Source organism: Phyllobates terribilis, unplaced genomic scaffold (genome assembly GCF_046119375.1).
Source record: "Phyllobates terribilis strain yellow unplaced genomic scaffold, ASM4611937v1 Scaffold_178__1_contigs__length_3940740, whole genome shotgun sequence".
In the NCBI taxonomy this organism is placed as follows: Eukaryota; Metazoa; Chordata; class Amphibia; order Anura; family Dendrobatidae; genus Phyllobates; species Phyllobates terribilis.
The window spans coordinates 1,121,671-1,193,759 of NW_027362938.1; positions in this window are offsets into that span (position 1 = coordinate 1,121,671).

Sequence of the window (72,089 nt, forward strand, 5' to 3'; positions counted from 1 at the left end):
GGGAGATATGGCAATGATGACAGGGCAGGTGGGGGAGATATGGCAATGATGACGGAGCAGGTGGGGGGAGATATGGCAATGATGGAGGTGGTGGGGGGAGATATGGCAATGATGATGGAGGTGGTGGGGGGAGATATGGCAATGATGGAGAAGGTGGGGGAGATATGACAATGTTGGAGAAGGTGGGGGAGAGCAATGATTGGGATGGGGAAGAGCAATTATGGAGGTAGGAGAGAGAAATGATGGGGAATTATTTGGACGCTATTTGCTGTTAATATCTGGTCTGGTCATGGCATGGTGGTATTTCTCCCTTGTATGTAGTAATATTCGGTCACTATGGGGTGGTAATATCTGGTCTGGTCAAGGTGTGGTGATATTTCTACCTTGTATGTAGTATTATTCGGTCACTATGTGGTGGTAATATGTGGTCTGGTCATGGTTTAGTGGTATTTCTCCCTTGTATGTGGTATTATTCGGTCACTATGTGGTGGTAATATGTGGTCTGGTCATGGTGTGGTGGTATTTCTCCCTTTTATGTAGTATTATTTGGTCATTATGTGGTGGTAATATGTAGTCCAGTCATGGTGTGGCAGTATTTCTCCCTTGTATGTGGTACTGTTTGTGTTGGTACAGTGGATTGTGTTGTGTATGGCAGTCATCTGTTCTCTCTGATATTAATTAGGAGAAGATTCTTTGTTTCCATTAGTGATTAATTAAATACTTGGAACAAGATGCACTTACAGGGGTTCTCCGATGAAAACAAGTAATCACCTCTCCACAGGATAAGTGATAAGTTATTGATTAGTGGGGGTCTGAATGCTGGGACCTGCACCGATTGGTAGAGTGTGGAGCTTTTATCCCCATTAGACTGGAGCTCATGTGCGACTTGACCACTGATCCATTCATTCCCTCAGTGGCTGTTCTTGTTTTTTTTCTGGAAACCCCAAAGAGAATGAAGGGAGCTGCAGTCAGACGTCCCACCTGCCGCGGCATTTTAAAATGGGGATAAGTATCCTGACAGGGATAAAACTTCCCCATTCTTCTGATCGGTGCGGTTTCCAATGTTCGGACCCAAACGATCAGTCAGTTATCACCTATCCCGTGGAGCCCTTGGATCGGTGATAACTTGTTTAACCAAAGAACCCCTTTACTGCAAACTACCGTAATTGTACATCCTAGTTATAGCATGTGCACAGTAGATGTGCAGGAGCCGCCTGTGATTTACAGCAGACGCTCCACTATAACGGGAATATCGGCTATCAGGTATTTAGATATAGCTGTAGGGTGGGTCCTGAGGATCAATTCCTCCTGTGAGCCCCAGACACCCCAGTCCGACACTGTATATATATATATATATATATATATATATATATATATATACGAGAGTTGCCATTAAAATGGTATTGGTTGTATATCTCATACTTATGTTCAAAGATATATTGACCTCTAGAACCATGCCACTACTACAAGCCCAACAGGCACATGCTCACTGGGCTGCAGCCCTCACCTACATTGTGGCCATCGGCCGTGGTTTTGCAGCTGCTGGCCTTTTAATATTTTTTCATGTCCATGTCGTGTGTTCCCGCCCATGCGCGCCCATGCACGACGCACACGCACAGCGTTCAGTACACCGCAGTGGCGTACTCTTTGCCAGGCCTAGTGCCAGATAGTGTTATCAGGATGTTCTTGGCAGGAGGGGCTACCGCTCTCTGCGCGCCGGCTCCTTACTTTCCTGCAGGCTCATCTTCAAGCTCTGGGAGGGCTGCATGCTACACTGATTCATCTCCAGGCTATGGATGAGTTAACAAGCTGAGGCCATGTAATGTATATACATCAGCCCTAGTGTATCCTACTGCATATGATGTGTATACATCAGCCCCAGTGTATCCTATGTGATGTACATACTGTACATCAGCACCTGTATATCCTATATGATGTATATACATCAGCCCCAGTGTATCCTATACGATGTATATACATCAGCCCCAGTGTATCCTATACGATGTATATACATCAGCCCTAGTGTATCCTATATGATGTATATACATCAGCCCCAGTGTATCCTATACGATGTATATACTGTACATTAGCACCATTATCTCTTATATGATATATATACATCAGCCCTAGTGTATCCTACTGTATATGATGTGTATACATCAGCCCCAGTGTATCCTATGTGCTGTACATACTGTACATCAGCACCTGTATATCCTATATGATGTATATACATCAGCCCCAGTGTATCCTATACGATGTATATACTGTACATTAGCACCAGTATCTCTTATATGATATATATACATCAGCCCTAGTGTATCCTATACGATGTATATACATCAGCCCCAGTGTATCCTATATGATGTATATACTCTACATTAGCACCCGTATATCCTTTAAGATGTAGTATATATACATCAGCCCTAGTGTATCCTATAAGATGTTTGTACATCAGCCCCAGTGTATCCTATATGATGTATATACTCTACATTAGCACCCGTATATCCTTTAAGATGTACTATATATACATCAGCCCTAGTGTATCCTATATGATGTATATACATCAGCCCCAGTGTATCCTATATGATGTATATACTCTACATTAGCACCCGTATATCCTTTAAGATGTACTATATATACATCAGCCCTAGTGTATCCTATGTTTGTACATCAGCCCCAGTGTATCCTATATGGTGTATATACTCTACATTAGCACCCGTATATCCTTTAAGATGTAGTATATATACATCAGCCCTAGTGTATCCTATAAGATGTTTGTACATCAGCCCCAGTGTATCCTATATGATGTATATACTCTACATTAGCACCCGTATATCCTTTAAGATGTACTATATATACATCAGCCCTAGTGTATCCTATAAGATGTTTGTACATCAGCCCCAGTGTATCCTATGTGCTGTACATACTGTACATCAGCACCTGTATATCCTATATGATGTATATACATCAGCCCCAGTGTATCCTATACGATGTATATACTGTACATTAGCACCAGTATCTCTTATATGATATATATACATCAGCCCTAGTGTATCCTATACGATGTATATACATCAGCCCCAGTGTATCCTATATGATGTATATACTCTACATTAGCACCCGTATATCCTTTAAGATGTAGTATATATACATCAGCCCTAGTGTATCCTATAAGATGTTTGTACATCAGCCCCAGTGTATCCTATATGATGTATATACTCTACATTAGCACCCGTATATCCTTTAAGATGTACTATATATACATCAGCCCTAGTGTATCCTATATGATGTATATACATCAGCCCCAGTGTATCCTATATGATGTATATACTCTACATTAGCACCCGTATATCCTTTAAGATGTACTATATATACATCAGCCCTAGTGTATCCTATGTTTGTACATCAGCCCCAGTGTATCCTATATGGTGTATATACTCTACATTAGCACCCGTATATCCTTTAAGATGTAGTATATATACATCAGCCCTAGTGTATCCTATAAGATGTTTGTACATCAGCCCCAGTGTATCCTATATGATGTATATACTCTACATTAGCACCCGTATATCCTTTAAGATGTACTATATATACATCAGCCCTAGTGTATCCTATATGATGTATATACATCAGCCCCAGTGTATCCTATATGATGTATATACTCTACATTAGCACCCGTATATCCTTTAAGATGTACTATATATACATCAGCCCTAGTGTATCCTATGTTTGTACATCAGCCCCAGTGTATCCTATATGGTGTATATACTCTACATTAGCACCCGTATATCCTTTAAGATGTACTATATATACATCAGCCCTAGTGTATCCTATACGATGTATATACATCAGCCCCAGTGTATCCTATATGATGTATATACTCTACATTAGCACCCGTATATCCTTTAAGATGTAGTATATATACATCAGCCCTAGTGTATCCTATAAGATGTTTGTACATCAGCCCCAGTGTATCCTATATGATGTATATACTCTACATTAGCACCCGTATATCCTTTAAGATGTACTATATATACATCAGCCCTAGTGTATCCTATATGATGTATATACATCAGCCCCAGTGTATCCTATATGATGTATATACTCTACATTAGCACCCGTATATCCTTTAAGATGTACTATATATACATCAGCCCTAGTGTATCCTATATGATGTATATACATCAGCCCCAGTGTATCCTATATGATGTATATACTCTACATTAGCACCCGTATATCCTTTAAGATGTACTATATATACATCAGCCTAGTGTATCCTATATGATGTTTGTACATCAGCACGTCACAAGGAGGTTTTCTCTAACATCACAAACTGTGATGGCGGCGTCCAAGTCTGTGGATTCCACAGATTCATATACTGCTCCTTGTAACTCCATTGATAGCTATGGTCAGTGCAGGGTGACTAGGGCATCGACTCTTAGAGCTGCAGCTCCTTGGCAGGTGAGCAAAAGTTAGTCTTTGCTGGGCTGAGGTTGCTGACTGCCTTTGATCACATGCTAGAGGAGAACCAGTCGTGTCTGCTGTTTCTCCATTTAAGCCGGCTGTGCTTTGCTGGCAATGCCAGAATCGTTTTTCTCTATCCTGTTCTGGAAAGGTGAACACATACTGGTTTAGTGGTTATTGCTAAAGTTGTTGCAAGCGTTGTTTGGTAACCCTTTCCTTTTTCCCTAGGTGTCTTTATATTACTTTGTTGCCTCTCGGGTTTTAGACTTTATATTCCTTTGTGTATTTCCCTGAGAGCGTGTTGTGTGACTGTGCTTCAGTTCTGTCCTATCTTGTTTTGTATTCCCCCCATACACTGTACAAACTAGTGCTGCTTAGGAGCATAGTAAGGAACGAGGCTCGGGCATCTCCACATTCAGGAGTAATCCTGGGAACAGAAATAGCTAGGGACCCCTAGCCTGAGGGTCAGAATAGGAGCACACTTGCTATCCCACAGTCACACCATGACACAGCCCCAGTGTATTCTATATGATGTATATATATCGGCCCCAGCGTATCCTATATGATCTACGTACATCGCTCCCAAGGTATCCTATATGATGTATATACACTGGCACAAGCGTATTCTATATGATGTATATACATAGTCTCCAGCATATCCTATGTAATGTATGTACATCATCACCAGTGTATCCTACATGACGTATATACATCAGCCCCAGTGTATCTTATATTATGTATACTGATCAGCCCCAGCATCCTATATGATGTACAGGTGCATCTCACTAAATTAGAATATCATCAAAAGTTAATTTATTTCAGTTCTTCAATGCAAAAAGTGAAACTCATATATTATATAGCCATTACACACAGAGTGATCTATTTCAAGTGTTTATTTCTGTTAATGTTGATGATTATAGCTTACAGCCAATGAACAAAAGTCATTATCTCAGTAAATTAGAATACTTTATAACAACAGCTTGAAAAATGTTTTTAAAATCCGAAATGTTGGCCTACTGAAATGTATGTTCATTAAATGCACTCAATACTTGGTCGGGGCTCCTTTTGCATCAATTACTGCATCAATGCGGCAATGTGGCATGGAGGCGATCAGCCTGTGGCACTGCTGAGGTGTTATGGAAGCCCAGGTTGCTTTGATAGCAGCCATCAGCTCGTCTGCATTGTTGGGTCTGGTGTCTCTCATCTTCCTCTTGACAATACCCGATAGATTCTCTGGCCAATCAAGCTCAGTGATACTGTTGTTTTTAAACCAGGTATTGGTATTTTTGGCAGTGTGGACAGGTGCCAAGTAGGGTTGAGCGAGTATGTTCTGACCGAGTATGCTCGGGCCGAGCTCCGAGTATTTACAGCTGCTCGGTGATGAGGTTAAATCGCTCCCGTGTGCATGATTTGCAACTGTTTGACTGCTTTATTACATGTGAGGAATGTGTAAGAAATAGACATTCCTCACATGTAATAAAGCTGTCAAACAGTTGCAAATCATGCACACAGGAGCGATTTAACCTTATCACCGAGAAGCTGTAAATACTCGGAGCTCGGCCGAGCATAGTCGGCGAAAGGGTTAATAGAACATACTCGCTCAACACTAGTGTCAAGTCCTGCTGGAGAATGAAATTTCCATCTCCAAAAAGCTTGTCGGCAGAGGGAAGCATGAAGTGCTCTAAAACTTCCTGGTAGACGGCTGCGCTGACTTTGGTCTTGATAAAACACAGTGGACCTACACCAGCAGATGACATGGCTCCCCAAACCATCACCGATTGTGGAGACTTCACACTAGACCTCAAGCAGCTTGGATTGTGGCCTCTCCACTCTTCCTCGAGACTCTGGGACCTTGATTTCCAAATGAAAATTGGAACTCTGGGACCTTGTGGAGTGTTTGAATGACTGCCTTCTGGACATCTGTCATGTCAGCAGTCTTCCCTATGATTGTGGAGCCTTCTGAAACAGACTAAGGGACCTTTTAAATGCTTAGGAAGCCTTTGCATGTGTTTTTTTGTTAATTATTTTAATTCACTGAGATAATCGCTTTTGTGTTTTCATTGGCTGTAAGCCATAATCATCAACATTAACAGAAATAAACACGTGAAATAGATCACTCTGTTTGTAATGACTCTATATAATATACTAGATGGTGGCCCGATTCTAACGCATCGGGTATTCTAGAATATGTCTCCCGTCGGTGGCGTACTTATTTTAAATCTGCCGCCAATTGGCCGGAGACCGTGTTTAAATTTGGCGCCACAATCGCAGATTGGTCGCCGCGGGCGGCCGCGAGCAATCAGCAGAGCGGTGTTTAAATTTGGCGCTGAAATAGCTGATTGGTCGCGGCCGGTGGCTGCGACCAATCAGCGAACCGTGTTAGTGAGGACCGGGGAGCATCCACCTGCCTTATAATGCCCTATGCAGGTTGTCACTTCCCCCTCCCCCATATAATGCCCCATGCAGGATGTCACATCGCCCCCTCCCTTATAATGCCCCATGCAGGATGTCACCCCCACTCCCTTATAATGCCCCATGCAGGATGTCACTCCCCCCCATATAATGCCCCATGCAGGATGTCACATCCCCCCCTCCTTTATAATGCCCCATGCAGGATGTCACATCCCCCCTCCCTTATAATGCCCCAAGAAGGATGTCACATCCCCCCCATATAATGGCCCATGCAGGATAATGCCCCATGCAGGATGTCACATCCCCCCTCCCTTATAATGCCCCTTGCAGGATGTCACATCCCCCCTGTATAATGCCCCATGCAGGATGTCACATCCCCCCCTTCTTTATAATGCCCCATGCCGGAAGTCACATCCCTCCTATAGAATGCCCCATGCAGGAAGTCACATCCACCCTATATAATACCCCATGCAGGAAGTCACATCCCCCCTATATAATGCCCCATGGAGGAAGTCACATCCCCTCCATAGTGCCCCATGCAGGATGTCACATTCCCCCCACCCTTATAATGCCCCATGCAGGATGTCACTCCCCCCCACCATATAAATGCCCCATGCAGGATGTCACCACCCCCCTTATAATGCCCCATGGAGGAAGTCTCATCCACCCTCCCTTCTAATGCACCATGCAGGAAGTGACATCCCCCCTATATAATGCCCCATGGAGGAAGTCACATCCCCCCCATAGTGCCCCATGCAGGATGTCACATCCTCCCCTCCCTTATAATGCCCCATGCAGGAAGTCACATCCCCCCTATATAATACCCCATGCAGGATGTCACATCCCCCCCATAGTGGCCCATGCAGGATGTCACACCCCCCCTCGCTTATAATGGCCCCTCCACGATGTCACACACCCCCACCCCACCATTTAATGCCCTATGCCCCCATACAATAAAAAAAAATCCAATACTCACCTCAATTCTCAGCTGCTGCTCCGGACTCCAGCGTAGCCGGCATCTTCCCGCTGCGCTCTGTGACCGCTCAGGAGAGAGTGCAGTGTAAAGACGTCACCGAGCCCTCTGACCTGAGACGTCACAGAGCGGCAGTGGAAGACACAGGAGCTGCTGCGGAGGCACAGGGAGGGGTAAGTATGGCGCCGGGTGCTGGGGCCCTGAGCAAGCGGGGGGAGGGGAGGGGGGGAGAGGGGAGAGGAGGGGAGAGGGGAGAGGAGAGGAGAGGGGAGGGGGGGGTGTCACACTTGCCGTCGGGAGATAAGCGGCCGTAGTCGCTGATCTCCTGACGGTAGCTGCATGGAGGTCAGCGGCGCCTCCGGTCAGGGGACTTATGCTGCGAGCAGCCGGCTGCATCTCCCGGCTGCATCGCCGCTGACCTCCGTGCGGCAGATGAGCCGCTAACGGCCGCCATCTTTTTCTGAAATGCCGCGTCGCTGATTGGCCACGCCAGACCAATCAGCGACGCGGGATTTCCTGGACAGAAGGACAGACAGATTGACAGATGGGATAAGACAATTATATTAATGACTCTATATAATATATGAGTTTCACTTTTTGTATTGAAGAACTGAAATAAATTAACTTCTTGATGATATTATAATTTAGTGAGATGCACCTATATATACATCGGCCCCAGTGTATCCCATGTGATGTATATACATCGTCCCCAACGTATCCTATGTGATGTATATACATTGTCCCCAACGTATCCTATATGATGTATATACACAGGGGTGGATTAAGAGTAGCCAGGGCCCCGGGCAGTTTAAAAGGTGTGGCCCCCCACCCAGGTACCGGATGTATCACGTGACATGTCACATGATCCCCTTTGATAGATCATGTGATTGGTCATGTGATCAACACACAGATGTTCTGATCACATCTATAGACAGAGAATGAGGAAAAAAAATTTCCATAACATAGCACTATATATAGTAGATCAGGGTGGCAGATTAATTTTCCGGGGGGGCCACATGAGAGATCGTGACTGTTATGGAGGCCAATCCAATAGGCTGAAATTAATTCTGCTCCATATTAATATTAACAAAATAATTAAAAAAAATTATATTAATTGTATGACTTAATATTGAGCAGAATTAAGTATGCTGACATCCCTCTATATACAGTATGAGCCCCCGCATAGCTCCCTAGATACAGTATGAGCGCCCGCATAGCTCCCTAGATACAGTATGAGCCCCCGCATAGCCCTTCTATATACAGTATGAGCCCCCACATAGCCTCCTATATACAGTATGAGCCCCGCATAGCTCCCTAGATACAGTATGAGCCCCTGCAGAGCCCTGTACATATAGTATGAGCCCCCACACAGCCCCCTACATACAGTATGAGCCCCCACATAGCCCTGTACATACAGTATGAGCCCACACACTGCCACCTACATACAGTATGAGCCCCTACATAGTTATTTAGATACAAAATGAGTCTGCACATAGCCCCTATATACAGTATGAGCCCGCACATAGCTCCTTATATACAATATGAGCCTGCACATAGCTCCCTATATACAGTGTGAGCCCGCACATAGCTCCTTATATACAATATGAGCCCGCACATAGCTCCCTATATACAGTATGAGCCCGCACATAGCTCCCTATATACAGTATGATCCCGCACATAGCGGTCTAGATACAGTATGAGCCCCCGCAGAGCCCTGTACATATAGTATGAGCCCCCACACCCCCCCTACATACAGTATGAGCCCCCGCATAGCCCTGTACATATAGTATGAGCCCACACACTGCCACCTACATACAGTATGAGCCCCTACATAGTTACTTAGATACAATATGAGTCTGCACATAGCCCCTATATACAGTATGAGCCCGCACATAGCTCCCTATATACAGTATGAGCCCGCACATAGCTCCCTATATAAAGTATGAGCCCGCACATAGCTCCCTATATAAAGTATGAGCCCGCACATAGCTCCCTATATACAGTATGAGCCCGCACATAGCTCCCTATATACAGTATGAGCCCGCACATAGCTTCCTATATACAGTATGAGCCAGCACATAGCTCCCTATATACAGTATGAGCCCGCACATAGCTCCCTACATACAGTATGAGCCCCTACATAGTTACTTCGATACAATATGAGTCTGCACATAGCCCCTATATACAGTATGAGCCCGCACATAGCTCCCTATATACAATATGAGCCCGCACATAGCTCCCTATATAAAGTATGAGCCCGCACATAGCTCCCTATATACAGTATGAGCCCGCACATAGCTCCCTATATAAAGTATGAGCCCGCACATAGCTCCCTATATACAGTATGAGCCCGCACATAGCTCCCTATATACAGTATGAGCCCGCACATAGCTCCCTTCTCTGATCGACTGTCGGTTCCACAGCAAGCTCAGAGAATGGTCGACTCCCACTCTGGGGGCGGCAAATTGCAGCTGCCTGGGAGACACCTCTGACCACCGCATGAGGTGGCCCGAAGGCACCCCCCTGACGGCTGTACCCAGGTCACATGCCCCTCCTCTTCCCCTAGGTACGGCCCTGTAGAGTCTATATGAGAATACATGACTATCTATAATATAATCAGGGATGTGTCCGTCTGTCCGAAGCCTCTATAGACTGTGCACGCAATGCGCCTGCACAGTCTGGCCGGAGACAGAAGAACACATCAGATGTTACAGGTGACAGGGAGGAGGACGAGGATAAAGGATTGTAATGACGGAGATCACGTCATACTGCCATCTTCGGCACCATTAGGACACATACCTTGATGTCCGGCGAGGTTGGAGGAGTGTGGCGTTGTGGTTCATGCATGCGCAGGTGCGAACTCTGGCGCCACACTCCTCCAGCCTTGCCGGTGTTCGAGGATGCGCTGCAAGCGAGAGGGGAAAAGGCGAGTAGGAGTGTTGTTTTTTTTTTGTATGGATGGAAGAACATCAGAGCAGGCAAGATGGGGGAACATAGACCAGGATGGGGGATAAGGATGGGGAGGGAGCATATACCAGGATGGGCAGGGAGCATATACCAGGATGGGGGAGCATTTGGTTTTAGTAATGGGGTCTGGCCCGGCGCCGGTTCAGTCATTACTTTGAGTATACAGAGCAACCCCTGTAATCCTGGCCCTGACTGACAGCCGCTCTCAATGTAGAGTCAGTGTCAGTCAGGGCCGGGGGCTCGGTTGCAGAGGACGCTCTGTATACTCAGAGTGGTGACCGAACCGGCACTGCCCTCATGACTGAAACCGAATGCTGGCGAGTAGAGTAAAGATCATTTTCTCCCCACTGCATTCAGCTACTGGGCAGTATAAAAACGCTGTTTACCTGAACGCAGGTTAATAGCGTTATTTCCGATGAAAGGAACCCTTTAATTTTGTAGCACATTACTTCAATGAAATGGTGCCGGAGTCAGTGCATGCGCTTACCACGCTATCCATCGCCATTTTATTGAAGTGTTTATGAGAATTCGCAGACACAGTGTCTTAAAAAAAATGGCGCCAGAAATGTACCACTAAAAATGCTTGTGACCCGGGTATAAAACGGGTTCAATAGCTAGTATAATATACTGTGATACAGACATTAGATGTTATACTATACACATTGTTATATCCCATCTGATGTCTGTACCACAGTATTATATACACTAATCGGTTTACTGGATGTGACATTTTGTACAGGGATATACACTGTACTGATCACACCTGCCTACAGGACCTCACATATCATATATGGATCAGTACAGTATGTGATGTCCTGCAGGTTCAGGGTTGATCAGTCAGTGCAGGATCCTCTATGCAATGTCTGTGGTCGCTCTGCTGGGGCTCAGTGGGATTTATTACAGGACTCTGAATTTTCCTGCAGATCTGGTGATGCTGGAGCCGATGACCCAGAGTGACCTGATCTGCAGCAACGATGAAAGTCCTGCAATAACTTATACAGAGCCCTATCAGAGCGGCCGCTGAACTGACACTATGGAATCTTATGCAAACTCATCAGGAGGGGAGCAGCATCCTGCAGCCCCCTCCTCACTCCAGACATCCTCTCCAGACCTCATATCTACCGCCATTCACTGACCTGATCCACCAGCTCCTCTCCCGCAGGATAAAGAAGCTCCAGGCGCTGCTGTGTGATGTCAGTCCTGGAGACGCAGCACACAGCGCGCAGGGTGCGTGTCTGCCTCCCTGTGATGTGGCCGGCGTCTAAAAGGTACAGTGCGGTCCCCCTGCCAAACCTGCCCCTGCCTCCGCACAAAACATTATAATGAGGGCAATCTGGCCATGGGTCCCCCTGAAGCCTCGGGCCCCGGGCGGTAGCCCAAATTGCCCTCATTATAATCCGTATATACATCAGCCCCAGTGTATCCCATGTGATGTATATACATCGTTCCCAGCGTATCCCATCTGATGTATATACATCGGCCCCAGTGTATCCTATGTGATGTATATAGATCGCCCCCAGCACATCCCCTCAGAAGTATATATATCGGCCCCATTGTATCCTATGTAATGTATACATATCATCCCCAGTGTATCCTATGTAATGTATATGCATCGGCCCCAGATTATACTATCTGATGTAAACAGCATAATTAAGTACTGTATATAGTGTGGACCTGTGTATATAGCATGTAGTGAGGTGCTGTGTGTAATATATAGTGTAGATGTGATGTGAATATAATATGTGTGTATAGCATATAGTGTGGGCTGCACATTTTATATAAAAGGCACATCTCTACACTATATAGTATACACACAGCTCCATACCATGTTTTATAACCCAGTATATAGTGTGGAGCTCTGTATATGGTGTGGACTTCCCACTAAAAGTTATGTACTCAGGCACAGCACCACACTAAATAACTATATACACAGCTCCATAGTTCATACTATAATATATATACTATAATATTTACTTCATGTATATACAATGGTCCCAGTGTTTGTGTGGGTATATATATATATATATATATTTAGATGTTTGCAGCATATATTTTGGAGCTATGTATGCTGTGCATAATTCTCCCTATGGCCACGGCCCCACTATCAGTATTTGGTCAGTATTCGGTCAGTATTTTTTCTCAGGAGTTGGAGACAAAACCAGGAGTGGGTGATAAATCCAGAATTGGTGACTTGCTTCTATTATACCTTTTCTCTGATTGTTCCTCACCTGGTTTTGGCTCCCACTCCTAAGAAAAAATACTGACTGAATACTGATAATGGGGCCGTGGCCTTACACACAGTATATATAGGACATGAGAAGTGGTACTTTGCAGTGTACTGTATATATACAGAATAATACAGATACTGACAATTGCAACCAGCATACAGACAGAAGTGGTACTGTGCAGTGTATACTGTATATACAGAATAATACAGATACTGCGGAAATAATACTGACCGAATACTGACCAAATACTGATAGTGAGGCTGTGGCCTAAGTCTCAGTATCTGTATTATTCTGCATATTTACACTGCACAGTACCACTTCTCCTGCCCTCTATACTGGGTGTAATTCTCAGTATCTTTATTATTCTGTATATATACACTGCACAGTACCACTTCTCCTGCCCTGTATACTGATGTAAATCTCAGTATCTGTATTATTCTGTGTATATAAATTGACTGCAATATTCTCAGTATCTGTATTAATCTGCATATATATACACTGCACAGTACTGCTTCTCCCGTCTTGTATACTGGTTTTAATTCTCAGTATCTGTATTATTCTGTGTATATACTGTATATAGACTGTATATAGACTGCACAGTACCACTTCTCCTGTCCTGTATACGGAGTGTAATTTTCAGTATCTGTATTAATCTGTATATATACACTGCACAGTACTACTTCTCCCGTCTTGTATTCTGGTTTTAATTCTCAGTATCTGTATTATTCTGTGTATATACTGTATATAGACTGTATATAGACTGCACAGTACCACTTCTCCTGTCCTGTATACGGAGTGTAATTTTCAGTATTTGGATTATTCTGTATATATACACTGCACAGTACCACTTCTCCCGTCTTGTATTCTGGTTTTAATTCTCAGTATCTGTATTATTCTGTGTATATACTGTATATAGACTGTATATAGACTGCACAGTACCACTTCTCCTGTCCTGTATACGGAGTGTAATTTTCAGTATTTGGGTTATTCTGTATATATACACTGCACAGTACTACTTCTCCCGTCTTGTATACTGGTTTTAATTCTCAGTATCTGTATTATTCTGTGTATATACTGTATATAGACTGTATATAGACTGCACAGTACCACTTCTCCTGTCCTGTATACGGAGTGTAATTTTCAGTATTTGGATTATTCTGTATACATATAGACTGCACAGTACCACTTCTCCTGTCCTGTATGCGGAGTGTAATTTTCAGTATTTGGATTATTCTGTATACATAGACTGCACAGTGCCATTTCCTCTGTCCTATTCTTGGAGAGGCTGTATTACAGTTAGGTAGAGTCATTATTGGTTTATAATTTTCTACATTCCTATGGGCAAATAAAAATACATTTTGAAATCCTGTTTAAATGGGTTATCCCAAGTTTGGAAGTTATCCCCCTTCTTATAGATAGGGGATGACTTTCTGATCACTGCGGCCCTAACCACTGGGACCACCATGATCCAGAGAAACGGAACTGTGAAAAGATAAATGGAGCTGTGGTTGATGATGCGCACTGCTGCGCCATTCACGTGGGGCTCTTCAAATAACTCCTTTAAGAGAGTGCTGAGGGCATGACCAAGAAAAGTAACACATAGGTGCGCTTGTACACATCTGTAGATGGACAAAGACAGCGGTGCACACAGCGCGCAGCGCAAAGTTTACCCTTATGTACAGCACCATACAGAAAATGGCACTATATAAAATAGAGCAGGGGTGGGAGATTAATTTTCCCAAGGGGCCACATGAGAGACCATGATTGTTGTGGAGACCAAACCAATAGGCTGAAATTAATTCTGCTCAATGTTAATATTAACATATTAATTATAATTATTTTTTATAATATAATATTTAATAATAATAAATAATAATAACTTAATATTGAGCACAATTAAGTATGCTGACATCCCCCTATATACAGTATGAGCCCTCCCACATCACCCCCTACATACAGTATGAGCCACCACATAGCCCCCTACATACAGTAAGAGCCCCACATAGCTCCTTATATACAGTGTGAGCCCCCAGATAGCGCCTTAGATACAGTATGAGCCTCCATATAGCCTCCTATATACAGTATGAGCCTCCACATAGCCTCCCATATACAGTATGAGCCTGCGCATAGCTCCCTAGATACAGTATGAGCCCCCATATAGCTCTCTAGATACAGTATGAACCCTCGCATAGCTCCCTAGATACAGTAGATACAGTATGAACCCTCGCATAGCTCCCAGGATACAGTAGATACAGTATGAACCCTCGCATAGCTCCCTAGACACAGTAGATACAGTATGAACCCTCGCATAGCTCCCTAGATACAGTAGATACAGTATGAACCCTCGCATAGCTCCCTAGATACAGTAGATACAGTATGAACCCTCGCATAGCTCCCAGGATACAGTAGATACAGTATGAACCCTCGCATAGCTCCCAGGATACAGTAGATACAGTATGAACCCTCGCATAGCTCCCTAGACACAGTAGATACAGTATGAACCCTCGCATAGCTCCCAGGATACAGTAGATACAGTATGAACCCTCGCATAGCTCCCAGGATACAGTAGATACAGTATGAACCCTCGCATAGCTCCCTAGACACAGTAGATACAGTATGAACCCTCGCATAGCTCCCTAGATACAGTAGATACAGTATGAGCCCCCGCATAGCTCCATAGATACAGTATGAGCCCCGTGCATAGCTCCCAAGATACAGTATGAGACCCCGCATAGACTCCTAGATACAGTATGAGACCCCGCATAGCCTCCTAGATACAGTATGAGCCCCGTGCATAGCTCCCAAGATACAGTATGAGCCCCCGCATAGACTCCTAGATACAGTATGAGCCCCGTGCATAGACTCCTAGATACAGTATGACACCCCGCATAGCCTCCTAGATACAGTATGAGACCCCACATAGCCTCCTAGATACAGTATGAGCCCCGTGCATAGCTCCCAAGATACAGTATGAGCCCCCGCATAGACTCCTAGATACAGTATGACACCCCGCATAGCCTCCTAGATACAGTATGAGACCCCACATAGCCTCCTAGATACAGTATGAGCCCCTGCATAGCCTCCTAGATACAGTATGAGACCCCGCATAGCCTCCTAGATACAGTATGAGCCCCGTGCATAGCTCCCAAGATACAGTATGAGACCCCACATAGCCTCCTAGATACAGTATGAGCCCCTGCATAGCCTCCTAGATACAATATGAGACCCCACATAGCCTCCTAGATACAGTATGAGCCCCTGCATAGCCTCCTAGATACAGTATGAGCCCCTGCATAGACTCCTAGATACAGTATGACACCCCGCATAGCCTCCTAGATACAGTATGAGACCCCACATAGCCTCCTAGATACAGTATGAGCCCCTGCATAGCCTCCTAGATACAGTATGAGACCCCACATAGCCTCCTAGATACAGTATGAGCCCCTGCATAGCCTCCTAGATACAGTATGAGCCCCCACATAGCCTCCTAGATACAGTATGAGCCCCTGCATAGCCTCCTAGTTACGGTATGAGCCCCTGCATAGCCTCCTAGATACAGTATGAGCCCCTGCATAGCCTCCTAGATACAGTATGAGCCCCTGCATAGCCTCCTAGATACAGTATGAGCCCCTGCATAGCTTTTTGATATTAATCTAAATTGAATACATTTTTAATTTTTAAATGGATAAATTTGTTAGCTAGATATTACTAATCCTCAGATATACATCTGTTTTTTGTACACTGGTCCACACGCACATGTAGACACACACACTCACTCACAAACACATGCAGTCACACACATACACACACACGCAGTCACGCACATACACACACATGCAGTCACGCACATACACACACATGCAGTCACACACATACACACACACGCAGTCACACACATACACACACACGCAGTCACGCACATACACACACATGCAGTCACGCACATACACACACATGCAGTCACACACATACACATGCATGCAGTCACGCACATACACACACATGCAGCCACGCACATACACACACACGCAGTCACACACATACACACACACGCAGTCACGCACATACACACACACACGCAGTCACACACATACACACACATGCAGTCACACACATACACACACATGCAGTCACACACATACACATGCATGCAGTCACGCACATACACACACATGCAGCCACGCACATACACACACACGCAGTCACACACATACACACACACGCAGTCACGCACATACACACACATACGCAGTCACACACATACACATGCAGCCATGCACATACACACACACATGCAGTCACGCACATACACACACATGCAGTCACGCACATACACACACATGCAGTCACGCACATACACACACATGCAGTCACGCACATACACACATGCAGTCACACACATACACATGCATGCAGTCACGCACATACACACACATGCAGTCACGCACATACACACACATGCAGTCACGCACATACACACATGCAGTCACACACATACACATGCATGCAGTCACGCACATACACACATGCAGTCACGCACATACACACACATGCAGTCACGCACATACACACACATGCAGTCACACACATACACACACGCAGTCACACACATACACACACACGCAGTCACACACATACACACACACGCAGTCACACACATACACACACACGCAGTCACACACATACACACACAGGCAGTCACACACATACACACACACGCAGTCACACACATACACACACAGGCAGTCACACACATACACACACATGCAGTCACGCACATACACACACACGCAGTCACGCACATACACACATACGCAGTCACGCACATACACACACACACGCAGTCACACACATACACACACATGCAGTCACGCACATACACACATGCAGTCACGCACATACACACACATGCAGTCACACACATACACACACACGCAGTCACACACATACACACACATGCAGTCACACACATACACACATACGCAGTCACACACATACACACACACGCAGTCACACACATACACACACATGCAGTCACGCACATACACACATGCAGTCACGCACATACACACACATGCAGTCACACACATACACACACACGCAGTCACACACACACACACACATGCAGTCACGCACATACACACATGCAGTCACGCACATACACACACATGCAGTCACGCACATACACACACATGCAGTCACGCACATACACACACATACGCAGTCACACACATACACACACATGCAGTCACGCACATACACACACATGCAGTCACGCACATACACACACATGCAGTCACACACATACACACACATACGCAGTCACGCACATTCACACACACGCATTCACGCACATACACACATGCAGTCACACACATACACACACGCGCAGTCATGCACATACACACACATGCAGTTACGCACATACACACACATACGCAGTCACACACATACACACACACGCAGTCACGCACATACACACACATACACACACATGCAGTCACGCACATACACACACACGCAGTCACGCACATACACACATACGCAGTCACGCACATACACACACACACGCAGTCACACACATACACACACATGCAGTCACGCACATACACACATGCAGTCACGCACATACACACACATGCAGTCACACACATACACACACACGCAGTCACACACATACACACACATGCAGTCACACACATACACACATACGCAGTCACACACATACACACACACGCAGTCACACACATACACACACATGCAGTCACGCACATACACACATGCAGTCACGCACATACACACACATGCAGTCACACACATACACACACACGCAGTCACACACACACACACACATGCAGTCACGCACATACACACATGCAGTCACGCACATACACACACATGCAGTCACGCACATACACACACATGCAGTCACGCACATACACACACATACGCAGTCACACACATACACACACATGCAGTCACGCACATACACACACATGCAGTCACGCACATACACACACATGCAGTCACACACATACACACACATACGCAGTCACGCACATTCACACACACGCATTCACGCACATACACACATGCAGTCACACACATACACACACGCGCAGTCATGCACATACACACACATGCAGTTACGCACATACACACACATACGCAGTCACACACATACACACATACGCAGTCACGCACATATGCATGCAGTCACACACATACACACACATGCAGTCAACACTCAGTCACGCACACACGTAGTCTTGTACACACATGCAGTCTTTTACACAAGCAGTCATACACACGCAGTCACATGCACTCACGCGGTCATGCACACAGTCAGACACCAGCAGGCATGCGCACACATGGTCATACACACACGGTCATGCACATGCAGTCACGCATATACGCACACGGAGTCACGTATACACATGCAGACTTGCACATATACGGGTCGCAGAAATGTGTGCACACAAACATATACAGACATATACAAAGACACATACAGACATAAACATATTTGAAGACATACAGAAAAATACATGTAAACAGACATATCACATATTACAACTGTGCTGGTCTCAGAGATGGTCTTCAATGTCCAAGGGCTACTAAATGGATTTGATTCTTACATTCATGTGATAATTTACCCCATACTGTAAATAATACTAATATTAGTGGTTTCCCTGGGAAGAAGCTAAACCACCCTAGCCACCGGTCTGAGGGTCCTTGGGATACTACAATTTAGGGTAAGCGGTCATAGGCCCTTTGGTCCATTATTCTGATACTTATACATTTGCTGATGGTGGCCCTGGGAGTTGGTATTTTAGTGGCACACTTAGTGCTTATACTCTCACCACTTGCCCTATATAGATTACCTGGGTCAACCTGTTACCACTAGCCTAAAACACCCCGCTTTTCCCAGCCTATACCTTGCATAGAGCTATATATAATCTCTGATTGGTTTTCCCCTGGGGGGTTTCCTTACACTTACCCCTATGCACACTGTTTTTGTCTTTATTGTCTATTTGCTATTATGTATACATGTGTATTTAATAAAGATTTTGTCATATTTTTGCATAAGAAACTCCTAGTTTCTCATTTTTTTTCCAAATGATACTAATATTAGTGGTTTCCCTAGGAGCATCAGGACCTAAGATGTTATTATACAGATGAGGGAACACTGCGAAAAATGTAATAATCTATAGTAAGGGGTATATTGGGCCTCATTTACCCCAAAAATGTCCTTGTTACCCATCCCAAGAAGTCAGAGCTCAGTGTAATGAGTACAATGCCGCACGTTACTAAATCATTGTGCCGTCTATAAACATGGACCAGTGCATCCTACTGTAAACTCTAGACATATTAGCTGTCATCCAAAGAGCACCATGACCTAAAGAATCAGGGGAATCTTGGGGTGATGGCCGATAAATCTGCTTTTTAAAAATAAAATAAAAAAAATAAAAAAATTGAGGTTTTATTACTATTGATAACAAAGCCAATTTTAATAACAGACAGTATTTCTGAATAAGGCCTAATGTTACCCCTACTATTGTTAAAATATTAGCTGTCACCCCAAAGCCAAAACCAGGTGAGGAACAATCAGAAAAAGGTATAATAGAAACAAGTCACCAACTCTGCATTTATCACCCACTCCTGGTCTTGGCTCCCACTCCTGAGAAAAAATACTGACTGAATACTGACCAAATACTGATAGTGGGGCCGTGGCCTAAGAGCTAAAGTTGGTCTCGGGGGGTAGGTAAGCCTTTTTATCATGCTCTCCCACTGCTAACTTATAAAGGAGGCAGAAAAGCGTTTGCCGACATATGATGTAATAGCTCCTCCAATGTCAGGTCTCTATGTATGGAGCAGGTTCAGGAGCTGAGCCCGCATCATACTGGGCAGATGCCTGTACACATAACACCGACAATGAATGGGGTATAGCTACACATCCAGGAAAAAAAATACATGTGTATAATCATTAAGGTCCACTGGACCACAATTCAAGTATGAAATGACCTACAACAATCCAGTAAGGATTAAATAATACAGCAGACATAATGGAGTCAATTCTTTATTTGGATAAATCAGTGATCAGACATAGAAAAATACGTTAAAAAACATGTAATTGACAACTATACATTAAAACACACGTGGGGTGTAGAGACACATCCTATGTATTGAATAGTGGTTCTCCCTAGGACGCACATATATTGGATTTCATCCAGTAAATACATGAATACAAGTAAACTAACACCATCGATATATTAAATACATAAAGTGCATGTGCAGATATATATATGTATATACCAGAATAACATCAAAGAGAAAAACAGTACATCTAATATAATAAATAGGAAAAATCTCATATAATTCTTGTGACACATAACTTGAATATATGGCCGTAATAATGTACATAGTGCAAAAGTCATTGGCCAACATAAGAATAAATATCAGGATATAATGAAGAAATAAAGATGGGATGAGCCAAATCCAGAGGCAGTATGGCATGAGCGGGGTAGGGCTGTGTGACCTCCACCCACAGGCGTTCTGCTCGCGGTTCTACAGGGAGATGCCTGTACACAGCCGGCATCTGTAACCGCAGCCATCAGAGATTGTTCTGATCGCTGCTGTTACACTGATCACTGGCTGCGGATGGGTTATCATGGCAGCCGACTATGAGAACTACTAGGATGAGTTTAAAATAAATGTTCCTGTGCTGAGATAATCTTATAAATGTGCCCCTGCTGTGTACTGTGTAATGGCCGTGTCTGACCGTGCTGGACAATGGTCTGATCATACCGCAGCTCCTGGGCAGGAGGAAGCAAAAGAGGATACAGACAGGATCACAAAGGATTATTTCTTTCAGGAAAAATATTGCTTAAAAACAGACAGCAAAATGTTTTACCTCACAAAATGAATCAGCTGTGATCCCGTGTTGTAATGTCTGTATACTCTTTTGTGTCCTCCCCTGCCCAGGAGCTGTGGTATGATCAGACCATGGCCCTGTAAGGTCAGACACATCCATTACACAGTACAAACCAGGGGCACATTTATAAGATTATCTCAGCACAGGAACATGTTTTTAACACATCCAATTGTAGAACTTATTTTTACTCCAAGATCTATTAGTTAAAATGTACTTTGTTTGTGGAAAAACCCTTTAAATTCCATAAGAGGACTGAAAAAATAAAGTAAACATACATAAAAAAGTGTTAAAAATATAAACCAAATAAAAACTTATAATAATTTGAATCAACCCTTTTCCTTTATTAAGTATTAAAAAAAATAATTATATTATTATCAAAATATTCAATTAAGTGTGTTTTTGGCCGACACACTTTCCTAACAAAAGGCAATAAAATGTGATCAAAACATCTCCCCACCTCACAAAAAAAGAATAAAACATTTGCAGGTCTTAGAAAATGGACGCACAAACCCAATGGTTTTTTATTTACAAATGTTCACATTTTTTTCATCACTTAAATTTAAAAAAAAAAATAGACAAGTTTGGGGTCTTAGTAAATGTTCAGACCTGGAGATTCATTTTACCCAGTCATTTTTATTGCACGATGAATACCACATGAACAAAAGAAATAAATCAATGGTGGAGTTGCTTTTTTTCTTCTTTCTTTTTTTCACCATTTCAATGAATTTGGAATTTGAAATTACAACTCATCCTGCAAAACGCAATCCCTCATACGCTATGGTGATGGAAAAGCAAAAAAGATATGGCTCTTGGAAGAAGGGGAGGGAAAAAAGTAAAGTGTAAAGATGAGAATTGTCAGTGTTGGGAAGGGGCTTAAGTAATGGATATCTTACCTTGGTCTGGAATGCGAAGTCTGCGCGGACAAGGAAGGGGCTCCCAGATGCCAGCTGTAAAACCCGTCGCTCCACCATCCCAGAAGCATCACCGGAAGCAAGCAGGGCTCTTTTGCTGATGATCTTAGTAGCAAAATATTTGCGGGTAGATGTATCCTCCGCCAGCACGACCATGCCAAAACTTCCCCGGCCGAGCACATGATGGAACAGTAATCTCCTTTTGAAGTTATCAGAGACTGTGGCTTCACTGCTATCCTCTTCTTTCTTCAGATCCATGGCTTTCTGTCCTGATGAAATCCTTCGTCGTTTTATACCCTGGATCTCCTTTGAAGATGTCTTTTCATCTCCCAATGAGCTGAAGATGGCTCCTCGCTTCTTGGCTCCCATCTTTAGATGTGCCTTCATCTCTTCCTCTCCATCTTTCTTCTGGACAGGTTGTTTTATCGTCTTGACTGAAGACTTCCTCTCATCATCAGATGTGTCATAGGTAGGTCTTCGTCTGCTCACTCCTTCTCTCCTAAATTTCGCTTCCATTTTGTCGCTCTGCTCAGCAGACATCTCCTCAACTGTCGCCAGTCACCTCCAACTGTCACTCACTGCCGATCAAATGTAAGCATCTCAGCTAGCGCACAGCAATCCACTGGTCATGTGATCAGCAACTGACCAGTGACATTTATAAGATGCATAGCCTTTCACTGAGATTTAATACATGGGTATTTAAAATTATGCCAGGTGATCTGTGGAATACAAGGTGCAACTGTTACTAATATTAGTAAATCTGCACCAAGTGCCCAATTTGACTGATGTTCGTTAATATAGATATGAGATATATATACATATATATATATATATATATACACATACAAACTATATATACATACAGTATATATACAGTACAGACCAAAAGTTTGGACACACCTTCTCATTAAAAGATTTTTCTGTATTTTCATGACTCTGAAAATTGTACATTCAACACTGAAGGCATCAAAACTATGAATTAACACATGTGGAATTATATACTTAACAAAAAAGTGTGAAACAACTGAAAATATGTCTTATATTCTAGGTTCTTCAAAGTAGACACCTTTTGCTTTGATGACTGCTTTGCACACTCTTGGCATTCTCTTGATGAGCTTCAAGAGGTAGTCACCGGAAATGGTCTTCCAACAATCTTGAAAGAGTTCCCAGAGATGCTTAGCACTTGTTGGCCCTTTTGCCTTCACTCTGCGGTCCAGCTCACCCCAAACCATCTCGATTGGGTTCAGGTCTGGTGACTGTGGAGGCCAGGTCATCTGGCGTAGCACCCCATCACTCTCCTTCTTGGTCAAATAGCCCTTACACAGCCTGGAGGTGTGTTTGGGGTCATTGTCCTGTTGAGAAATAAATGATGGTCCAACTAAAGGCAAACCGGATGGAATAGCATGCCGCTGCAAGATGCTGTGGTAGCCATGCTGGTTCAGTATGCCTTCAATTTTGTATAAATCCCCAACAGTGTCACCAGCAAAGCACCCCCACACCATCACACCTCCTCCTCCATGCTTCACGGTGGGAACCAGGCATGTAGAGTCCATCCGTTCACCTTTTCTGCGTCGCACAAAGACACGGTGGTTGGAACCAAATATCTCAAATTTGGACTCATCAGACCAAAGCACAGATTTCCACTGGTCTAATGTCCATTCCTTATAGTTCCATAGTTACATAGTTTATAAGGCCGAAAAAAGACAAGCGTCCATCCAGTTCAGCCTATTTCTTGTGCACTGCAGCTATTCCGCAGCGTTGATCCAGGGGAAGGCAACAAAAAACCATGCAGTATAGGCCAATTTACATCATTGAGGAAAAATTCACTTCCCGACACCAATCTGGCAGTCAGATTAAATCCCTGGATTAATTAACTAAGCATAAGATGTAATTTTATTGTTCTCAAGAAAGGCGTCCAGGCCTCTCTTGAACTCATTAAGTGAGTTGGACATCACCACTTCCTCTCCCAGAGAGTTCCAGAGTCTCACGGCTCTGACCGTAAAGAATCCCCTTCTATGCTGGTGCAGGAACCTCCTTTCCTCCAGACGCATAGTGTGCCCCCTCGTCTTTGTCACCATCCTTGGTATAAACAGGTCATGGGAGAGATCTCTGTACTGCCCCCTGATGTATTTATACATGTTTATGAGGTCTCCCCTAAGCCTTCTCTTTTCCAATGTAAATAGGCCTAATTTTGACAACCTCTCTGGGTATTCTAGTCCCTCCATTCCCTTTATTACCTTAGTCGCCCTCCTTTGTACCCTCTCTAGCTCCAATATGTCTTTCCTGAGCACCGGAGCCCAGAACTGTGCACAATATTTTAAGTGCGGCCTTTCCAGCGCTTTATACAGAGGAAGAACAATGTTCTCATCATATGCCCCTATTCCTCTTCTGATGCATGCCTTGACTCAATTTGCCTTCGCAGCTGCTGCCTGACACTGGGCACTCCAATTTAATTTGCTGTTAACCAAGACGCCCAGGTCCTTCTCCATGTCAGATTTCCCCAACGGTTTCCCATTTAATATGTATGGGTGACTGCTGTTTTTCTTTCCCATGTGCATGACCTTACATTTATCGGCATTGAACCCTATTTGCCATTTTTTGGCCCAACTCCCCAATTTATCTAAATCCTCCTGTAGCTGTGCCCTATCCTCATCTGTATTAACTACGTTACAAAGTTTAGTATCATCTGCAAATATTGCTATTTTACTATGCAACCCTTCCACTAGATCATTAGTAAATATATTAAATAATATAGGGCCCAAGACAGACCCTTGAGGCACCCCGCTAGTAACCCTGACACACCCTGAGCTTACACCATTGATAACCACCCTCTGCTTTCTATCACTCAGCCAGCTATTTACCCACTTGCACACATTATCCCCCAGACCAAGCATTCTCATTTTATATACCAACCTTTTGTGTGGCACGGTATCAAACGCTTTGGAGAAGTCAAGGTCTACAACATCCACTGACTCTCCCCGGTCCAGCTGTGAGCTCACCTCCTCGTAGAAGGCGATCAGGTTTGTTTGGCAGGAGCGATCCCTCATGAATCCATGTTGATATGGAGTTAGACAGTTATTATCATTAAGATATTCTACAATAGCATCTCTAAGAAATCCTTCAAACAATTTACCCACAACAGACGTTAAGCTGACTGGTCTATAGTTCCCAGGGTCACTTTTAGACCCCTTTTTGAATATTGGTACCACATTTGCTTGGCGCCAGTCTAGTGGGACAGTCCCTGTCCATAAAGAGTGCTTGAATAAAAGATACAGCGGCCTGTCTATCACATTACTTAATTCTTTTAGTACCCGGGGGTGTATGCCATCTGGGCCTGGTGACTGGTCTATTTTGATATTATTTAGGCGTTTCTGGACTTCCTCCTGGGTTAGGTGGGTGATATTTAGCGGAGGGTTTACTTTATCACTCTGCATTTCCTCTGATAAATTGTTTTCTTTTGTGAAAACAGTGGAGAAGAAGCTGTTGAGTAGGTTTGCTTTACCCTCATCGCCCTCTATGATTTTACCCAGGTTATTTTTCAATGGGCCAACTCCATCAGTTTTAATCCTTTTACTGTTTATATAGTTAAAGAACAGTTTGGGATTCGTTTTACTTTCCTTGGCAATTAGTCTCTCTGTCTCCTCTTTTGCTATTCTTATTTGTTTCTTACAGATTTAGTTTTTTTCCCTATAAGATATTAGCGCTTCCTCGCTGCCTTCTTGTTTAAGTTTACCGAAAGCCCTTTTTTTGTTTTTCATTGCCCTCTTGACTTCCTTATTTAGCCACATTGGCTTCCTCCTATTCCTAGCCCTTTTATTCCCATAAGGTATGTACCTTCTACAGTGACTATGTAGGACTGTTTTGAAAATTTCCCACTTTCTATACGTGCTCCTATTACTGAAGATACTATCCCAGTCTATAAGGAGAAGGACATCTCTTAGCTGATCAAACTTTGCCCTCCTGAAGTTCAGTGTTTTTGTGACTCTCTTGCTGGGCACCCTACTGAAGCACATGTGGAATTGTATAATGTTGTGGTCACTATTTCCCAGGTGCCCCCCGACCTGCACCTCAGTTATTCTGTCTGGCCTGTTAGTTAATATTAAGTCTAAAAGGGCCGTCCCTCTAGTTGGTTCTTGCACAAGTTGTGACAAATAATTGTCTTTGATAATTGACAGAAACCTGTTTCCTTTCTGAGATCTACAGCTTTCGGTTTCCCAGTCTATATCGGGGTAGTTGAAGTCCCCCATAATAATCACCTCGTTATTTTTTGCTACTTCGTCTATTTGTCTCATTAATAGACTTTCCGTGGCTTCTGCTATATTTGGTGGTTTATAACAGACTCCTATGATAATTTTATTATTGTTTTTTGCCCCATGTATCTCCACCCATAAGGACTCGACCTCCTCATTTCCCTCCCATACATCCTCCCGTATTGTAGGCTTTAGACACGTCTTTACATATACATTTAGCCCAAACAAGTCTCTTCTGCTTGTTGCCTGTTCTTAGCAGTGGTTTCCTAGCAGCTATTTTACCATGAAGGCCTGCTGCACAAAGTCTCCTCTTAACAGTTGTTGAAGAGATGTGTCTGCTGCTAGAACTCTGTGTGGCATTGACCTGGTCTCTAATCTGAGCTGCTGTTAACCTGAGATTTCTGAGGCTGGTGACTCGGATAAACTTATCCTCAGAAGCAGAGGTGACTCTTGGTCTTCCTTTCCTGGGGCGGTCCTCATGTGAGCCCGTTTTTTGTAGCGCTTGATGGTTTTTGCAACTGCACTTGGGGACACTTTCAAAGTTTTCCCAATTTTTCGCACTTACTGACCTTCATTTCTTAAAGTAATGATGGCCACTCGTTTTTCTTCACTTAGCTGCTTTTTTCTTGCCATAATACAAATTCTAGCAGTCTATTCAGTAGGACTATCAGCTGTGTTTCTACCAGACTTCTGCACAACACAACTGATGGTCCCAACCCCATTTATAAGGCAAGAAATCCCACTTATTAAACCTGACAGGGCACACCTGTGAAGTGAAAACCATTTCCGGTGACTACCTCTTGAAGCTCATCAAGAGAATGCCAAGAGTGTGCAAAGCAGTCATCAAAGCAAAAGGTGGCTACTTTGAAGAACCTAGAATATAAGACATATTTTCAGTTGTTTCACACTTTTTTGTTAAGTATATAATTCCACATGTGTTAATTCATAGTTTTGATGCCTTCAGTGTGAATATACAATTTTCATAGTCATGAAAATACAGAAAAATCTTTAAATGAGAAGGTGTGTCCAAACTTTTGGTCTGTACTGTATATATATATACATATACAGTTAAAACCAGAAGTTTACACACACTATATAAAAAGACACATATGCATGTTTTTCTCAATATCTGACATGAAATCAGAATAAACCTTCCTGTTTTAGGTCAATTAGGATTACCATAATTTTTAATATTTGCCAAATGCCAGAATAATGGGAGAGAGAGAATGTTTTAAGGCATTTTTATTACTTACTGCAAAGTCAAAAGTTTGCATACACTAAGATTACTATGCCTTTAAACAATTCTGGACTGCCCATATGATGATGTCATGTGTTTGGACGCTTTTTTTGGCAACATCTGAGTTAATTAGAGACACATCTGTGGATGTATTTTAATGCACACCTGAAACACACTGCTTTATTGTGTAGCATCATGGCAAAGTCTAAAGAAATCAGCCAATATATCAGAAAGAGAATTTTGGACTTGCATATGTCTGGCTCGTCCTTGGGTACATTTTCAGGATACCTGAAGGTGTCTCGTTCATCTGTACAAACAATTATATGCAAGTACAAACAAGATGGGAATGTCCAGCCATCATACCGCTCAGGAAGGAGACGGGTTCTGTGTCCCAGAGATGAACGTGCTTTGGTCCGACATGTGCATATCAACCCAAGGACAAAAGCAAAAGATCTTGTGAAGATGATGGCGGAAGCTGGTAAGATTGTGTCAATATCCACAGTGAAATGAGTACTGTATCAACATGGGCTAAAAGGCCACTCTGCCAGGATGAAGCCATTACTCCAAAAGAAACATAAAAAAACAGATTAATGTTTGCAAATGCACACAGGAACAAAGACCTTAATTTTTGGAGACATGTCCCGTGGTCTGATGAAACTAAAATTTAACTTTTTGAGGATAATGACCATCGTTACGTTTGGAGGAAAAAGGGAGAAGCTTGGAAGCCCAAGAACACCATCCCAACTGTGAAACACAGGGGTGGCAGCATCATGTTGTGGGATTGTTTTGCTGCAGGAGGGACTGGTGCACTTCTCAAAATAGATGGCATCATGAGAAAAGAAGATTATGTGGCAATACTGAAGCAACATCTCAAGACATCAGCCAGAAAGTTAAAGCTTGGGCAGAAATGTGTCTTCCAAATGGACAATGACCCAAAGCATACTGCCAAAATGGTAACAAAGTGGCTTAAGGATAATAAAGTCAATGTTTTGGAGTGGCCATCACAAAGCCCTGATCTCAATCCTATTGAAAATGCAGGTGTGAGCAAGGCGACCTACAAACCTGGATCAGTGACACCAGTTTTGTCAGGAGGAATGGGCCCAAATTCCGACCAACTATTGTGAGAAGCTTGTGGAAGGATATCCCGAACGTTTGACACAAGTCATTCAGTTTAAGGGTAATGGTACCAAATAATAATGAAATGTATGTAAGCTTTTGACTTTGCAGTAAGTAATAAAAATGCCTTAAAACATTCTCTTTCATTATTCTGATATTTTGCAAATATTAAACATTATGGTAATCCTAATTGACATAAAATGGGAATGGTTTATTCTGATTTCATGTCAGATATTAAGAAAAACCTGCAGATGTGTCTTTTTATATAGTGAATGTAAACTTCTGGTTTCAACTGTATATATATATATATATATAAATACATATATATATATATATATATATATATATATATATATATATATATATATATATATATATAATATAGATACGTTTGTTCTAATTTTTTTTTCTTAAGGGGAATCTGTCACCCAGATTTTGCTACCTCATCTGAGAGCAGCACGATGTAGAGGCAGAGACCCTAATTCTGGTTATGTACAGGTGCAGCTCACAAAATTAGAATATCATCAAAAGTTAATTTATTTCAGTTCTTCAATACAAAAAGTGAAACTCATATATTATATAGTCATTACACACAGAGTGATCTATTTCAGGTATTTATTTCTGTTAATGTTGATGATTATGGCTTACAGCCAATGAAAACACAAAACTCATTATCTCAGTAAATTAGAATACTTTATAACAACAGCTTGAAAAATGATTTTAAAATTCGAAATGTTCAGTAAATGCCCTCAATACCTGGTCGGGGCTCCTTTTGCATCAATTACTGCATCAATGCGGCAATGTGGCATGGAGGCGATCAGCCTGTGGCACTGCTGAGGTGTTATGGAAGCCCAGGTGGCTTTGATAGCAGCCTTCAGCTCGTCTGCATTGTTGGGTCTGGTGTCTCTCATCTTCCTCTTGACAATACCCCATAGATTCTCTATAATAGATTCTCTATGGGGTTAAGGTCAGGCGAGTTTGCTGCCAATCAAGCACAGTGATACTGTTGTGTAAACCAGGTATTGGTACTTTTGGCCGTGTGGACAGGGGCCAAGTCCTGCTGGAGAATGACATTTCCATCTCCCAAAAGCAGAGGGAAGTATGAAGTGCTGTAAAATTTCCTGTTAAACGACTGCGCTGAGTTTGGTCTTGATAAAACACAGTGGACCTACACCAGCAGATGACATGGCTCCCCAAACCATCACCGATTGTGGAAACTTCACACTAGACCTCCAGCAGCTTGGATTATGTGCCTCTCCACTCAGGGCCGGCTCCAGGTTTTCATGGGCCCCGGGCGAAAGAGTCTCAGTGGGTCCCTTTAGCACATACCACGATTCATGATTCATGATGCACAGATGCGGCAGAGAAATATAGGTATAGTACAATGCCAAAGATTTCACTCCCTTCTTATATGAGTGATATCTATCGTAAATTCTACAATATCTCAGAAAATGGTGAATCCTCGCAGCGCACAGTGCAGAGCGGACAGTATAGTCCTCCATACAGTATTATGGGCCCCATATAATGCTTCATACGGGATACTGGCCCCCATATAATGCTCCATACAGTATACTGGCCCCCATAAAATGCTTCATGCAGGCTGGGCCCCATATATTGCTCCATCCTGTATGGGCCCTATCCTGTATGGGCTTCATATAATGCTCCATCCTGTATGGGCCCCATATAAAGCTCCATCCTGTATGGGCCCCATATAATGCTCCATCCTGTATGGGCCCCACATAATGCTCCATTCTGTATGGGCCCCATATAATTCTCCATCCTGTATGGGCTCCATATAATGCTCCATCCTGTATGGGCTCCATATAATGCTCCATCCTGTATGGGCCCCATACAGTATAATGCTCCATCCTGTATGGGCCATATATATTGCTCCATCCTGTATGGGCCCCAGAGATTGCTCCATCCTGTATGGGCCCCATATATTGCTCCATTCTGTATGGGCTCCATCCTGTATGGGTCCCATAGATTGCTGCATTCTGTATGGGCTCCATCCAGTATGGGCTCCATCCTGTATGGGCCCCATATAATGCCCCATGCCTCCATATATAAAAAAAATAAAAAAATCAAATACTCACTTCACCTCTCCTGCTGCCGCTTCTCCGGACTCCTCAGCGTCGCTGGTGTCTTCCCGCTGTCTGCACTGTGACTGCTCAGCACAGGACGCGCTGGAAAGACGTCATCGCGTCCTCTGACCTAAGATGTCACAGTCAAGAGACTGAAGAGACCAGAGCTGTGGAGGCACTGGGAGAGGTAAGTATTGTGTCGGGGCCCTGAGCAAGCGGGGGGAACCCACTCGCGGGCGCTGGCACCACACTCCTCCGCTCACGGGCCCCTAGCATGCCGGGTGCCCGACAGTGAGTGGGCCCCCGCCCCGCCTGCTCAGGTCCCCGGCACTTGCCCGGGTGCTGACGCTGGGCCTGTCTCCACTCTTCCTCCAGACTCTGGGACCTTGATTTCCAAATGAAAATTGTAAATCTGGGACCTTGTGGAGTGTGTCAATGACTGCCTTCAGGACATCTGTCAAGTCAACAGTCTTCCCCATGATTGTGGAGCCTACTGAAACAGACAAAGGGACCTTTTTAAATGCGTAAGAAGCCTTTGCAGGTGTTTTTTGCTAATTATTCTAATTTACTGAGATAATGACTTTGTGTTTTCATTGGCTGTAAGCCATCATTATCAACATTAACAGAAATAAACACTTGAAATAGATCACTCTGTAATGACTCTGTATAATATATGAGTTTCACTTTTTGGATTGAAGAACTGAAATAAATTAACTTTTTGATAATATTCTAATTTTGTGAGATGCACCTGTATCACTTACTGGGCTGTGTGCTGCCGTTTTGATAAATATACTATTTTATCTGCTGCAGATCTACCAGTTCTCTGAATGCGGAGCTCTGTATAACCCCGCCAAACCACTGATTAGCTGCTTTCTGTGTACACTGTGCAAAGGCAAAATCAACTAATCAGTGAGGGACAGGGATATACATAGCTCATGAATATGGAGGACTACCTGGTAGCAGGTGTACTAGTGATATATTCCTGCTGGTAAAATAGTGATTATATTAAAACTACAGCAAGCGGCCTAGTAAGTGACACATCCCTTGAATCAAGGTGAAAAAAATGATGACAGATCCCCTTTTAGATTAGTATTGCCTTATTCATACTGACCTGGAAAATCATATTGACAGGTAATTTTTACTGCACACTGAATGCCACACATACACACAAATTATGGAATTTCATTTTTAACACCATTTTACCCCACTTTTTTTTTTTCGCTTTTTCAATATATTTTATGATAAAATGAGTAGTGACATATAAAACTACAACTCATCCTCCAAAAAAAGCCTGTGGTTCTTGGAACAAATGGATGAAAAAATGAAAGCACAAAAAAAAAGTCTGGGTCAAGAGTTAAAGGGAATCTGTCACTAGGTTTTTGCTACCCCATCTGAGAACAGCATAATATAGAGGCAGGGACCCTGATTCTAACGATGTATCACTTACAGAGCTGCTTGATATTGTTGAGGGAGGGCAATAACCCTTCACGGTTGACCAAGTGAGTGTCAAATTATTATGTTGATTGCGCAATCCACAGAAAACCAAACGGAGGCAATGCTCTGTATGGGGGATTCAAAGAATCTCTGATCCCGTTTATTTTGCTTAGCATTTGATATTGTTTTGAGTTTATCAATAGCCAATCCCCTACAGCCGTACTACAGTACTACAGGCTTGAGCCAATGTTAGTGCAATTATTACGGAAACACATATATGGTCATATTATCATCGTTAGTTCGAAGCACGATGGAAATGTACAAGGTCAATCCTGGCCTAGACTAGTTAGATAACAGGAGTTAGTGTGAGAAAGTTCCATGTAAAGCATGAGAAAAGCAGGAAAGAAGTATGTTATGCAAGGAGTGATAATAACATGATTTTGAAACAAGCAGACAAAATGGAGTTGCTATACCATGAATATCAATATGTCCTTTACAATATAATTTTGATAAAATCACAGTTTTATCTGCTGCAGATCTAGCAGTTCTTTGAATGCTGAGCTCTCTAAAACCCCACCCCCATCACAGATTGGCAGCTTTCTGCTCATGTACAGTGTACACAGAGCTCATGAATATGCTGGACTACCTGGCAGCAAGTTTACTAATCCTCTAATGATAATCTCCTCCTGATAAAACAGTGATTTTATTAAAACTACACTAAGCAGCCCAGTAAGTAACACATCGCTGGAGTCAAGGTCTCTGGCTCTACATTATGCTGCTATCAGATTAGGTGTAAAAAAAACCTTGTGACAGATTCCTTTAGTCTTTCCTCTTAACAAAGATCCTCCATGCCCCTTACCAGTTTTGTTGCTCTTCCTTCTACTTTTTCGCAGTCCAGGACATCCTTTCCGTGAACTGGTTCCGATAACTAAACTGCATATTCCAGATGAGGCCGCACTAACGCTTTGTAAAGTGGTAATATTACGTCTCTGTCCTACAAGTTTGTGATTCTTTTAATGCATGACTATATCCTGCTGGCTTTAGAAGCCACCTACTGACATTGCATGCTGATATTTTGTCTGTGATCTACAAGTACTCCCAGAGATATGAGAGACTTTTATTTTTTCCTGTCGATTTCCTGAGGGAGTAGTAGTAGTTCTCAGAAAGTAGGTCCATGAAAAGCTGTCCCAGAATTGAATGGTTCAGAAAGTTACTTAAGTACTGCAGAAAAGTAGATGCAGGAGATGGGAGTAATTTGCACTAAAAGGGATAGTTATAAGCAGGGGCGTAACTATAGTGGGTGTAGGGCTTCAGTCGAACCTGGAGTTCAGGTGGACCCAAAAGGTACCTTTGTATCATATGAGTACACAAATCCTATCAAATACTCGTGATAGTTGAGTCCCCTAGTGGAGAATTTGCATTGGAGCCCACAAGCTTAAAGTTGCTGAACTCAGGGAATTCGAACAATCTACGATTAGCTTTGCAAAAGTTGCCTAAAATGGCTGCTGTGAGTTTATACAATGTAGAAGATTACATCAGCGACCGAAGGATCAAATGACGTGGGGCAGGTTTGCAGTTATCACATCACATTACATAACACAACAAATAAAAAGGGACTATCATAGCCTGCATAAAAGCAGAAGCAGGAAATGAAGCAGCTATTTTAGGGTCATTCTGGATAGTGATAGAATGTCACAGTTCACAGCTTATCTATAGAGATAGAACCAATCCCAAGGGCTACAATAAAACTTAAAGGTGTATTATCATCTGAGATAATGGCACATAGAACGTATATGGTACAAATGTTTGATATGTAGAAGTCCTGGAAGAGCAACCTAGCACCTATCGGGAGAATAGGGACCCATATTTGCTGTAGTTCAAATAGTTAATGTGAGGTGCTGAATAATAATAATAATAATTTTTATTTTTATAGCACCAACATATTCCGCAGCACTTTACAATTTTAGGGGGGACTTATACAGACATTACAGAATAAGCATAACTCAGATATTAAAAGGAGTGAGGGTCCTGTTCGCAAGCTTACAGTCTATAAGAAAATAGGGGAGACACAAAAGGTAAAATGTACAAATATTGTATAATACAGCCATAATATGCTAAATAGGGTAAGTACATAACACTACATGAACTGGTCGCCAGCCAGTATGTGTACAGTACAGACAGAGGCTAATCAGTGCATGGATGGTATGAGCATGATTTTGAAGAAAATTTTAATATGGGCCAACTGGGACAGTTACAGTAGATAAGTGTGTTGAGGCGATAAGCCAGTCTACAGAAATGGGTTTTTAGGGCATGCTTAAAACTGTGGGTATTGGGAATTAATCGAATTGTCCTGGGTAGTGCATTCCAAAGAATTGGCGTAGCACGTGAGAAATCCTGGAGACGGGAGTGAGAGGTTCGGATTATGGAGGATTTTAGTTTTAAGTCACTAGCGGAATGGAGGGCATGTATAGGGTGGTAGACTGAGACGAGGGAGGATATGTAGGGCGGTGCTGAATCGTGGATAGCTTTGTGGGTAAGAGTGATAGGTTTATATTGAATGGGCAACCAGTGCAATGACTGGCACAGGGAAGAGGCATCAGTGTATTGGTTGGTGAGGAATATGATCCTGGCTGCAGGACGGATTGGAGAGGGGAAAGTTTCAGCCAAGTTTTTCACTACTTCTTACAAAACTCTGTGGAGATATCCATATGCATGTATGACCACTTCTCCACCTCATCTATATTTTTGGAGTGCTAGTTAGAGTTAAGGAGTCCACCAATTGTGCAAATATATGGGATTCCAGAGATGGAACACAGTGCACTGCTGGTACTTACTCGTTCTTGCACCAACTTATTTACTCTATTCTTTTTTCTGAAATGGTGAATTCATGTGAGAACTACCAGACACAGACAAGTACAGTGCCTGGAAAAAGTATTCTTTCCAAGCGGACTTTTCCATATTTTTTTCACGTTACACCCACAAACTTGGGAATCTGGAAATTGTCATCTGCTCCCCTAAGTCAATACACTGTAGAACCATCTTTCACTGCAATTACTGCTACAAGTCTTTTGGGGTATGTCTCTACCAGGTTTGCACATCTGGAGGCTGAAAATGTTTGCCAATTCTTCTTTGCAACTTAGCTCCAGCTCAGTGAGATTGGATGCGGATGGTTTGTGAACAGCAAGTCTTGCCACAGATTCTCAATGGGATTTAGATTTGGACGTTGACATGGTCATTCAAACACATGAATATCCTTTGACTTTTCACCTTTCTCACCTCTCTCATATATCTATTTATGCAGTCTCCCCTGTTCCAAGTCTTATTTTCACATAGCGCGCCTTGGGTTCACTGCGCATGCGCACGGTGGAATGCAACTCACCGCTCTCTTTCAGTATGATACCGGCGCGTCACATCCGGCCGACGATGGAACGCAGACTGCACTGCATCTTTCGGCCGCGGTGGTCCAGGTAACATCTATCAGCCATCACCATTCATACTTACCTCTTCCTGTTCTGACGCATATAAAATGGGACACATTTCCCATGTGCATACACCGGCACACTGACTGTTAGTTATGCCACATGGACGCACCCTGGTGATACTCCTGGATTCAAATAAGTAAGTTGCACAGCTATATACTCAGTTTGATACTCTCTGATACGCACTCTGAGGACTCCAGTTTCTTTTTACCTTTGGGGCATATTTATGACTTTTCATATATTTCACTATTTCTCCAAGTATTCTACCTCCTGCTTTGTTCTGAAATGAATACCTTTGGAATTCTAAGTTTGCCAGTTCCCCTTTTTTTCATTATATGGCATTGGATGATTTCTTACTGATTATTTTTATATTATAGGTACAATTTGCGCTTGAATATGACCACCTATGCTTAAAATAAGTGACCCACTACTTGGCAACCTTGCATATGAGCTTTATGTATGTTTGGAAAAAAATATATGTATGTAATATGTATGGCTCTATTATTTGTGTGACCATATTAAATGTAGTATTCATATTTTTCATTGCCACAGATTACCTTGATAAAGGCAATTAGCCGAAACAAAACGTTCCGGTGGTTATTATCTTGTTACAGTCACTCTTTGGAATTAAAAAAAAATTTCTTGAAATGATATACAGTTGTTTTTTCACTTATTAGTGCCGGAGGTTTAGTTAAGATATTAATGGACTATTTTCCTCCTGAGCACAAAAATTTTTTTTTAAACAGTGTGAACCCTTATTGTTCTTCTGATATCCTTTGACTTAAACCAGGGATGCCAAACTCAGAGAGCCAAAATGAAAAACTTGGACAAAATTACGGGTCAACCGGTATACAGTATAATGGGCCCCACATAGTCCTCCATACAGAATAATGGACCCCACATAGTCCTCCATACAGAATAATGGGCCCCACATAGTCCTCCATACATTATTATGGGCACCACATATTCCTCCATACAGAATTTTTATGGCTTGCTTTCAAAAAACGCTTTATTTTTGCCACTCTTCCATAAAGACCAGATTTCTGGACTAGTAGTTGTCCTGTGGACAGATTCTCCCACCTGAGCTGTGGATTTGCAGCTCCTCCAGAGTGACCATGGGCCTCTTGGCTGCTTCTCTAATTAGTGCTCTCCATACAAGCACTGTCAGTTTAGGTGGACGGCCATGTCTTGGTAGGTTTGCAGTTGTACCATACTACTTACGTTTTTTTTATTATCGATTGAACTGTGCTCCGTGAGTTATTCAGAGCTTGGGCTATTTTTTTTATAACCTAACCCTGCTTTACTCTTCTCCATAGCTTTATCTCTGACCTGCCCGGTGTATTCCTTGGTTTTCATGATGCTGTTTGATTCCTAATGTTCTCAAATAAACCTCTGAGATCTTCACAGAACAGCTGTAGTTATACTGGCAATAAATTATACGCAGGTGGACTCAGTTTACTCATTATGTGACTTCATTGGTCAGTCAGGATTTTATTTAGGGGTAGTAGACTACAGGGGGCTGAATACAAATGTGGCACCCTGCTATGCATTGGTGCCACAGATCCTAGAGGGGTGCATGAACGGATTCCTCCACAAGAGGCCCTCATAGCATACACACACCTCCACCTCCCACCTCAGACCACCAGAGGGAGCCCGTTAGGGATATAAAAAGGGAAGGTGGAGCTAGGCAGTCAGTCTGGAGAACAGTTTCCTCTGGGACAGAGCTAGTTCCAGTCTGTGAAGATCCAGTCTGTAGAAGGAAGCCTGTTGAGAGGAGCTCCTGCAGTAGCCATCCTGCAGTGGAGCACAGTCCAGACTCATTGAGCTCAGGTAGTGAGCCCAAGGCGTGACGACGCCATAAGAGCGGTGAAGAGTAGCGAGGCCTACTGCCAGTGTGAAGCCTAGTGAGGGCCCCGAGCAGGCTGAAGGCAAGTGGAGTAAGCGAGCTACGTAGGGGGCAGAGTAGCTTAACCAGCTCACCCCACAAGCACTTACCGGACACCGGGTCCGCGTCTGCAAGGATCTCTAGGACCAGCAGAAACAACTGGGATCCCTGGCGAACTACATGTCCCAGGAAAGCTGACCGTAATACCAGGGTCAGGAGTCACTGAGTCCCAAGATACCAGGGAGTGTGAACTCCAACAGAAGGCTCTACCACCAGGTCAGCAGGTGCAAGACAGAGACCAAGTTAGGCCTAGCTTCAGGCAGGTCATAAACTTACTAGGAAATGGCAAGAAACAGGAGGCCCCACACCCGCTCACTGGGGAGAGTCCTGAAATGCACCCTTCACCCTACAGTACCCCGGATCGTGCCTGAAAACACCACCAGTAAAGGTACTGAAGTGAACTGTCGTGTGTGTGCCTATTCTTCCTTTGACCCGGCCGGGTCCCCTCTGTCCTGCATCCCTTCTCCTACGCTGCCCTGAGGCCCCGCTCCACCTGTGGGGAGCAGAACCAACTAAGCTGCCCGACCACTGGCCTCAGAGGACTGTAGCAGCTCTGGTGAGTCTCACCAGACACCACGGGTGGCGTCACGAACTTTCCCCTTTTCCCATACACCTTTCCCCCAATTCCTTGCGTTTTTTTAAGAGTGACCCCAGGGTACGGCCCCGGGAACCGGCCACCGCGGCATCCCCCAAAACCAACAGCAAGGCCCGGGCGCCGAGTCCCCATCCCTTGGGCTCGTCATCTCTTCCTGGCGTTACGAACAGGATCCTGTGCCCGCTGCAACGACAGAGTGTTGTGTCCGTTGCCACCGGGTAATGTGCGCCTTTAATCAAAAACTGTATATTTAACTGTGGCGAAGATTGCCGCCATTGTTGGGCCGCCGAGCGGGAAGAAGGGCGTAACCGCGGGAAACTGAGAGGCGTACCTGCTAAAGCGCGCGAAGCCCCGGACACGCCCCACGCCTCGACGTCAAACCAAGAAGCGCCAGGTCCTGGAAGGAGCGCCGGTGAATGCTCTGACGTAGGACGCAAGCGACGCAAGGTACTGAAGAAGAACGTCACCTGCGGAGCTGCGGCCTACCGGAAGAAAAGAAGAGAAGGTTGGCCACAGTTAGCTAGGGGGGCGACAGAATGTCCGAAGAACAGCACAACACCGGAATACCGGTTAACCGCCCTGATGCTCAACTTGTGCCCGACGCCGAGCAGGCCGAAGCAGCCACTCCACCAGCAGGGTCTGTAACCCCTGTCATACCCATGGCCCTACCGTACATCCCCGAAGCGAAGTGGCTCCCCCAGTACAGCGGCAAACCAGATACCCTGTCTGGATTTAAGCGGAAAATATGCGGTATACTGGATACGCACTCTATGACAGGCAAGCAAAGAGCCGCTGTGGTATTAGGACAATTAACCGGTGCTGCGGAGCAAGAAGTAGAAACCTGGTCAGCCGCAGACCAAGAGTCAGTGTCCGCAATCTTTAAAAAGTTACAGACTGTCTTTGAAAATCATATTGAGACAGACCTCCGGATGAGGTTCTACAACTGCTCTCAGCAACCGGAGGACAGTGATCGGGACTATGCCTGGCGTTTACAAGGGGCCCTGCGAGCTCTGAAACAGGTTAGTCCAACCAGCATCAATAATGAAAATAAAATGCTGAAGGAACAGTTTATCTCCAGAGGAGAGCAGGACTGTGCGTTGGTGGTCCCTGGATCATCCAGATGCCACCTTTGACATCCTTAAGGACATGGCTACAAAAGGACTGCAGCCCCTGGAAACAACTACTATCCAATGTTACCAGGGTGGGGCCACCCCAGTGCCTGCAGCGTCCACCTTTTCCCCAGTGGCTGCTGAAGCCAAGATGCAAGCAACGTCCCCTAGTGAGCTGGACAGCCTGCGCTCTGAAGTGCGTCAGTTGAGCAAAACCCTGACCACTGTACTGAGAACCTTGCAGCTGCGGACGGAGCCCGAGGAGGAAGGAAGGATCCTGCTAGCCGACAGCCCTGAGGATGTCCCCTGGATGAGAAGGAGGAAGAGGACAACGCCACCCCCTGGGAGGATCAGCGACCAACGCCGTCCACCGAAGGACCCTGTCTGCCACCGCTGCCACAAGTCAGGTCACACCATTCAGAGCTGTCCTTTAAACGAGAAAACCCTGGGGCTGAGGGCCGACACCCAGGAGTAGACTCCCCAGGCCCAACAGACTGGTACAGCAGGTTTGTGGGAGGAAGACCTTTCCTATCCGTTGTGCTGGACGGCATTGTGACATCCGCTCTGCTGGACACAGGATCTCAGGTAACCATCATGCCTGCCGTCCTCTACAAAAGGTTCTGGTCCATGGATGACCTAAGCCCACCAGCTCCAAACCTTTCCGTTTATGCCTCAAACGGCCTCCCCCTTAACCTAGTCGGGGTTAAGGATGTGGCAGTAAAGGTGGGAAGAGTGGAACTGAAGGACCAGGGACTAATTGTAGTAGAGACTAATCCTGATGATGCAAATTTGTATATGGTACTTGGCACTAATATTGTTAGTAACTTTCTGGGAGAAGTGGTGTTCTTGCTCCAACAGATAGCTGACACTGCCAGACCAGGGCAGAGAAGGGCGCTCCAGAAAGAGATCCGAGCCCTTATGTACCAGCAACAGGTAAAGCTAACAGGTGGTGAAATTGGTAATGTACTGGTGACAGACCCGGTACCCATTGTGATACCCCCGATGAGTGAAATGCTGATATGGCGTAGAGCAGCAATAGGTCTCAAAGGACGGAGCTACCAGGCGGTAGTAGAGCCCCTTAGCTCCGAGCATAGGCCTACACTCTTGACTGCCAGAGGGGTAGTGGATGTACACAATGGGAGGGTGCCCATACACCTCCTAAACTATGGGGAGGACGAGATTAGATTACCTTGCTACGCCACTGTTGCCAAACTCTACACAGTAAATAACAACTCCATACACACGGTGGAGCCCTTAACCTCACCAGACGAAGTGGAGGATAATGATCCGGCAACCCAGGTGGAGGATTGGTGTCAACAGCTCCATGTTGGGACAGACACCACTACTGCTCATCAGAAGCAGGGTGTACACCGGGTGGTTCAGGAATACGAGCAAGTATTCAGTAAGCACCCACTTGACTTTGGGAGGATTAAGGGGGCTCAACACCATATCCCCACAGGTGACCATCCACCCATCAAAGAATGTTACAGGCCTATACCACCAGCACACTACCAGAAGGTGAAGGAGATGTTGCACGACATGAAGAAGGCAGGGGTAGTAAGGGATAGTTGTAGTCCCTGGGCAGCTCCCCTAGTTCTAGTCAGGAAAAAGGACGGAAGCTTGAGAATGTGTGTAGATTACAGACAAGTAAATCGCATTACACATAAAGATGCATACCCTTTACCACGTATAGAGGAATCCCTGGCTGCCTTAAAGTCTGCAAATTACTTCTCCACCCTTGACCTCACTAGTGGGTACTGGCAAGTAGCTGTTGCTGAGAAGGATCGGGAGAAGACGGCCTTCACCACCCCGATGGGACACTGCGAGTTCAATAGTATGCTGTTTGGACTCTGCAACGCCCCCGGAACGATCCAAAGATTGATGGAGTGCTGCCTGGGACACCGCAACTTCGAGACTGTACTACTATACCTGGATGATGTGATAGTATACTCCAAAACGTATAAGGACCACTTGAAGCACCTGGCGGAGGTATGCGAGTCGCTGTACCGGTGTGGGATGAAGTTGAAGCCCTCTAAGTGCCACCTGCTCAAGAGAAAGGTACAGTACCTGGGGCACATCGTCAGTTCAGAGGGAGTAGCACCAGACCCGGAGAAGGTCACTGCCATCCAGAAACGGCCGGAGCTGAATTGCCTCAAGGAGGTACGTCAGTTCCTGGGACTAGTCGGGTATTACCGGAGGTTTGTGAAGGACTATACTAAGAAAGCGGCGCCTCTGCAAGACCTCCTGGTAGGACAGTCCCCCAGAGGCAGAAATCCCCCGTTCCAGTGGGGTAAGGAGCAAGCTGAATCCTTTATTGTGATGAAGGAGATCCTGACCGGCGAAGAGATCCTAGCCTACCCTGACTACAGCCAACCGTTCCTGCTGTACACTGATGCCATCAACGAAGGATTAGGAGCTGTACTGAGTCAGAAGCAGAATGGCAAAGAGAAGGTGATCGCCTATGCAAGCAGGAAGCTCCGCCCGACCGAGAGGAACCCAGAGAACTATAGCAGCTTCAAGTTGGAGTTCCTGGCCCTGGTCTGGGCCATCACCGAGCGGTTCAAGCACTATCTAGCCTCCAGTAAGTTCACTGCCTTCACTGATAACAACCCCTTGACTCATCTAGAAACAGCCAAGCTAGGAGCCTTGGAGCAACGATGGATGGCTCGGCTGTCAAATTACCAATTCACTATTAAGTACCTGGCGGGCCGCAAGAACGCCAACGCCGATGCCCTGTCCAGGATGCCTCACCAGTCAGACACTGAAGAAGAAGTGGACGACCTGGAGGAGATTGAACTACCTGCCTTTCATCAGAATGGGATGGTCCACGAGCAACGAGCCTCCAGGAGGCCTCGCGGTAACACGTTAAACCCCCTGCCTCACCACAGCTGGAAGGAGACTCAGGACAGCGACCCGGTTGTCAGCCGTATCAAAGAACTGATAACCCAGGAAGGTTCCTCCCTGGAGAAGGAAGCGTCTCTCCAAGCCAAGCAGCTGTGGAATGAGAAGAGCCGGCTGTTCATCTATAGAGAGAAGCTGTGCCGGAGGTACGTCAACCCCAAAACCCATGAGATGGTATGGCAGACAGTGGTGCCCAAGACAGACATCCAGATGGTGTTGGAAGCCTACCACGATCAGGCGGGGCACTTCGGCTGGAAGAAGCTAGAGACCCTGCTGAAGTGTCGGTTTTATTGGGTAGGAATGCGCAGTTCTATTGAGAGGTGCTGCCGGAATTGTGGACCCTGTAGCCTCAGAAGAAAAGACTGCAGCAGCCAGAAGGCACCCCTGCAACCCATCAAGACGACTCGTCCCCTGGAGATCGTGGCCCTGGATCATGTCAAGCTGTCACCCAGCAGGTCAGGATATTCTTATGCCCTGACCATGGTGGATCACTACTCCCGGTTCCTGGTGGTCGCCCCCGTCAAGGACCTGACGGCAGAAACTGCGGCGAAGACATTTCAGGCGTACTTCTGCAGGCCCCATGGATACCCGGAGCAGATGCTGACAGATCAAGGCCCAGCCTTTGAAGCCGAACTGTTCATGGAGTTCTGCCATCTGTACAGGTGTAAAAAGATAAAGACTACACCGTACCACCCCCAAACCAACGGTCTCTGTGAAAGATGAATAACATCGTCATCGACCTGCTGAAGACCTTACCACTAGAGAGAAATCAGTGGCCAGACCTACTACCTGACCTGATAGATCTGTACAACCACATACCTGTGAGTTCCACCAATTGTACTCCTGCATATCTCATGCGAGCCAGACCCGGGAAGTTGCCCATGGACCTGGAGCTTGGTGTAGTAGAACCAGAAGCAGATATGTCCATTGAGGACTGGGACACGACCAGACAGGGGCAGTACAGAAGAGTACAGGCCTGTGTCGAAGACAGTCTCACTCGGGTAAGGGACAAGCAGGAAGCCCACTACAATAAAAGTGCGCCCGCAGAACCCTTCACACCAGGAGAAGTGGTGTTAAAAAGAAAAAGGAGAAAGCACAAACTTGATGACCAGTGGGAGAGAGAACCCTACACTGTGTTAAATTCAAGATTCGATAATAGGAAGACCTGCCTAATTAGTAGAGACGGAGGAATAACGACTGCAACGGTATCTAGAGACCATCTGAAGTTGTGTCCTGACCTGCTAAAGCCCCAAGAAGAAGTGCCTCTCACCGTACCGGAGGAGCCTAAAGAAGCAGTACTCCATACTGACTTAGGAGATTTCCCGGCAGATTGGCGTCAACTAGGAGGAGCAGTAATAATACCTGTGATCCACTTATTTCAACAGCCAGAAAACCCTCCACAGCAAGTAGAGCCTGTAAGTGCTTCAGAAGAGCCTGCTCAAGAAAAATCCCCGGAAGAAGGATCCCCGGTTTGAGCAGAGCAAGAAGGCCCAGCCAATGGTATACTTGCCAGTCCTGTAGAGAGGTTAAGGCAACCCTGCAGTTCCCCAACACTTAGAACTGACAGAATGGGAGGTAGTGCAAATACTAGTGCCTCACACATCCCAGTACCACGTAGGTCGACTCATAGCACACGAGGTCAGACCCCTGTCAGATACAGAGAATAGAGAAGGAAATTCTGACAGTGTAAATGGTTGCCCCTGGGGTATTATATTGTGTATGTTCATGTATATGTATTTATTAACTTGTACTTTTGCCTTATAATGGACAATTTAAGTGAAATGGACACTTTTCCTTGTTACCTTTAGTTACCCATCAGGGTACATAAAGAACTTTGTGGCTGAGGACTATGTGCAGCCCAAAAACTGCTTCTTGTAAATAATTGCACTCCCTGGAGTGCCCCTTTAGGTGACCTCGGAAGAAAAACCTGTCTGGTGTGGGACTAACGGAGGTCCGACTCAGGATCTCCAAGCCCTGCAGCCACCCCAGGGCCTACATTGAGGGTTTGGGACAGGTCCCTCAAGCTACCAAGTACTCTACCCTGTGAGATGGACATCCTGTAGGGAACCTCACCAGAAGAGACTTGAATTCTGAGGTTGCTTATTGTATATATGTATATGTTTGTTATTTATAATGTTTTATTATGTAACGTTTAAGCAAAGTGCCTCCCATAAGGGGAAGAGTTATTGTATTGTTGTTATAAAAAGTACTTCAGTCCGGGAGTACTGAGCTTTGCTAGGGGGGGAATGTGGCGCCCCTGCTGCGCATTGGTGCCACAGATCCTAGAGGGGTGCATGGACGGATTCCTCCACAAGAGGCCCTCGTAGCATATACACACACACACACCTCCACCTTCCAGACCAGCAGAGGGAGCCCGTTAGGGATATAAAAAGGGAAGGTGGAGCTAGGCAGTCAGTTCTTGCAGAAGATGAGCCTGAGAGAGGTCAGCCTGCAGTGGAGCTCAGTCTAGAGAACAGTTTCCTCAGGGGACAGAGGTAGTTCCAGTCCCTCTAGAGAGAGTTCAGACTCATAAAGCTCAGTCAGTGAGCTTAAGGCGTGCCGATGCCATAAGAGCGGTGAAGAGTAGCGAAGCTTATTGCCAGTGTGAAGTCTAGTGAGGGCCCCGAGCGCGGCCGAAGGCAAGTGGAGTAAGCGAGCTACGTAGGGGGCAGAGGAGCTTAACCAGCTCACCCCACAAGCATTTACCAGACACCGGGTCCGCGTCTGCAAAGATCTCTAGGACCTGCAGAAACAACCGGGATACCTGGCGAACTACATGTTCCAGGAACACCAAGAGCTGCCTGTAATACCAGGGTCAGGAATCACTGAGGCCCAAGAGACCAGGGAGTGTGATCTCCAACAGAAGGTCCTACCACCAGGTCAGCAGGTGCAAGACAGAGACCAAGTTAGGCCTAGCTCCAGGCAGGTCATAAACTTAACAGGAAAAGGCAAGAAACAGGAGGCCCCACACCCGCTCACTGGGGAGAGTCCTGAAATGCACCCTTCACCCGACAGTGCCCTTGATCGTGCCTGAAACACCACCAGTAAAGGTACTGAAGTGAACTGTCGTGTGTGTGCCTATTCTTCCTCCGACCCGGCTGGGTCCCCTCTGTCCTGCATCCCTTCTCCTACGCTGCCCTGAGGCCCCGCTCCACCTGTGGGGAGCCGCACCATCTAAGCTGCCTGATCACCGGCCTCAGGTGACTGTAGCAGCGCTGGTGATCCTCACCAGACACCACGGGTGGCGTCACAAACTCTTTCCTATACCATACACCTTTTCCCCACCATTCCTTCTTTCTTTTAAAGAGTGACCTCAGGGTATGGGCCCGGGAGCCGGCCACCGCGGTGTCTCCACAAAACCAAACAGCAAGGCCCGTGCGCCGAGTCCCCATCCCTTGGGCGCGTCACTTCTCTCAGCACTCCCATCATTGCTCTCTCCTAGCCCCCTCCATCATTGCGCTCTCCCAGCACCCCCATCATTACTCTGTCCCAGAACCTCCATCATTGCTCTCTCCCAGCCCCACATCATTGCTCTCTCCCAGCCCCCCACCATTGCTCTGTCCCAGCACCCCCATTATTGCTCTCTCCCAGAAACTCGTCATTGCTCTCCCCTTCCCCACCATCCCCATCATTGCTCTTCCCAGCTCTATCAGCCCCATTATTGCTCTTCCCAGCCCTATCATTCCTCTCCCCAGCCCCATCAACCCCATTATTGCTCTTTCCAGCCCCATCAGCCCCATTATTGCTCTTCCCAGCCCCATCATTCCTCTCCCCAGCCCCATCAACCCCATTATTGCTCTTTCCAGCCCCATCAGCCCCATTATTGCTCTTCCCAGCCCCATCATTCCTCTCCCCAGCCCCATCAGCCCCATTATTGCTCTCTCCAGCCCCATCATCCCATCATTCCTCTCCCCAGCCCCATCAACCCCATTATTCCTCTTCCCAGCCCCATCAGCCCTATTATTGCTCTCCCGAGGCCCCATCAACCCCATTATCCCTCTCTCCAACCCAATCAGCCCCCTCTCCAACCCCAATATTTCTCTCCCCAGCCCCATCATTGCTCTCTCCAGTCCCATCAGCCCCATTATTGCTCTTCCCAGCCCCATCCCCTCCCCAGCATTTCAGTAAAAAAAAAAAACAACTTACCTCAGCTCGCTCCCCTGCAGCAGCATCTTCCTGGTTGCCGCCAGCTTTCTTCCTGACCCAGGCGCGCGCTGCATGATGACGTCATCAAGCTGCGTGCGCCTGGGTCAGGGAGGAAGCAGAGGACGAACCCTCCAGCTCCCCTGCTATTCTCCTCCTGACAGCAGCGGAGCTGCAGGGATCGCTCCCTGACCACCGCGTGCAGGGAGCAGCTGCACCTTGCGGGCCCCTTGGTGCAGCTGCATGGTGGGGACCCGGCACAGCTGCACCGGCGGTGGTATGTCCACCCCTGGACTGCTATGGGGCCCCCCCGGCTCACGGGCCCCATAGCAGTCGCGTGGTCTGCCGCCATTGGCAGTACGCCACTGTGTACGGAATATACAGTGGGTGTGTGGTGCGTACGGTGTATACAGTGTGTGTGTGGTGTGTACGGCATATACAGTGTGTGTGGTGCGTACGGTGTATACAGAGTGCATGTGTGTGGTGCGTACGATGTATGCAGAGTGCGTGTGTGTGGTGGTGCGTACGGCGTATACAGTGTGTGTGTGGTGTGTACAGCATATACAGTGTGTGTGTGTGGTGTGTACAGCGTATACAGTGTGTGTGTGGTGTGTACAGCATATACAGTGTGTGTGTGTGGTGTGTACGGCGTATACAGTGTATGTGGTATGTACAGCGTATACAGTGTGTGTGTGGTGTGTACAGCATATACAGTGTGTGTGTGTGGTGTGTACGGCGTATACAGTGTATGTGGTATGTACAGCGTATACAGTGTGTGTGTGGTGTGTACGGCGTATACAGTGTGTGTGTGTGGTGTGTACGGCATATACAGTGTGTGTGTGTGGTGTGTACGGCGTATACAGTGTATGTGGTATGTACAGCGTATACTGTGTGTGTGTGGTGTGTACGGCGTATACAGTGTGTGTGTGTGGTGTGTACAGCATATACAGTGTGTGTGTGTGGTGTGTACAGCGTATACAGTGTGTGTGTGGTGTGTACGGCGTATACAGTGTGTGTGTGTGGTGTGTACAGCATATACAGTGTGTGTGTGTGGTGTGTACGGCGTATACAGTGTATGTGGTATGTACAGCGTATACTGTGTGTGTGTGGTGTGTACGGCGTATACAGTGTGTGTGTGTGGTGTGTACGGCGTATACAGTGTGTGTGTGTGGTGTGTACGGCGTATACAGTGTGTGTGTGTGTGGTGTGTACGGCGTATACAGTGTGTGTGTGTGGTGTGTACGGCGTATACAGTGTATGTGGTATGTACAGCGTATACAGTGTGTGTGTGGTGTGTACGGCGTATACAGTGTGTGTGTGTGGTGTGTACGGCGTATACAGTGTGTGTGTGTGTGGTGTGTACGGCGTATACAGTGCGTGTGTGGTGCATACGGAGTATACAGTATGTGTGTGTTGCGTACGCCGTATACAGTGTGTGTGTAAATTAACCTTAAAGTGTAAATCAACTTTTGGGACGTTTTTTAATGTGATTTAGGGTCATTAATTCTGAGCAGATTTGTGGGGACCCCAATCCTTTGCTCCTTTGCTTAAAAGACCTCCTAGAAGAGCGCAGCTCAGTAGATAGGAGAGTACACTGAGCGGAGCAAATGCAGCAGAAAGTCACAGTCATGTCTCCTCACCTCTTCACTTCTAAGAGATCTTCTGAGTGATCAGGGTCTCAGATTCGCACTAATCTGCTCAAAATTATAGGACCTAAATCATGTAATATATATCCCAAAATGTAAGTTACTTTTTAAACGTTTAATAGTTCCACTGCTTGCATCTAATCAGTACATTGGTTCCTATACGGTCCACAGTCTGATGATGACTGGTAACAACTCCCAGTATCTCCTTACCATTGCTAAGGACATACTGGGAGTTGTAGTTAAGTCCTCCATTCTCTGGAATTCCTATTGTTAGCAATGCCCTTCCTCAACCAATTGCAAATACAAAGGATCCATCCATGGGGTGAGATCTTGGGAATAATTGAATCGTACCTACATTTAAAAAAAAAAAAAAAAATCTCCTATTCTTAATAATTACCGTATTTTTCGGACTATAAGATGCACTTTTTTCCTCCAAAATTTTGGAGGAAAGTGGGGGGGTGCGTCTTATAGTCCGAATACTATATTATTGTATGGCCGCATGGTGGTGGGTGTGGGGGAGCCGCAGCGGGGGATCAGCGGGGCACAGGAGGCAGCAGCCGCCTGCTGCAGCCTAGCTGTGCCCGCTACTAAAGAAAATGAATATTCCCTGCTCCCCATACCCATGGGCGCGGAGAGCAATGAATATTCATTTCTCTTAATAGCCGGCACACTGTAGCCACAGCGCGGCTCCTGCTGCGCGCTGTGGTCAGTGTGCCCGCTATTAAAGCTCATGAATATTCGCTACAACCCACTCCCATGGGTTGTAGTGAATATCTATGGTTAATAAATAGTTGATAAATAACATTTCCCACATGTCTACTTTACATCAGCACAATTTTAGAACCAACATTTTTTTTATTAGGGAGCTATAAGGGGTAAAAGTTGACCAGCGATTTCTCATTTTTCCAACAAAATTTACAAAACCATTTTTTTAGGGACCACATCATATTTGAAGTTACTTTGAGGGGCCTTTATGACAGAAAATACCCAAAAGTGACACCATTCTAAAAACTGCACCCCTCAAGGTGCTCAAAACCACATTCAAGAACTTTATTAACCCTTCAAGTGCTTCACAGGAATTTTTGGAATGTGGAAGAAAAAAATGAACACTTTTTTCATAAAAATGTTATTTTAGACACAATTTTTTTTATTTTCGCAGGGGTAACAGGAAAAAATACGCCAATACCCCATATGTGGGGAAAATACAGTGTTTGGGCGCATGGTAGAGTTCAGAAGGGAAGGAGCACTGTGTGACTTTTTGAACGCAAAATTGGCTGGAATTGAGAGCGGACGCCATGTCGCGTTTGGAGAGCCCCTGATGTGCCTAAATAGTGGAAACCCCCCCACAAGTGACCCCATTTTGGAAACTAGACCCCTCAAGGATTTTATCAAGGGGTATACTGAACATTTTGAACCCAGAGGTACGACACAGAATTTGATAACATTAGTTCATCAAATTGAATAAGTTGTCATTAGTCTTGAGTGCAAGTGCTCGCTACTTGAGTTTGCATTGGGTACTCAGGTATGCACCATGTACTGACATGCTCAAGTCCCCGCTCGCATGCTTCACGGTTATTAGACACCCCCAAAAAAACATCCAGGGATCGCTCGTGCATGGCAGGCAATCCCTGCGAGTTTTTTTTTGGCCACGAAGCATATGGGGTGGAGACTCGAGCATGTCACTTGAGCACCCGCGATACTCGGTGCATACCCGAGCACCCGATGAAAACTCAAGTAGCGAGCACTTGCACTCAACACTAGTCACCATATCGTCATCTTTTTTTTTTTTTACTTTTGAAAAAAATCCCAAACCTAAAACAACCCTAACCCCAACCCTAATACAACCCCAACCCCAACCCTAACCCTAGCCCAACCCTAACCCCAACCCTAATACAACCCTAACCCTAGCCCACCCCTAACCCTAACCCTAGCCCAGCCCTAACCCCAACCCTAACACAATCCTAACCCTAGCCCAACCCTAACCCCAACCCTAACCCTAGCCCAACCCTAACACAACCCTAACCCTAGAGTTTATTTTTCACGCCGTTCCTCGTGCGGTATAAGTGATTAGACGGCTTTATTATTCGGGTCGGTGCGATTACAGCGATACCAGAATCATATCAGGTTTTTATGATTGACAGCTGTCACACACTAAAAGACGCATTTTTTTGTAATATCTAGTTTTTGCATCGCCATATTTTGAGAGCTATAACTTTCCATATTTTGGCGAGCAGAGCCATGTGACAGCTTGTTTTTTGCGGGACGAGTTGACGTTTTTATTGTTGCCATTTTCAGGCACTTGACATTTTTTGATCGCTTTCTATTCCGATTTTTGGGAGGCAGAATAAACAAAAAACAGCAATTCCAGAATTGTTATTATGTTTTTTTTTATGCTGTTCCGCGTATGGTGAAATTGATAAGGCAGCTTTATTCTTCGGGTCAGTACGTTTACAGCGGTACCACATTTATATCGTATTTCTATGTTTTGGCGTTTTTACACAATAAAAATTATTTTATAGAAAAAAAAATTTTTTGCATCGCTTTATTCTGAGAGCTATAACTTTTTTATTTTTTGGCTGATGGAGCTGTATGGCGGCTTGTTTTTTGAGGGACAAGATGACAGTTTTCAGTGGTACCATTTTTATTTACATTCGTCTTTTTGATCGCGTGTTATTCCATTTTTTGTTTGGCGGTATGATGATAAAGCATTGTTTTTTGCTTCGCTTTTTATTTTTTTTTTACCATGTTCACTAAAGGGGTTTACTAGTGGGACAGTTTTATAGGTCAGGTCATTCTGGACGCGGCGATACCAAATATGTGTTCTTTTATTGTGTTTGTTGTTTTTTTCCTAATAATATTTATTGATGGGTACATTATATATATTTTTTTTTTTTGGTGGATTATTTATTTATTTTTTTTATATTTTTACAATTTTTTTTTCCATTTTTTAACACTTTTTGAACTTTTATTCTGTTTCCCACTATGGGACTTTCACTTTTTTTATTCTGATCGCCTGTATAGCACAGGGATGGAGCACCATCCCTGAGCTATACAGGCTGTCAACGCTGCAGATGCAGAAGATACTTTGGTCATGCACTGCGCATGACCAAAATATCTTCCTGCTGTCTGATGACCTGGATGTTGTCATGACGACATCCGGGAAGCTGCGGCAAACAGCGCTGGAGGCCGGGAGAGGAGGTGAGTATTGCGATCACCTCCCCTTGCCCCCGCAATGTTGCGATCGACTTCGATCGCAGCATTGAGGGGGTTAATGTGCTGGGAGCAGTGCGGGACCGCTCCCTGCACATAGTCACAGCTAATACCTGGTGCTATCAGCTGACACCCGGCGGCGATCGCCCCGCACCGCTTGTGTGCGGGCGCGATGGCCATATAAACTAATAGTACGTCATTGGTCCAATCGGCCCAGGTCACCATGACGTACTATTAGGTCACACGTCAGAAAGGGGTTAATTTTTACTGTATTATTGGTTTTAATGATTTGTAATCATGAAAATTATATGTAGATTTATTTATTTCTAAAGCCTGTATGCAATTATCAATCACATCAGTACCTATCTATTTAAAGCATTCGGCGTGGTATACATTCTGGAATCACCTGATGAAGGGGACAGATCGTCTCTGAAACGCGTTATGTGTTGAATAAATCGACTTCTCTTGCCTAACCTGGTGGTTCCTAACTCAGAGCGTGGCGACCTGTGGATCTCCACCACCCACTGTTCATTATCTTTCGCTGTATCATGGCTCCTGAGCATGATGCCGGGGAGGGCAGAAGGTGCTGCAGTGCTCCAGGACCGCAGTCATTACCGCTTAGTATCAGCTTTGTGTCTGGCATGCACAACTACCAGAGGTGAGTGGAATACCTCTCACCCCTCCATCTATATGCTGGGACATTCAGCGCCTTCTCTTTTTGGTTTATTTTCTCATTTTTCTGTCTGTGAGCATAGAGCTGATGTGACTTGCCAAAAAGCACAGGTTTGTTTCATCTGTCCAAAGGACATTCTCCCAGAAACTTTAGAAAATTCCTGTCTTGCCTTTTTTCTGATTTGCTTTGAACAATGGTTTCCTCCTCCTCTTCTTCCATGAATTTCACTTTGGTCAAGACAGCGACAAATGGTGCGATCTGACACTAATGTACCCTGACCTCGAAGTTCACCTTTAATCTCTTTGAAAGTTGTTCTGGGCTCTTTTGTAACCATTCAAATTATCCATCTCTTCAATTTGTCATTAATTTACTCTTGCGGCCACATCCAGGGACATTGGCTGCCGCCTCATAGACCTTAAAGCTCTGAATAATATGTGCAAATGTGGTAACAGGAACATTTGTTTGGAGATGGTCTTATAGCATCTACCTTTAACATGTTTGTCTATAATTTTCTAATTTCCTGAGACAGTTCTCTCTTTACCTTTCTTTGGTCCATGTTCACACACCATGATACCAAGCAGCACAGAGACTACTTTTTACCCTTTGCAGGAATTGTCTGGTCCAAATTGATAAGTCTGCAGTCACTCTGTGTGACTGCAATAAGATGAAAAACTTGGCACTCAAGATGACTCAATGAATTTTGAGAATTTAATAGTAGAAAAAGTAGCACAAAACAAACGTTTCGGTCATGTAAGACCTTCCTCTGTGTACAGAAATGTTGGTAGTGGACATGAATGAGAGGTGCAGTGTCCAGCTTCTATATAAACCACTGTGTGGTATCTTATAACAAGGGTGATGGCGGTGGGAACACGGTGTCTGTATACTTCACTATCAATGCTGATCTGTGTAACATCCCCTCCATCACCTGATGTGAACCTGTTGAGTGTTGTGACTCGCCCCCTGGGCCGTGGGGTACCCGGAACCGGGCTTCTGTACGATGCTGGGGGTAGTAGTGGTGGCAACCTGATCCCGTGGCTCAGGGTGGTTAGACCAAATGGCGGCAGTCTATTTATCAGTGTTTTGAATGTCCGACTACGCCACCCGTGGATTGCGGTCAGGGATAACCGCCGCTGCAAGGCAGACCACTGAGGCTGGTGTTGGTGTGCAGCACAGAGGTAGGATAACTCCCCATGGGAGGAGCGTAGCCTCAGGGCAGCGTGTAGGGAGGATGGGAGTGATGGTACAGGCGCAGCAGTTATCACACAGAGTCCAATGATGCAGTCCAGGGTCTTTTACTCACAGTTGTTATCCACGTCACTTCTGTCAGCAAGGACTGCCCGAGCCGTGCTGCGCTCACCAGGTGAGGGGCTCGATCAACCTCCAGGTAATTTAGAAGCGCTTCACAGGACCCCCTTTATGTGTCCTTTCTCTGGCTTCTCATACTCCACCAGTGACCTCACTTCTGTCCGGCTGCCTCGGACCTTGTCGGATTAACGTGCCGGCCGTTTTCCCTGGGCCCTATGTGGTGCCTTCCTAGCAGGTTTAGCAGGGGGCTGCACCAATGAATGGTCGCAACCTCCAGTTCTTGGCTGAGTGTAGTTTCTCCTCCACCAATTTAGGGATCCGGTTCCCCTTCTGCGGCCTGACCCCTCCACTCAGGTGAATTCGGGCATGCAGTGGCTACTGACCGTTCTGCACCCCTGGGGTCCCTCCTTCCTCCGTGTTCCTGGAGCCTCCCTGCTCCCCTTCTTTCTTCCCTCAGGCTCCGGCCTTTGTGCTAGGCCTCCCCAGGGAGCAGAGCCCATGCAGCAGCTCTGCTCCCTGCCTTCTCCTCTCACAGAACTCCCTCCTAGGATGGCCCCCACCTTTTTATACTCCTCTCTCTGTGCATCCAGGAACTGCTTCCTCTCTGCTCCTGCACTACTGGGTTCCCCCTGTTCTGGGTGTTCCCTCCCTCCAGCCAGGGACATGGTCTGTCGTGCTCACTGCTGGGAGCACGGTCGAGCTGTCCCTCGGAAATGTGGTGTAATGCATGCAGCTGTCAGGGTCCTGATCCACACTCCACCCTTACCTGGAAGTAAGATACCACACCTCTAACTGAGATGCGATACCTCTGTAGCAAACGAGCCCTCGGGATGCTACAGTTGCGTCTCACATATTGGTGACCGCACCCACATTCCAACAGGTAAACAGTAAATGACATACCACAGGTTAGATGTTGGTAAAACAGAAAAGTTTCTCCTGTCACCTTCGATTGAAAGTAGGTACATCCATGCTTCAACACTGTGTAGCATAAACGCTTAATGTTTGCGTTTGGGAGCTATTGGGAGATTGTTAGAAGGTTTATCCCTACTGCTAAAGGAAACCTGTCATCAGGATTTTGCTAAGTAAACTATAGGCATTGTCAGGTTGGTGCTGTTACACTGATTAAAATGATATCTGGTTTGAAGAAATCAGTCTAGTGGTTCTTGTTTAATCTGTTTGCAGTTTGGAGTTAATGAGATGCTTGTGCTTCGAGACCGGCCTGTGGGCAGGTCTTTTTTTGGTTCTCTGGCCTCATTGTCATCATTCTGGGCTTAAATGACAGGTCACTGAACCTTTAAATACTGCGCTTGCACAGATAGATGCTACTGTGCATGCACCGGCGCCATTTTGTTGGAGCCAAAAAATTTTTTTTAAGACCACAATATTAAATGTGCAGTATTTAAAATAGGAGGAAGGTCATGGAAGGTTATTTAAGCCCAGAGCACGAGCATCTCATTAACGGCAAACACAGATTAAAATGATACCTGGGTTGAAGAAATCTGTCTTATGGTTCTTGTTTAATCAGTGTAACAGTGCCAACCTTTCACTGCCTGTAGTTTACTTATCAAAATGCTGAGACAGATTAACTGACCACCAAGGTCACATACACAATTAGTTCTCTATAATAGGACAATGAGACTCTGTTCAACGTCTATAATAGCAAATCATATAGAAAAAATGACGTATAAGAACATAATTTTGCAAAAAATTCATAAATTTATTAATACACATTAATTAAAAAAACATCCATATTGAAAAAGTGGCATAAATACATAAGTAGTGAGCTGTAATAGAGATGCCAAGACCAATACAATCATATAATAAATAGATTAAACCTACATAGTTGAAGAAAATACGGGTATGGGTATGTAAACCACATGCCTTATCCCAGCTGTAAGCATAATATCAAAGCTTCAATGCAAATGCTAAGGTGCACAGTGCATAAATAGTTGATATAAAAGTAAATCCATTTAGCACTTGAAAATAAGTGGGAATGTAGTATTACTCACATATGTATTGTTTGTCAGTCCAGGTATCGTCACCCCTACGCGCGTTTCGACGCTGTGCCTTCTTCTGGGGTTTATAGTATGTCTGGAACCGGTATCCCTTAAGTATTACTTATTGTCCAATGGGTGAAAGTAAGATAGGACGCAGCTATTAGAATAGCCAACCGCTCATCATAATACATACATATAGAGTCACGTGTGCCCCTGTATTACCACTCACATCCGGAAGTATATAGTAGGACCCCTTCGCTTCAGGACGCAATCATCTGCCCCTTGCCCCCCGTGATAACAAACCACACCTCCCAGGCCACATGAGCGGGACTTGCTATGACGCGTCGGGACACAGTCATCCGCCCCTCGCCACACATAAATACAAGCCACACCCCCCAGGTCACATGGACGAAAATCACTGTGACATCACAATCTGACTACGGGGAAAGCCCATAACAGGGGACATAGCGCTATAATGTGGTAAGTATACATTATAAAACGCCCAACAAAAGTGTAGATAAATGAATATAGGAAGTGGACAATCGGATCTAATGAGAAGAGTCGTGGCTAAACCACAGCTATTTAACCCAATAGTGCCCAACTAACGCAATAATGAACCAATCACAGAATAATAAGTGTGAACAGATAACATATCACAACGGAAACAAATCGCAGATCAAAAGAAGCAGGATATATCTCAGTAGATGCATAGCTGTGGGACCCCTTCCCCCATATAATTGCCATCAGTAGCCAATTATAATCAAAAGACATTCTTCATATCAATTGTATGGCTAATGTTAATCCAATATTGTAACTAAATATTACCGAAAAATACTGTCCATGGGGGCATGGCGCCATTGCCCCAACGGAGAGCACCAGTCAAAAACCACAAAAAATGCGGTGTAATATGTACATATAAAAGATACAGTACACTGTGTAATGGAGAAACATGATAGAAACATTCAACAATTAAATGCTACACAATAGGTTGTAAGCATAAAATACAAAAAACACAATACACCGCATAATACAGCTCAATATCAAGTATATCCAGCAATTAGATGAATTCATTTGTTGCGTAGCTTTTCTTTGTCCCAGTAGATGATAATATCTCTGTGACCTATTGTCAGTAGTCCAGGAGAATCATTGATTAATCAAGATGTATAAATCGTCCACAGCCATCCATCAATAGGAGTAACCAGCAGAAAGAGACACGGAAGGCAGCCGCAACCAAGGACAAAAGAGTATGTACTAAGGAAAAAATGAACATTAATTAGACAACAGAGGATAAAACAAGGGGGGGGGATTATAAACATCATTAAAATACCGATAAATCTAGCGGGTGCAGGGGTGGGGGAGAGATAGAGGCAATCAGAGGAATGGTGAAAAGCTTAAGGACTCGTTGAGGCCCTGAGGATGTAATGTTTGCAATAGCCAAATCCATCTGGATTCTTTCTGTGCAAGTAGGCGACTAGCACTACCTCCACGCAACGTACTATAAACATCATCGATGCCTTTAACTTGAAGACCTGATGGATCACAGGCATGATAGTTTTTAAAGTGTCTAGGGATTGTTTTCAACAACTCCAAATTATCCTCAGTGGCTGCTGCCATAATATCACGTCCATGTTCCCTCGCTCTGGTCTTTAACATCCTAGTGGTCAGACCTATGTATACCAAAGAGCAAGGCCATGTAGCGTGATAAATGACATTACGTGCTGTACACATAATGGAGTGTAGGATAGTAAATTCTTTCCCACTGGATGAAAGAAACTTTTTAGTATGTTCGATGATTGGACACGAAATACATGAACCACATGGGGTACAACCCCACGTTTGTCTTTTTTCAGCCAGTCCTATTTCGCCAATTTTCTTCTGAGTATTAGGTGTAAGGTAGCTCCTTACCAAGTGATCTCGGAGGCTCGGAGATTGACGGGCTGTGACTGACGGATACATAGGCAAATACTGGCGCAACGTCTCATCCGCTAGTAAAATGGGCCAGTGTTTCCTAAGCACATCACACATTTTGCGCCATTGTGAATGGTACCGTGTCACCATCCTGACACACTTCTCTTGTTTGTGAGCTCGATTAGAATACATTAATTGTTGACGATTACTGTTTTTGGCTCGATTATAGGCATGCTTAATACTTCTTCGACTATATCCGCGATCTAAGAACCTGTGCTTCAATTCCTCCGCTCTCCTTTCAAAATCAACCTCTGTTGAACAAATACTCAAAATTATCAAAATCCTGATGACAGGAGCGCCGCATAAAAGCAGGAATATGCGGCTATTATGCTGCGTGGGAAACTAAGCCTAAGGGACTCCATCTTTAATTAAAAAAATCCTCGCTCCGACATCATCCATGGGTCTTCTGTCTTCAGCTCTGCTAGATCTTTGCCATCAGACAAATATGTCTGCTGACAGATGAGCAGGCACAGAATGACACTGGAGCTCTGTTACTGTGTAGTGCTGTGCTATGTTTCTTTTTTTGTCATTTCATGTAGTGTAGAAATCTTGGGAAAAGTGTGGATTGTGCTCTGGAAGTGATCAGTTATAGCTAACTATGTTATTTTCTGCAGAGATAAGTCCTGCATAGAAGATGTGATATATCGGTCTGCAGATAAAGAACTTGTGAGTATGTGTTACCTATACATTCACACTGACACTATATACAGAGCTCCTGTGTATAATATCAATGGTGATCATTGTATTACCTGTACACTGACACTATATACAGAGCTCCTGTGTATAATGTCACTGGTGATCACTGTATAACCTGTACACTAACACTATATACAGAGCTTTTTTTGCATTTTTATTATTTTAGTATTATTTGTCACTATGTGGTGTAATTATGTGCTTTGGTCATGACATGACGATATTTGTCCCTTGTATGTGGTATTATTCAGTCACTATGTGGTGGTAATATGTGGTCTCATGGTGTGTCAGTATTTATACCTTGTATCTGGTAGCATTTGATCACTATGTGGTGGTATTATGTGCTTTGGTTATGGTGTGGCGGTATTTGTGCCTTGTATGTGGCATTATTTGGGCACTATGTGGTGGTAATATGTGATCTGGTCACGGTGTGGTGGTATTTCTGCCTTCTATCTGGTAATATTGGTCTTGGTAGAGTGGATTGTGGTTGGTCATTTGTTTTATCTGATATCAATAAGGGGAAACCTCTTTATTTCCAATAGATATTAAATACTTGGATGTTTAACCCCTCCCTGCCCTGTGACTATTACACAGCAGCAGAGATGCAGTTATAGAGGTTCACCAGAGAAAGCAAGTTGGCATTTGGTGTGATTTTCACCTCTGTATTTATAAGACAAAACCATGACCGTGTACTGCCAACACGGGTTCCATGGATCAACATGCCCCCACCTTCCAGCACTCGCCTTCCCCCACCAAATAAAAACACTGCACCTGTATTTCTTTGGATAAATTTGACCACAGCGGCCATTTTATTAACAAACAACATTAACATATTAACAGTGTTATAAAATAAATAAGAAGGGAGGGTTCTTGGAGTTAAAATTAGATCTGGCATAAATTAAACCGAACTCGAACCACCATATTACCCTCAGCCGTCCATCACCAGCTCAAGGGCACCAAAAGCTCCCAGGGTAAAACCCCGTCCAGAGCCCAAAACCAAATGCCAGATCACCCCGGTTAATCAAGGCACTGCCTGTGATTATCCAATATTCTTTCCACCGACACTTCTGTGCCAACTCCAAGAACCCCACCCCCCGCCACCAACGAACAGCCCTGACCACCTCAGGCTCGTGAGCGCCCCAACACCGCAAAAGCCCTTTCGATCCCCTCCTGTATGGCCAATGCCCATAAATCAATGCCAATATCATTCAAATGTACGCCATCCTTTTCCCAAAAATCTCCAACTCCCGCTTCCAGATCAAGATGCCGCACGCTTACTCCCCCGTTCCTGGTAACAAAAGCTGATATAGCTCTGTTCAACTTTATACGTGCCCTATTAATTCCCTTCAATGATCTGGCCTCCCTCCATTTTCCTCTGGGCACAATGTCAGACCACACTGTCAACACCTCAGGAAAAGATGTCCATAACCTTAACAGATCGATTCGAATGTCCCTCATCAATTCCCTGACCGGCCGAGCCCTCCAAATCATTTCCCCCCATATGCACCACCAAAATATCCGGCGCCCGATCCAAACGAGCTGCTTTATGGAATTCTGGCAGCACCCTTCTCCAAACCATCCCTCGAAAACCCAACCACCGAACCACCGCTTGCTCCCTGCTAAAAAACCAATTGCCTACCGTCCGGCCTCAAGTCCGCCCTCACCGCTCCCAATGGACGAAAGAGTGTCCTAGCATCCAAACTAACAACGGGACGCCACCAGCAACAAGACAACCAAAAGGTATTTGAATCTCAAAAGGCAAATTACCTAAGACCGCATACCTAATGCCTTACATAAGACAGGCAACGATCAGAACTCCACCTCCCAATACGTTTTATCACATTCTTGCCTAACCCCAAGCCATCCGCTTCTGATGCCGCACCAATTCTGAATGAATGTGACCCGTATACCTCAGGGCTAAGGCTCAGCTCAGCAATTCCCTTTTTAAACACCGCTATGAATTGAAAACGTGACAAAAAGTCTCCATTTTCATGACACAATAATGGGCCCTTCCACCCTGACCAAACCTGCCAATAAGCCAATAAACATCTCCTAGGACAAAGAAAAGATCCCATAACCTCACCCAATATTACTCGTTTACCTTTGCCCAATTGATCCGTCTTTTCCCCCCCTAATCCAAAATTCAATATCCCCATCTCGACCACTCATATCCAAACAAACCCCCAACCTTATTCCTGCTTGGTGCCACCAATTCACCTACTCTCAGCGCGCCAAAAAACGCCAATGAAAAAGCCAACCTAAATAGTGTGGCTTCAAAAACTGAACAACAAATCTTATCCAATACAAAACCCAAACGTTCCAAAATACTAAAGGTTACCGGTCTCCGTTTATCCAACTCTTTACCCCTTGTCCTAAAGCCCTTGAGAGCTTGCTTCACTAAAAAGGACTTCGTAACATCCTTCATCCCCTGCAATTTAAAACCAAACGCTAAACCTGCAACAAACTTCCCAACTTTTGAAACCGACCAACCGCTCTCCGCTGCCCTTCCCACGAGAAACAACACCGCCATCTCTCTATCTCCATCACTCTCCATCACACCCCACTGCATAATCCAACTTTGCCATACTCGCCACGATGCCTCGTATGATGCCCAGGTCTGCTTTGTGATGGACTCCCGTATTAACCGTCCCGCTCTTCCATAACCAGCTGCCACAAACGCGAAGGGCATTCCTGTCCCACGTCCTCTGCCTCTGGAGCTAGCGTCCGAAAACGATCCCACTGAAAACGAGACAAGGCATCTGCTATGGAATTTTGTACACCTGGAACATGTACCGCTGTAATCCAAGCGTTCAGCTTAAGACAACAAAGTACTAGTTCCCTCAGCAGCCTAATCACAGGCGGAGACGAGGCCGACAAACTGTTAATGACAGACACCACTCCCATGTTATCGCAGTGAAACCGAATTCTCCTGTTGGCGAAACACTCTCCCCAAATAGTAACCGCAACAACAATAGGAAACAATTCCAAAAATGCCAAGTTCCTCGTAAGACCCCTCTCTTTCCACACCTTCGGCCACTCGCCAACGCTCCACCGCCCTTTCCAGTAGGCCCCGTAACCAGCACCTCCTGCCGCATCCGTAAATATCTCACAATCAAAACTGTTCAAGAACTCCTGCTGGATTACTGACCTGCCTTTATAACTTTCCAAAACAATTTCCAAACTTTTAGATCCTCCTTGTGGTCCTTATTAAGGCGAATGAAATGATGCGGCGCGCGCACTCCTGCTGTCGCTCCTGACAATCTGTGACAAAATATTCTGCCCATTGGCATAATCCTGCAAGCAAAATTCAAATGCCCTACCAGCGACTGTAGCTCCCTCAGGGTAACCTTGCGCAACTTCCTGATCCTATCAACCTCCTGCTTAAGCAAACTCAATTTATCATACGGTAACCGACACTCCATTCTTTCGGTATCAATTACAATGCCCAAAAAACTTAAAATGGTGCCAGGTCCTTCCGTTTTTTCTTCTGCTAACGGCACGCCAAAATGCTCCGCTACCCACACCATAGTACCTAACAAATTCCTACACAACAACGATTGCGGGGGGCCTATAAACAAGAAGTCATCCAAATAATGAATGACTGACTTAACAGAAGCCAGGCCCTTCACTACCCATTCCAAAAAGGAGCTAAACGTTTCAAACAAAGAACACGAAATCGCACAACCCATTGGCAAACACCTATCCACATAGTACTCCCCTTCCCAAAAAGAACCTAACAACGGGATGCTATCCGGGTGAACTGGCAACAACCTAAAGGCTGACTCGATATCAGTCTTAGCTAGCAACGAGCCTGGCCCGTATCTCCGTACCCAATGCACCGCCGCGTCGAATGATGTATATTCAACCGAATACAACTCCTGCGCAATACCATCATTAACCGAAAGCCCCTTCGGGTACGACAAATGCTGAATTAAACGAAACTTATTCAGCTCTTTCTTGGGCACAACCCCCAACGGCAAGATAATCACCTTGCTAATAGGCAATTCCTGAAACGGTCCAGCCATCCTGCCCAATTCCACCTCCTTAGCCAACTTCACACTAACCACTTCCGGATGAAGGGAAGCCGACGTCAAATTTTTAACTGAAAAAGGGGACCTCATGATCAGGAGGAGGGATTCTAAACCCTTCCAAAAAAAAAAAAAAACATCCGCAATGACCTTAGCCTTCAACTGATCCGGATACCTACTTAGAAAGGGGGCCATCGCGTGAACCCTCACCGGAGTCACCCCTTTGACCGGTACCCATTGTCGGTTTTCCCTTACCCTTCTTAAAGCATTTTGATGCTCCGTGCGAACTTCCGTTACAATGGGAGCACACATGTTTAAATTTACAGGAGGTCCCGAACTTGCATTGGCCGTCATTAAATTGCCAGCAAGTTCCCGCTTCCTTTTTTTGTGCTGTGTGCCCCTTGACTACTTCCCCCGTGTCCTGCTGACTGATTCCCGCTACTGTTGCTCCCGTGAAAGGACTGCCCATACCTCAGTGGGGCCATAACCTTCAACCACAACCCAATGTCCTTTTGATCCCATCTGATCTCCGGGCGGACAGCTTTCCTCTGCCTAAATTGCTCGTCATATCGTAACCACACCTGACCCCCATAAGTACGATGAGCCTCCCCAATAGAATCAAGGTAGCAAAATAAACCTGAGCAATTATCCAGAGCTTTGTCCCCAATAACGCTAGCCAATATTGCAAAAGCCTGTAACCAATTAACAAACGTCTGAGGAATCAACCTCCACCTACGTTTCTCTTCTTCCTCTTTTTTACTATCGTCCTTTTTACCCTTATCCAGATTAAACTTTTCCAGCGGAAGAAGGGAAAAAATTTCAACTTAGTCATCCCGCCAAACTTTTCCTTTACCTCTCTTTTTTTTTTTTTTTTTAAGTGTGCCCCCAACGGCCCCTCAAAGCACACATATACCTCCCCTTTTGCCCTATCATCCAGCTTTACGGTATCCGCTTTGTCCTTCTCTGTCTGTACGCAAACCGATGCCCCAGAAGGTGTCCCGGCTGCATTCACCGCCGACCTGGCCGACTCGCTCCCCACCTGCGACAACACCGGTTGACTAGGTACACACGCCGCCGCAGGTAACAAACCTCCTTGATTAACTCCACCACCGTCTATTCTAGCCAAAATTTGCGACATGCTAAACAAAATGTCCCTAAGACCCACTACATCTGACCCACGACCTCCCCTAGTATTTTCCCCGCTGGGCCCAGCCAACTGCCTATCACCTCCCCCATCCACTAATGACCCAGCGGGCGACAAACAATACATGGACGCATGCTCACCAAGCTGCGCAGGTGCTGTGTCCCTGCAAGCCGAACGTCCCGAGTCCTGATGAATCCTGGATTCGCTTTGATCCTCGCCACACTCCGATTCGCCAGACTCCTGCTGCTGCTCAAGGCCCGCGCCCCTGGCCTCCTCGTCACCAGGGGGGACCTGAGCGCGTGCCGATGTCCCCGCCGATCGTCCCCCGTCAGTCCCGGCTCCGGTCCTCCCCGCCATCCGTGGCACTCCGCGACTTCCAGACCCGGACTCCCTAGCCCGATCCGTGGTGGTCCGTGGGTGACTGCCAGGCAGCCCCATGCTGCTTCCCGCCGCTCCACCGCCCTGGATGTGCCGACTCGAGCCTGGCAGCAGGTCCTCGAATTACTGCTGCCTGCCCGTGCACCTGCGCTGCTGTATCCCTCGGCTGATGTTTCTGGCAGGCACCCCGACTGGTACATCGCCAGGTGCGCCTGCCGTGCTGGTGGTCCCTCTGGTCCCCTCATCCGCTCTGGCACTCCGTTTTCTTATGGGCAAGCGGCGTCGTGAATCGCCGACTCCTGCTGCGGGGGGTGTGTCCATGCGCCCACCGTTCACTTCCTGAACGCCCCTGTCACATGACGCCGGGGCCGGAAGTGACGTAGGCCGCACTTCCGGTGAAGCCCCGCCCCCCGGATGATGACGCGGCTGCAGTGCGGCCCGGGCTCTGGTATTGCGGCGCGCCGCCGGAGCAGGCCGCACTACAGCTGAGCGGGGCACTTCAGTCGCGGACCGCGACCCGATGCTGGAGGAGCCCGCAGGCCGGCTGGGCGGATTCCTGCCGCGGCGGGCGCGCTGGCGGGGGGTTCCGCCAGCATGCTCACCGGACGCAGGGTCCCATGAGGGGCTCCGCAGCCTGCGCCTGCTGCCCGTACTAACCATCTCCGGGGAAAGCCTCTCGGGGGGGGGGGGGGCTGCGTCCTCCTGCAGCTTCTTCCGGATCCCAACGGAGAATCTTCTGCTCCGGCATTCCCCAGCAATCCAGACAGCTCGGACTCAAGCCACCCTCCACGCCTGGATCTGGCAGCCTCCCTCAGCTTGGTGATCAGGGAATCAACGGTTTCCATAAGATTGGTAAGTTTACTCAAACAATGGGAAAGTTGTAGTTTTTTTTTTTTTTTGAGTTCTGCAACTTTCCCCGCTGACTTCCTTCCTGGATTGACCGTTTTCCCGCACTTTTCCTTATTATATCTCCCCAGCCCCTTCCAATGCCCGCCCCTCCAGGCTTATAACCAATCCGGATATTGGGATTAAAATTACACCCTCCTGGCACATCCCGGTCATGTGGGGCTTCCTTCTAGTTACACTTGCTTCCAGCCCCCTTCTGGAGTGGGTGAGAAATGCATAAAACATGACCTCGGATTGCTCCACTCCTGGTTTTGTCTTACAAATACTGAGGTAAAAATCTCACCAAATACTCAAAGTGCCACAATCTTCTGACAGTGCGGATTCCACCAATAAATAAGTGATCACCTTCCCAACCTGGGCATCGCTGAGAACTTGTTTTCACCAATAAAAACCCTTTAATGCAAACTACAGTAATTGTACATCGCAGTTCTGGTGAGCGCACAGTGATGGGCAGGAGCCGCCAATATAATGGGTATAACGGCTAACAGGTATTTGCAAATAGCTGAAGGGTGGGCCCGGGTGGGAGGGCCTCTGGAGTCAATGTCCCTGGAGTCAATGTCCCTGGTGGGCCCCAGACACCCCAGTCCAGTAGGATCTTGTCTGTGTTGTCAGAGGAGAAAAAATATATTTTTTCCCTTCTTCTGGGGATTCTGAGCATATCTTGCCTTCCTCATCCTGATCAGAATCAAGGGATTGTATGTCCTCTTCTGAGCTTAGCTCCAGCTCCCATCTTGGTCTCTTAGCACGGGGACCTGGCTGAGATGTCTGTGGGGGAACGAAATTAGAGATTGAAGTTTGCACCTCCTCTCTAATCATGGACCTCATGTCAGATAGAAAAGTAGACTATTCATCCCTGATGATTTTAGAGGTCCACCTCTCACATAGCTGTTTCCCAGGCAATTTTATACTGCAGAGAGCACATCTTCTAGATTTACCTGAGACCTAGACAGCCCTTTTGGGTGCAGATACTGGTGCAGCAGGGGCTCCCTTGTCCTAGAATTGTAAGAATGGGGAAGATACTAAGTATACAGGATTTTTAATAGTGAGTAATTGACGCGCCCCCTCGGCCGTGGGGTACTCGGCAGCCGGTGGGGGATATCACGGTGGCTGGCCCGGTCTGTGACCCAGGGCAGTCAGCAAAAAGGGGAAATATATAGGGGATTTGGAAAGTTCGTGGAACGCGGCAAAAGGGAGCCGCCGCTGTGGAGCAGTCCTCTGAAGCTGATGTTACTGCAGCAGGGATGGTGTGGCTCCAGGGCAGTGTAGGTAGTGTAAGTTGCGCTGGGCGTTGTAGTGCAGGGAAGGAAAGATGGCGCAGATGAAAGGAATGGACGGAGGCAGTGTGGTGCAGTCATCCGAGTCTTTACTCACAGTTCTTATGACAGTTCCACTCGTGCACTTTACAGGTGTCAGCCTCCCACGTCGCTCTGCGTTCACCAGGCAGGGCTTCAGCACTTCCTCAGGCCGATTAGGAGTACCTGACAGAACCCCACTTTCTTGTGTTCCAAGCTAGACCGTCTTCACGCAGGGTCTTTCTCCCTCCTGCCCTGCGCTTCCCCACTCTCAATCCCGCTCGGGTGCTCTGAAGTCCTTCCTGTCTCGTCGGAGTTCCCGGACCTGCTTGACCCTCACGGGGATTAGAATGAGGCTTCGGCAACTGACTATATAAGCCAGAAGCCTCCGGTTTTCCCAGCCGAGACTTAGAGTAACACGGCTGGACCAGGGGCCGGTCCCCTTCTTGCGGCCTACGATCCCTCTGTCTTCTGGCAGATTCGGGGCGTACGGGTGCCGTCCTGCACTCGCCGTACCCCCTGGGATCCCTTACTTAGAACGGAGCCTACTCCTCTGCTCCCCACCTGGGCCTCTAGGACTGGGCCCTACTTGTGGAGCAGAGCTCCTAAAGAGCCTCTGCTCCCAGACTGTCCTCACTCACTCACTCCTCTTACTCCACTGCCACCCTAAGATGGCTTCCCTTTATATACCTACTGTAAAAGTGCTCCCTCTAACTACTTCCTCCACCCACACCCACTACTGGTTCCCCCTACCTTTAGGTTCCCCCCACTCCAGCCAGGGACAGGGCTCAGCAGGAAAACACATTGCATCTTGCCCTTCCAGCCGGCCTGGAGTAGTGTAGTGTTGGATGCAGGTTTTGGGGTTCCGGGCAGCACTCCCCCCTTACCTGAGAGAAGGGGATACCACACCTCTGGGTGAGGTGCAGAACCTCTGTGGAGACTGAACCCTCAGGGGCGCCACATAATCTCTTTACCAATTACTCACATGTACCAGGGTCTGCTCTGCAGGGGCATCTGATCGACCAGAATCTAAAAGGAGGAGACAGTTAAGCAAAAGGCATCAATAGGTGGGAAATACAGCTGGGAAGAGCGGAGGCATTGGAAGTGCTTCCACACACCCAAAGTACTTCAGCCTCGTTTGCTTATCGATTCAAATGCAGCTTTCTCTGTAATGGAGGAATAGACTCTAGCAAAAGGAAATACTGTACTTGTATTTGCAAGAGTTACATGTGCATATAAATAGTTTGAGGCGTGTAATCCTTCTGACAGATTCCTTTCAAAGGGTACCTGTCCTTTCAGGTGACTAGTCAGAACAGGCTGTCACTATTTCTGGTTATTATATGACTTGAATCGTGTGTTTTCATCAGTTTCCCCTCTGCAGGCTCTATCTCTGATTTTCAGTCCTCTCTGAGCTAGTGGGTGGAGATTAGCTACTATGATGTCTATACTGTACACGGACATGATGGATTCTTGCTGCTCTTGCTCTGAGCACAAAGACAGTAGCAACAGAAGCAATGTGGACAATATACAGCATTACTGTGCTGTGGCTGTAAATCCATCAAAGAGAAATACATTACCTATAAGCTGTGGCTCCATCCGCCTGTGTCTTTTTGTCTCTGCCCCCTCCTCTCCCTTCCCTCTCCTTGCAGTATAAATGCAGGTGTAACCTGACACCTCACTGTTCTGGCAGTCTATCTTGTTTTGTCCAAGACAGATTTGAGTTTGTTTTTATTCCTGAGCAGGGCAGTATTAGCCGCTAGGCACTGGAGGGCGGGTGCCTAGGGTGGCAGGTTGCTGGGGCGCACTAATCAGCTTCTTGTCCAAATGGAAGAAAACACATCTGAGTAGTAAGGGGTGTGGGATAAAGGGGTGCAGGGTGTGTGGTATAGTAGGTAGTCTCACTCAGCTTCTTAGAGGTAGATACAGGAACATTTTCTGTTTAAGTTTTCAACTGATTTATTAAAATTGTACTGCATAAACCAGTCCAAAATTAGGAAAACAAATAGGTTCAGTTCTTTTTAACATGAGCACAGCTCTGGTGCTCTCATCTACAGACACACCAAACACTGAATGAGTCCAAAAGCTTCGTATTTACCTTCTGGCCCATACCCTGGGGTGGAGATATGGTGAACAGCCTCCTACCCACTCTTTAGCTGTTCACTAAACCGAGCCCTTAGCATGGTCGATTAACCGCTCTCAGCACTTAGTATGCTGGAGCATTTTTCCGGGTTCATATCACTGATGGTAACATCCTGATTGACACATAATTCCCCTCCAGTATTTTACCAGTGACCTTCGCACAGTTGATAAGTGTGCATGGATGTGCAGGGTGTGTGGGATAGAGGGATGCAAGGGGGTGCTGTGTGCGTGAGCTAGCGGGGTGCGAGGCGGTGCAGGTTGCTTGAGTTAGTGAGCGAGAGCGGTGCAGACTTTGAGAGGGATGCTCTGCCGATATATATGACGCGCCCCCTGGGCCGTGGGGTACCCGGTGCCGGGCCGGTAGATGCTGGGGGATGTCACAGTGGCGGTGACCCGGTTCGTGATCCAGGGCGGTCAATAAAAGGGGCTATATTTACAGGGGATTTTTATAGTTTATGTTAAAGTTTGTGACGCCACCTGTGGATTGCGGCTAAAGGGAGCGGCCGCTGCGGAGCCGTCCTCTGAAGCTGATGTTACTGCAGCAGGGATGGTGTGGCTCTCCACAGGAAGAGCTAGCTCCAGGGCAGTGTAGATGTTGTTGTAGGTTGCGCTGGATGTTGTAGTGCAGGGAGTGATGGCGCTGCAAGAAACACAGACAAGGTGGTGCAGTCCTCTGGATCTTTACTCACGGTTATTGCAGTCCAAGTTACAGACGTCAAGGTAACTTCCCGTGCCGTGCTGCATTTATTCAGTGAGGGGTTCAGTCCACCCCCAGGTAACTCCGGAGTACATAGCAGGACCCCCTTCTGTGTCCTCTCTCTGGCTGTCTCCCTGAACCTCATACCAAGTGTCCCAGTCCAGTACCTGCGGGCCTTGGCGGGCGACGTCCCCTGGGTCCTATATAGCTACCTTCCTGGTGAGACTGGTATGGAATGTTGGCTACTGGACATGAAATACTGCAGCCTCCGGTTTCTAGTTAAGACGTGCAACCTTCTACTAGTTGAGGGACCAGTTCCCTGTATGCAGCCTGACCCCTCCACCATATTCGGGCGTATGGGTGGCCTCTCGCACTGCCTGTACCCCTGGGATCCTTTCTTCTGGTTCCTGGAGCCTTCCTGCTCCCTCTCCTCTCCTTCTCTTCTTCCTCTCAGCCTTGGGCCTCACTGGCTAGGCCCGCCTCTGGAAAAGAGCTCCTACAGAGCCTCTGCTCCTGGCACTTTCCTCCTCAGACTAATCTGTCTTTCTAAGATGGTTTCTCTTTTTATATCTTCCTTCTATGTGCTCCCCTTAACTACGTCCTCCACCAACACCCCTTTACTAGGTTCCCCCCACTCCAGCCAGGGACCAGGGACTGTGCTCTCCCGTAGGAGCAATCTCGCCCTGTCCCCCGGAAATGTGGTGTAATGAATGCAGGTGTTAGGGTCCTGAGCTGTACTCCTTCCTTACCTGAGAGTGAGATACCACAGCTCTGGGTGAGGTGCAGTGTGTGTATATAATATGTGTGTATGTATATAATGTGTGTGTGTATATATCTATATATACACAGCTCATTTTCATTTTCTCTGATTTTTCTCTTTCTAGGTCTATTTTTGAGTAAAATGTACATTGTTGCTTTATTCTATAAACTACTGACAACATGTCTCCGAAATTCAAAGCTAAAAATTTTGTATTTATTTGCAGCAAATGAGAAATCGTCAAAATAATAAAAAAGAAACAGAGAAACAGAGAACCAGTGCTGTCAGACCTCAAATACTGCAAAGAAAACAAGTTCTTATTCATTTAGAAACAACAATACTCATGTTTTAACTCAGGAAGAGTTCAGACATCACTATTTTGTGGAATAACCATGATTTTTAATCCCAGCTTTCATGCGTCTTGGCTGCTTTCCACCAGTCTTTCACGCTGCTTTTGGGTGACCTTACGCCACTCCTGGCACAAAAATGTAAGCAGTTCTTCTTTGTTTGATGGCTTGTGACTATCCATCTTCCTCTTGATTATATTCCAGAGGTTTTCAATGGGGTTCAGGTCTGGAGATTGGGCTGGCCATGACAGGGTCTTGATGTGGTGCTCCTTCATCCACAAATTGATTGACCTAGCTGTGTGGCATGGGGCATTGTCCTGCTGGAAAAAACAGTCCTCAGAGTTGGGGAACATTGCCTGAGCAGAAGGAAGCAAGTGTTTTTTCAAGGATAACCTTGTATGCGGCTTGATTCATACGTCCTTCGCAAAGATTAACCTGCCCAATTCCAGCTTTGCTGAAGCATCCCCAGATCATCACCGATCCTCCACCAAATTTCACAGTGGTGCAAGACACTATGGCTTGTATGCCTCTCCAGGTCTCCGTCTAACCATTAGACGACCATGTGTTGGGCAAAGCTGAAAATTAGACTCATCAGAGAAGATTACCTTACTCCAGTCCTCTATGGTCCAATCCTTATGGTCTTTGGCAAACTTCAGGCTAGCTCTCCTTTGCTTCTCATTGATGAAAGGCTTTTTTCTAGCTTTACATGACTTGAGGTCTCTAGGAGCCAGTTATGAACTGTTCTTGCCGTGCACTTCACCTCAGCTGCCATTTGCCATTCCTTCTGTAGGTCACTTGATGTCATCCTGCGGTGGCTGAGTGACATTCGAATAAGATGACGGTCATCCCGGTCAGTGGAGAGTCGCTTTCGCCCTCTGCCGGTCTGTAGCTTTGTTGTCCCCAATGTCTGCTGCTTGACCTTGTTGTAATGGACTGCCGTCTTTGAAATTTTAAGGATGGAGGCAACATGACGCTCACTGTATCCCTCAGCTAGAGAAGCCAGAATTGAGCCCTTCTTTTCCTCACTCAAGACTTTTCTTTTCAACTCCTTTGTCATGGTTAAAAGTTAGTTTTTTCATTCATATTACTTTTGGGCTGTTCCTAGCACTTGTTTTGCCATCCAGCTTGTCCTATTACAAGAGGATTGTGAAGACCACAGCAGTGTTTTTTATCCTTTCCCTCGTTACATAAGATTTGGTTCAGGTGATCACCTAATCAGAAGCACATTAAGTAGAATGAGGTGGACTGTGGTTGGAATTCAACTGACGCTGGAATAGAATGGCTGTCAGACATGTAGAGATGGGGATTTTTTCCATTGATTTGAACAAAGGCAAACCGAGCCTAAAGTATGAATCTTTAGGCTCCATTTGCTCTGCTTTCAGATGTCTCATTTCAGACAGCACAATCCTGAATTTCAGGGATTCAGTTGTAAGCCTTGTGTAAAGACCTGAAAGCAGCGCTGAATGTAGTGTGAATAGGTCCTTACATCCTACACCACCTCAGGGGTTTGTTGTTATGGAGTATTGCCCCTGGGTGGCTGCAGTTATGACCACCACCAGGGCTCGCGGTCACCCACCCTAGCTTTGGTATTCTGGGGAGCTGGTATAATGAATATCTGAGAAGAGCCCTAGAGAAGCAAGAACATTGGACAACCAAGAGGTGGTGGCCTCAAGTCAGGTGTAGCGTTCAACAGGGCAAGACTTTCTAACTTGTATCTATTGTGTAT